This window comes from Nanorana parkeri, unplaced genomic scaffold, assembly GCF_000935625.1.
Source record: "Nanorana parkeri isolate BGI_ZX_2015 unplaced genomic scaffold, ASM93562v1 scaffold199, whole genome shotgun sequence".
NCBI classification, from domain to species: Eukaryota; Metazoa; Chordata; class Amphibia; order Anura; family Dicroglossidae; genus Nanorana; species Nanorana parkeri.
This window is the reverse complement of record NW_017306467.1, coordinates 621,900-681,635: the sequence shown is the minus strand read 5'-3', so window position 1 is coordinate 681,635 and position 59,736 is coordinate 621,900. Positions and strand designations below refer to the sequence as shown.

At 42.1% G+C, this 59,736-nt stretch overlaps 3 protein-coding genes across 5 annotated transcripts in view; 1 reads left to right on the top strand and 2 right to left on the bottom strand.

The window, feature by feature from the left end:
• Window positions 1-11,414, bottom strand: part of INPP5J (inositol polyphosphate-5-phosphatase J) — a 27,116-nt gene extending 15,702 nt beyond the window's left edge. The window contains exons 1-2 of one of the 3 annotated variants that reach the window (XM_018555520.1): window positions 11,320-11,414; window positions 3,447-3,997 (exon numbers count right to left, since the gene is read on the bottom strand). In XM_018555520.1, coding sequence (XP_018411022.1) covers window positions 3,447-3,997 — 551 coding nt within the window. In that variant the 5' untranslated portion in view covers window positions 11,320-11,414. Of the gene's footprint in view, window positions 1-3,446; window positions 3,998-10,963; window positions 11,159-11,319 lie in introns of those variants that run through there. The other 2 variants (XM_018555517.1, XM_018555519.1) reach the window with 2 other exon arrangements.
• A 15,486-nt stretch (window positions 11,415-26,900) lies between these two features.
• SELENOM (selenoprotein M) lies at window positions 26,901-43,803 on the top strand. The gene is made up of 5 exons (XM_018555504.1): window positions 26,901-27,083; window positions 27,321-27,356; window positions 38,156-38,190; window positions 40,391-40,469; window positions 43,609-43,803. Exons 1-5 carry the CDS (start codon window positions 26,985-26,987, stop codon window positions 43,801-43,803), a joined length of 444 nt encoding a protein of 147 aa, XP_018411006.1. The 5' UTR covers window positions 26,901-26,984.
• Window positions 43,804-52,532: 8,729 nt separating this feature from the next.
• The window catches only part of SMTN (smoothelin), a 122,263-nt gene continuing 115,059 nt past the window's right edge, over window positions 52,533-59,736 (bottom strand). Inside the window, exon 21 of the mRNA XM_018555491.1 lies at window positions 52,533-53,160. Within this exon, the coding sequence (XP_018410993.1) occupies window positions 53,010-53,160 (151 nt within the window). The 3' untranslated portion in view covers window positions 52,533-53,009. The remainder of the gene's footprint in view (window positions 53,161-59,736) is intronic.

Sequence of the window (59,736 nt, the reverse complement as noted above, 5' to 3'; positions counted from 1 at the left end):
AAAAAGAACAGAAGGAGGGGTTATGGAGATGGGGGGGGGGGAGATGATGAGGAGAGGTCAGTGCTCTTTATAATGCATCAGAAATTAAGTAGACAGGGCTGACACCACGTGCTTAGGACATCAGAGCTGGAAATACACTGGGGGGAATTTATTAAAACTGGAGCCCATGGCAACCAATCAGCTTCTCTCTTTAGTTTGCTCAGTTGAGATTTGAAAATGAGAGATAGAAGCTGATTGGTTGCAGTGCAAATCTGCTCTAGATTTTGTCTGCTCCAGCTTTGATAAATGCCCCCCACTGCATTTTCATGTCAAAGAGGAGGGTAGGAGCACACTTTATTTCTGCCGCATCAACAGTTATTTTTCTATATCTGCAGCATTTTAAAAGGGATAAAATATGGAGAAATGTGAATGTATTCCAGAGATGTACTATATATGGTTTTTTTAATTTTAATGTGCCTTGACATATGCTTTAGGCAACGCAGTACAAAGACCAAACATAAGTTGCACAGTGCAGAAGTGCTCAGCGACCAATCAGAATTCAGTTTATCAAAGTCAGGTTACCAGATTAGAAATTCTTGCTAATGACTGAACAGTTTTCTTTCCCTTATAAAATAAACTCATTAATTGTGCAGGACACATCATCACTTGTGTGGAGATCATTCAAGTTGACCTAAACAAATAAAATGTATTCACAGTTATAAACACTTACATACATATTTTATTGAGCTGCTAAAAAGTGGCCAGGAGTTCATTCAATTTCCTTGCATGGTAACCCAGATTTAGTTTTAATGCCATTTTTTCTGACAGCATAACTTGGATTTTCTATGGCACAATTTTCGGTTCTTATAACTATTCTGTGAGAAACACAGCAGAGCCAGATTAAAGCACTTCTCTAATAAATGGAAGATCAGAAAGTGGAATTTAGTTCTGGAACAATTATTTGCCAGCACTGTATGATACTACAGATAATCTCCTGGATTTATATTGTATGCCAATGTTATCTATGACCTCTATGATTAAGCCCAGGTGGTGAAAAGTGTGGGAATGGGAGAGATACTATGGTGGTGTATACCTTGTATTTTGAACTTTGCATGAAATTTACAACAATAAAGTTGGATTTTTATGGACCTTGGTTTCGTGCGGCTGATTGGAGAGATATTGTATGTCAATTTTAATTTAAAAAGTAGAGAACTAATTTACTTTGTCCCCAACAATGCACATAATGAAGGGAATTTATCAAAACTGGAGCAGACAAAAACTGGAGCAGCTGTGCATGACAGCCAATCAGCTTCTCTCTTTCATTTTCATATCTTAACTGAACAGACTGAAGAGTTGAGCTGATTGGTTGCCATAGGCATCTGCTCCAGATTTTGTCTGCTCCAGTTTTGATAAATTCCCCCCAGTAAGTCTTCTTATTTATAAAAAAAAAAGCATTAAACCACAGTCTATATGTGGTGATCTTGCCAACCCCCTTTATAATCACCTCCTTCCTGTTTCCTTCTGACATGGAAAAAGATCCATCCTAATGTGGTCAGTTTGTGTTCGTGCAGGAGGACTGTACTCCTGTAAGTAGATTGCGACTGACAAAGTCCCTGCCCAGCCCGGCACAGCTTAAAGCCTTCACCTTTGCACTAAAATTTAAATTTGCGGCATTGTAACCCCCCTTCATATTTTAGCAAAAGCTAAGCATTCTTTCATTTTTTTTTATTTGCCTTTTTGTTTTTTGTGTGTGGTCCTGCACCTTGCCACCATTCTCATCTAGGCTACTACTACAGCCTACTGGGATGCCTACATCACATATCACAGGAACCTGCAGGATGAGAATAATTTCCATTCATGTAAATAGACCTAGGAAGATCTCACACATGTTCAGACAGAGATCTGGTGCCGTGTCTTTTAAAACAACTGTTCTATGAAAAAAGAATAGTAATGCCTTCTGGGATATGTGACTTCCCATTGACATTGCTAACTTTCATTGATAAAGCAGTTTGTAAATAGACCCAACACCAGACCTCTGCTTGCGCATGCGAGATATCTGGTGCCATGTCATCAGGCGGCTAGCTGAAGTACCAGGAAAATGCTTACTGTGATATCAACAAGCAAGATGGCAGCACGGGACAGGGTCTGTGGGAGTACAGTGGTGCCAAAGGAGAAGACAATGCTGGATCCGTTGGGCTTGTCATTATGTGATTACAGCATAAGAAGAGCACCAAAGGTAAGTGGAGGAGGGGAGGGATAGCGTGCGCTATGGTGTAAATCGACCTTGAATCTTTGATTACACTTGGCGTACCAGTGATATTATCGGTCACCCATCTAGACAACAGGTTTTGATACCTAAGAGTATGTGATACTGAAACTGATATTACTCCTTATCTGGAGATCATACAAACAATTTTATTTATTTGCAAATGTGTAATGGATCCTGGAGAAATGGGCTTGAAGGAATGCAATATACACTGCAGTAATTGTTACATAACTGAGGGTCTGTCATTGCTCCTTTCATGCACTACACGATCTTTTGTATTAGAGGATCTGGACATTGATCATTGGTATTATTTAACTTCAGGTCATATTTTCCAGACTTTTTGAGTTTACTAGTTTTTCTCCTAATTCAACATCAAACAGTATAGTGTGTTACCACAACACCAGTCATTTCAATAAGGGGCATCTATTCGAATCGATTAAACGTTGGATGTATATACATGATAGTAGACCCATGATGTATAGCGTTAAGTAGGACAGACTACGTTTTTCAATGTTTTTTTTGTCCATGGCGTTTTACCCTTTTAACACATTTTATTTTATTAAAGATTGGTTTAGAATTTTAAGTATATATAGCCTGTTCAAGTCTGAGAAACATGTATCCGTGTCATAGCCTATTGGGAATTTTGGTACTTTACCAGCACACTCTGGGCTTGAGGAAGAATTGTAGGACCATTTATTGTATTTGTTTCTTTATATCTGCCAGGAGTTCAACTTTAATTAAGAAACACTTTGCGTATGAAAATTACTTTGTTTGCTCAATAAAGAACAATATTTGTCGTCAAACAGACTGCTTTTTCGTATTTTTGCTATTTTCTTGTCTTGGTGTAATTAGTCAAAACCACAACCTCACTTATCTACACTAATTTCTTTACAAGACATCACTGACTTGCAATAAATATCTTTAATTTTATTGGATCGAGGTGCAAATCTCACAGGATGCTTTTCAAGCATTCTGTACCAGCAACATTCTCCTGGCATTTTGAAAGGTTATCTCACAGTAGGAAAATTGCTGTTCTATAAATACAGTCCATTAACTGAAGGAAAAATGATGTTTGGATTGATTTTTAAGGTTATGATTGGTTTGACATTAAAGCATGCAAAATGTTTTTATAACATTTCATGATAGGGCAGTTTTGGGAGTTGTACTGGTACAGATTATGTTTAGATGAACACGTTTTTACCTGTAATCATCTCCTGCTTTGTTCTGTTCAGTCCACCCAATGGTCCCATTGAAAGGTGATTTGTCTGTTTCATCTTCGGGTGGATGAAGAATTCTAATAGGCCTTATAATTGGTTCCTGAAGTCTATCTGGACATGTGGGAGGATGGGATCTTCTGGGCTGTGGTGATCCCCTGGGGCTAGGGGCTGGAGAGCGGTGGGGTGAAGATGGTGCAGGAGGCAGGGACCTGTACTGGCTTGTTGGGGACAGAAGGCCTGGACATGATCCTTCTGGTTGTGATCTGCCAGACTCCTCTTTAGAACTGAACAGAGAGCCCACAGGGTGGAGCCTCGAAGATCCTTCGGGTTGGGACCGGTCAGGAGCAGAAGCACCAACAGGTGCCAAAGGACGGACAGAGTGTTGTGGGCCAGAAGTTGGAGTCTGTGATCCACTAGATCCTTCAGGCTGGGACCTACCAGATCCTGCTGGACTGAGACGAGGAGAGGTTGAAGCAAGAGGCCTAGGGGATGACACTGGTGATGGTGGAGCCACAAACACACGCTGGGTATCCATCTTTAGAAAACAAAAATAAAAACATAAAATAGGGACATATGACCATAAATGTATATTTTCACTTAAAATGCATATGCTGATTTCACTTATTGGGGCAATATTTGCCAGTGCAATCAATGTGAAAAAATGTCAAGAGAGGGGGGAAATATGCAAATGAATTTTACGGACTGTGATTATTTCTTTTCTAAAAAAAATTGTAGAAATGTCACCAGCACAATGACTAAAGCATTGGGCAATATGACATCATATGACAAAATATGAGTCATATGACAAAAAAACTTCAATAAATGAAGCTTTTGCTATCTTAAAAGGATTGGTGTGCTGGTGACATTTCTACAATTTTGCTGACATTCGCGGCGCCATCCGTTGTCACTGCGAGCACCCCCCACTACAAGGAACATATCGGTAAGGAGTGCGACAAGGATAGTACTTATTTCTTTTCTAAGGCACCAATTAATGAAGCAGTAAAGTAGAAAGAGTTTGTAGCTCTTGTTATAGTTTTTAACAAAGGACAAACCTTAGGCTGATATCAGACAGGTGACTGTTTTGAAGCGGTTCCCTTTCGCCTTCTTTTTTATGAGATTTCTCCCTAACAAATCTAAGAAATTCATAATGATTTTCTATTGCAAAGCTAACTGAATTTTTAAAGCAAATGCCCTTAGCGATCGAGTTTCAGCGGCGTTTTGTGTCACAGGCAAACTCACTAGCGACAAATACTCTTCATTCGCCTCTAGGGTTTAGCTACAAAGGAAGACAACTTGCAGCAGAGCACAACCCAATGTTGTGCCACCAGTTTAAACAACTCGTGACTCTAGCAATTGAATTGCTGGCATTAGCAACTTATTGCAGTGATTAATCTCTGCTATGGAAACTCGCCCCTCTGACATCAGCCTTAGAATTCAATAATTATATTTCTGTCTTATAGAGTTCTATTGGTGAGATGGACCTATAGGAACAATGCTGATATGTGAACCGATCAGATTTTGTTCTTTTTATTTCAAACCCTCCAGAAAAAGAAACGATGCTTTCTGGTTATGGTAGGTTACAATATTTTTTCACATTGCATCCTTTCTCAATAAATTATTATTACATTAAAGTTTTAAATTAGAGATGATGCGATTAATATTATTATGATCATTCCCTTCACTTCATATTGAATCCAATCTAATATAATAAGATACATTTTACAAACCGTCAGATATTGTATCCATATATGCATCCATTCAACTATCATTGGAAGCCAAGATGGAGCTCCAGATAAACAGCTAAATATAAAGATGAAACAACTATACGCATTGTTTTAACTGCCAAAAGATTTGTATCTGTCCACAGCCAATCCTGTAATTAACTTACTTCTACTACACTGCATAACCAGGAAGACCACACTACTACCTCCTGTTTTACCTTCACAACTGAATGGCTAATTTTACTCCTAATAGTGCAGAGATTATGCTGATCCATTGTCAAATAAGCAGAATGGAAAAAGAGAGGTCACCTTGGAAGCATGACCTAGGAAGGGGAATTGCTGAACCAAAAAGTAAGTGTTTTACCTGCCTGGTGTGTAACTGGCTGTGCAGAATCACAAATCCTTTGGCAGGTAAAACATAAAGTAAACAGATATGTAATAAACTGTGTGTTTAGTTGTTTGTTTAATGTTCAGTATGGATGAGCTCAAGTTCAGACTGAACCTAACCCGAACCTGAGCTCCTCCAAACATGGAAGCTGCATGGACTTCCCGCCCAAACAGTCGGGGCATTCCCAAACCTAATTCCCAAGCTAATGTTCAATCTTAACAAATGTATTGTATAATATTATTACTTGCATCTGAGTTTATTGTGATCAGTGGTTAAATTATAATCTAAGTCCTCATATTGCACTAGTAAAGTTTAATGAGGGTCTCATTATCCTTTAAGAGAATCAGTGCTTCCTGCATACAGAGCAAAGCAGAAGGTTCACTTACCTTCCCCTCTACCCAGCAGCACATACTAATCCTTCCTTCACTCCTTTGCTGCTCTGTTCTGCCTCCATGAGCAAACAGAAGCACTTACTACTTGTGTGTATGTAGGAACATTTGGCTCACTACTCTTCCTTCCATAGTACAGTTTTTGTGCTTGGTGCTTTGCGGTGGGGGAGATAGCCCTTAGCTGCAACTTGGAGCTTACACAAGGGTTCCACTCTGCACTACAACCACCTGAACAGAGCAGCGCGGAGCAAAGAGAAAATGAGTGCTTGCTGCTGGCATAGTGAGATTTGAAGCAGAATTATATAACAATGAAACACTGTTTATATTGGTAGGCTTATCGGTAGGCTTTTAATGCAGAAGAGACCCTGCATATCTGTTCTGCAATAACAGCTATTCTCCTGCCTGCCAGCAATGTTTGTCTGAAATGTACACTAAAATGTGCATGCCGAGCTTAGTGTACATTCTTGGCACGTCTTGGTGCTGGGAAAAAATAACTCCTGCCATTCCCAGGCTGGCCAATAAAGATGGTCAATCATGCCAAACTCAGAAGAAGACCCAGGTGTTAGTGGTGCTGTAGGAGCTGATGGACATTTCATCGGGGGGGGGTAAGGATAGTGGACTATATTTCCATTTAAGTGAACCAGCTGCTTTGAATCATATAGACAAGGCACAAGTTCACTTTAAGCGCGACTTCCAGTAGACAAGGTCCTGAATATGCCAAAAGGCTTTGTCCAGGTACAAGTCATATTTTGTCTTTTGGTATAGAGTTGAATCAAGATTCTTATGTCTCCCAGGTACTGAGTGACATCCTACACTTGGTGTCTTGGGGCTGCACATCTGCCGTGGCAGTTATTGGTTATGAGTTTGAGATTCAAGAAAATGTAGGAGACGGACTGTTTTAGCAGATGAAATAAAACTTGCCAATAATGTGTCACCATATACTGAGAAAGTAAGACAGGGAATTACTAAGATATATGAGAAGCCACCAGACTTCATCTATAACTGACATATCAATTATAGAAGCGCTGATTCTAAAGTATACTTGTGCACAGGCTAATGAAATTAAATTGCTTCCATAGTTTTAATAAGCAGTAAAATGGCTTTAAACAAGTCTTAACGAACATCTGTAGCTGCAGGTACTATGAAGTAATTCATTTTTAAATATCTCAAGGTAGCGCTCACCCCCTAAGGAGCCGCTGGATGAATGGGTCTGCCCCATGGCTAGGCCATTAACCTCACAGTGATTGGCTGCAGAAGGATATCTACTCATAGCAATCCATCATTGGTTGCTCTGTTCTGTGACCAGGGTACACCCAGCAGCTGTCAGATGCAAACGATGACAGATTGATTAGGGGAAACCAAATGAACACAGACTACAAATGAGCATCAGACTGCTTACAATCTGACAATAACTAAATGTAATAGCACTCCTGTCTACAGGGAGCTACAACAACAAAGACTATGATGTTTCAGTCCCATTCTAAACAGCTTACAAGCACCTGTTGTGGGTTTGCATTAGAGGGCTGACAGGCTGCAAAGTACCTACTGCCAGAGACAATAAGGAGAGAGGTGCTGTAAATTCAGTGCCTTTCTTGTGAATTTTGAAGATTAATTTAGCCACAGTGCTTGCAGCTACATAGACCAGTGAGGCCCTGTGTTAAAGTTTTTACTGTTACGCAAATACTTTAGGGACTTTTGATCCCTGTAGTAGCAGTGATTACAATTCTACGCTCATTACCTCCAGCGGTCCCTAGAATTGCAGCACTGTAATTGTATTTTGTTGCCAACATGTATTTATTTTCTAAGATCCTCAGTTCCATCTAGTGGCCATAATGTGGTATTTTCCGGATTCACTCTGTTCTTTATCAATGAACCTATTGAAGAACATAGGACCAAAAGAGAAAATACACTAAGAACATTCGATTTTGCCTCATTCTCACCATAGCTGGTCATCTCAAACAAAATGAATGTACCTATCACTGGACGAATACACCATTATACACCATTTTTTGTATAAATACAGTAGATTCCTTAAAGTGGACCTAGCATCAGATATATGTGAATCTTAGGTGAAAGTTGTGTGAATCATGGGTACAAACGTTTATAAATAGACCCATATCTGTCAGGCACATGTGGAAGAATTCAACCATTCAATCTGTTCTCTGTATATAATAACTGAGCAGGAGTGACCCAGAAAAAAGCCTAGCTGTCAAGATGCAATAGCAGCCTTCTTTGGCCTGCTCATCTGTATGGTCAGTCAGCAGGATTTATAGGTCAGGGTTGGCACATACATTTTCGTAGGGTGTCACACACTGGGCTTCATATCAGCATTGATTTGGAAGGAAAATAGGTAGATATTTCAGCTGCCTCTATTAAGTGGTTTCACCAGCTTACACAGTAAATGCTTATGTCTTAAAGGAGAATTATGAGGCGAGTGCTTTTCACTCACCTCATAGTTCTAAGCCGACCTGTGACAATGAGACTGTCACAGGTCGGCTCAGTAGATCGGGAGGTGAGCGAACACATACCGGGTTCCCTCACCTCTCGATCCTGTCACAGCTCTCTGCCGTGACAGGGGGAGGGGCTGGATTCCCCTCTCCCCGCTCCGATCTGCCAGCGCTGACTGGCGGAACGGACGGGGGAGGGGGCGGGTACAGCTGGCTCTGCCTCTAGATAGGCAGAGCCAGCTGTCACTCACGCAGCTGGGCGGATCCCGTCAGTTACTTCGGGATCCGCTCCAGGTGCGGCGTCTCAGTATACCGCGAGCTGTAGCTCGCGGTATACTAAGCTTAGGGTAACGGGAGGACGCTAGTTTGTGTCCTCCCGTTACACCAAGGAGAACTATGGGGAAAACACTGACCCCATAGTTCTCCTTTAAATAATGATTGATTGATTGATTTTGAATGTCAAAAACAATGTAAATAAAAAGAGCTAACTTGAAGGAAAATCAATTTGGTGATCTGCACGGCAATAGTGCAATAAATAATAATACTGAATACTCAATTTGGGTGTATTTTAGTGAAGTGAATAAGACTTACAGGGTTATTCCCAAAAGGGTGAAGAGTTTGGAGAAGGCAGGAGAAGTGAACAATCTAGGACAACATAGATGAACTGGAAAGTGAGCTGAATTGAAGAATGTTTCCAGGTCAGCTATTTTGTCCTAGATTGGTCACTTCACCTAACCCTTCGCCCTTTTGTGAATAACCCTGTAAGAGCTCTTGTGTTATAGGTTCCCATTGCTGACTTCCTTTTCATTCTAGACTCCTGGCTGTCACGTACTTCATGTGATTGGAATACTTTGAGTCTCTGACCTAAAACAAGTATGCTGCAAGTGAAGTTAAAAACTCTGATTTGCGCACTTCTGTCCTGAGTCAGTACCTAACATAGTAGTGAAGCAGTGGATCAGTATGATAGAAAGACGGCTGCCATTTTTAGGAGAGATCCCTTGCAAATAACTATACATGGAAAGATCCTGAAAAAGGGTGTTTTACCCTTAAACAAAAACCGGAACAATGATTTCTTTTGTAGCAAATCTTTCCACAACATCATTCGGATGAATATTTGACATCTGCGCTGGAGAGGTGATGCGTGTTTATATCACCCTAATCCTAGAACTCCAAAGGGAAAAACCGTTGTCATTTTAGCTTTCCAGAAAGCATTACAATCTGCATTGCCATGTACCCATCATACGGCAGAGGGCACACAACTGCAGGACACTAGTCCTTATCTAAATCCCATTTGTCCTCAAGAAAAAAGCCTGCTAAAAATAAACGTAAACTTTCTCTTCAGTTATCACACTGGTATGAGCTGGTCACACTACATAAGGAGAAGGAGAGCAATGTGTGCCAGATAAATACAGATACAGCTATCAGGGACTCAAAGAAAAAATGTATATTAGCCTTGCTGTAGTATATTTGTACATACTGGAACTTACATACTGGAACTGCTAGGCTAGCCTTGGTGTATATTACATGTGTACATGCTGGAACTGCTTGGCTAGCCTTGGTGTATTACATGTGTACATGCTGGAATTGATAGGCTAGCTTTGGTGTATGCATACACCATCAGTTGCAGCATGTACACATGTAATACACCAAGGCTAGCCTAGCAGTTCCAGCATGTACACTGTAATACACCAAGGCTAGCCAAGCAGTTCCAGTATGTACACATGTAATATACACCAAGGCTAGCCTAGCTGTTCCAGCATGTACACATGTAATACACCAAGGCTAGCCAAGCAGTTCCAGTATGTACACATGCAATATACACCAAGGCTAGCTTAGCAGTTCCAGTATGTACACATGTAATACATCAAGGCTAGCCTATCAGTTTCAGTATGTGCACATGTAATACAGCAAGGCTAGCCTACCAGTTCCAGCATGCACACATGTAATATAAACCAAGGATAGCATACCAGTTCCACTATGTACACATGTAATACACCAAGGCTAGCCTACCAGCTCCAGCATCTACACATGTAATACACTAAGGCTAGCCTACCAGTTCCAGCATGTACACATGTAATACACCAAAGCTAGCCTACGAGTTCCAGCATGTACACATGTAATACACCAAGGCTAGCCTACCAGTTCCAGTGCACGAAGGCTAGCCTAGCACTTCCACACATGTAATACATCAAGGCAAAGCTAGCTTACCAGTTCCAGCATGTATACATGTAATACAGCAAGGCTAGCCTACCAGTTCCAGCATGTACACATGTAATATACACCATAGCGAACCTATCAGTTCCACTCTGAGAAGGCTCCAGATGTTGCTGTCCGATCCTGGCTCTATATGTAATACAATGTGGGAAGGCTGCTGTGGATGCAGGCATAGATGTGATCAGTATAAGTACTCATGCACCTTGCCTGCTTCTCCTAGTAACCATGGAGCATCCAGCAGCCTGTGTGTGCAGAGGAGAGCTGAATTCCAGCCTGTCATTAGGGCACTGTCAGCCGTCTAATACACTGTACTACAGGTGATAGGGGAGTGCTGGCACTTACCTGTGCGGAGGAGGCATCGTGTGCCCTGTATGTCCTCCCTCGGTCCCTGTGCTCTGCCATAGCTGCTCAGCAGATGATGCTCTCTCCCCTCCTCTCCGGCAGCCCCTCACTGGCAGGTGACGTCAGGCTGTCAACCTGCAGCAGAGTTAAAGGGACAGGCAGCCTGGGGGAAGCATGCGCCTCGATGTCTGGCCTTCTAGTTGGAGAGGGGGGAGGCAATAACATGTGCCCAGTGCATGGTGCTTAATCATTAACTCTGGGACTTCCATTCAGTCTCTCTTCTGTACATGCCAGATCATATGTACAGCATGAAGGCAGCAGAGCAAGGGTTAAACGTGGGCACCCTGCGAACTCACCTGGCCAGGGAAACTGATGCCCACTTGGTGGAAGCGGAGCACGGGGTGGAGACTGGCAGAACAGGAAGAAGCACATAATAAGGAAACATTTTGCTCTACCCGTGAAGCCTCACGGTAACCTTGAGCAGATTCTACTCACACCAGCTCTGGGTTGTTAGCAGAGGCCAGGGGCTTCAAGGACACCTGTACTGAGAGAACTAGAAGGATGCCATTGCCGTCTTCTCTTGCAAATGCTAGGCTCTCTTGCTGATTCATTGTTTCATTACTTTATAAGTCACTAGCCTGGAACATAAATGCACATCAGGGTTTTGACTTAATTTGCAGCAGCTCAGTAATTTAAGCATTACTGTCATTTGATCGGTATAACAGCCAAGCAACTAGCATTTTCAATACAAAATCAACAATGCCAGCGCAGAAGGGGATCAGACATGAAAAGTAAGCTTTGGAGGCCATCCCACATCAAGGATCAGCTAAGGAGGTCATTACACATGAAGGGTCAGCTCAGGAGGTAATCACACATAAAGAGTCAGCTTGGGCATGCAGCAGATATGAAGGGTCAGCTTGGGTGCTCATCACATATGAAGGGTCAGCACAGGCGCTCATTACGCATGAAGGGTTACCTCAGGAGGTCATCACACATAAAGGGTCAGCTCAGGAGGTCATTACACATGAAGGGTCAGTTGAGGAGGTCATCACACATGAAGGGTCAGCTCAGGAGGTCATTACACATGAAGGATCAGCTCCGGAGGTTATCACACATAAAGAGTCAGCTTGGGCACGCACCAGATATGAAAGGTCAGCTTGGATATTCATCACATATGAAGGGTCAGCACAGGCACTCATTACATATGAAGGGTTACCGCAGGAGGTCATCACACATAAAGGGTCCGCTCAGGAGGTCATTACACATAAAGGGTCAGCTCAGGAGGTCATCACACATGAAGAGTCAGCTTGGGCACGCATCACATGTGAAAGGTTACCTCAAGAGGTCATCATACATGAAGGGTTAACTCAGGAGGTCATTACACATGAAGGGTCAGCTCAGGAGGTCATCATACATGAAGTGTCAGCTTGGCCGCTCATCACATATTAAGGGTCAGCACAGGTGCTCATTACACATGAAGGGTTTGTTCAGGATGTCATCACACATGAAGGGTCAGCTCAGGAGGCCATCACACTTGAAGGGTCAGCTCATGAGGTCATCACACATGGAGTATCTGCTCAGGAGTCATCACACATAAAGAGTCAGCTTATGTGGGCATCACAAATAAAGGGTTAGCTCAGGCATTTATTACTTATGTTGAGTCAGCTCAAGCTCATGCATGAAAGGTCAGCCCAGAAGAGCATCCCACAAAAATAATCAGTTCATGGGGATCATCATACATGAAGAATCCTCTCAGGTGATCGTCACGCTAGATGGATCAGTTTAGGCAGTCATCATACATGAAGGTTCATCTCAGGGGAGCATCACACAAAAAGGGTCAACTCAGGTTGTCATCATACATGAGGGGTCCACTCAGGCGGTCCTCACACCAAAAGCATCAGCTCAGGAGGTCATTATAGATGGTCAGATGGACAGTAATCACACAAGAAGGATCAGTTTAGGAGGTCATCACAGAAGTAGGCTCAGCCTCAGGTGGTCATGCCAGTGACACAGGCAGGTATGCAGGCAGACAAGCCAGCAGCTAAAAGTTTACAGTAGCTAGGAATTTGGGTGCACTGATTTTGAAGGATGAAAAACTTTGCAAACATTAAGGTCTTTTTGTAGACATATAAACTTAAAAAATGGAATAGAAGAAAACATTAGAAGAGTGAAGTGTATAGCTTTTATTTTAAATCTGTTCCATTCCATGCTTCTTAATAGGAACCCTAACCATCTTTAGAGTTTAGAATATATTGCAATACACAAAAAATGACCTTCTTTCCTATCAGTTGCCTGGCTTTACTACAGTGATTGATTCACCTGTAGTGAGTGTATGATAAATGTCACGTTCACTGCTTTCTAAATATGCGTCTAAATGTTTCTGACAATGTCTGCTGCTGGTACACCTGTATCCTCATGGGCCAGAGCAATTTTTACATTGCCACTATTGGTCTATTGAGTCATCAGTCATTTGTCATTATATATCATATATATAAATTTTTCCTGGACAAATAGGACTTTCTTTTGACAGTATTGTTTTGTAACAACATTTTAACAAGCACACTTCTAGTTTGACCAATGTTAGCTTTCATTCACATCTCTGCAATGCCGCATGCAAGCCTGTATCCCATTAGATGACATGTTGCAATGTTAGGTGCACTGCGGTGCAATTATCTCTCAATGGCACCCCAACGCACTTAGCCATCGCATGTGCTTTGTATCACACCACATCACATGGTAATCGATTACCATGCGTTGTGGAATGCAATTAGAAAAAAGTTGCACAAGAACAATTTGCTGTGGAAGGCAGCTCATTCAAAGGAATATGTGACCCTATCGCACAGCACCCTGTAGCACATCTACACATGTCACAGATGTGTGAACATGTGTTAAAAAAAAGCTAGTGTTAACTATAGAGGAAAAAGTGCAAATTGTAATGTGGTTTACACTAGCAGATGGTGCACATTGTGCATGGGCGCTACAATGTGTTGTTTACTCTATGCCTGGCAGCTTGTTGCAATGCCTTACAGGGCGTCGGAACACACTGCACAAAAATGTCCTGTTTTTTTGCAGCTCACACCAACACAGCATATTTGTGTGAACTGAAGCAATAGGACATAAGGCAAATGTCCTTGTCTATGCACTGGGACTGCAGGGATGATGTGAACAAGACCTAAAATGCAGTACTGGTAAAAAGTTTATTTACAAATAAAATGAAGGCTTTCAAAAAATGTTGTGTATTTGGTTTATGCAACAAAAACAAACAAAACAGATGAAAACAAAAAGATTACATGTGTAAAAAGGACAAAAAATAAAAGGGATAAGGGGAGGATGGAGTTTATTGGGACTGGTTGATTTGTATCTGGTTTAGAATGGAGTAGGAATGGGTAAGCCCCCCCTTTTTTCTCTGTCGCGTGTGTCACATTGGTGAGATTTTTTTTCACTTCCTGTCCTATAAACACAAAGGGAAGCAAGAAATCCATCCAAAGTGATGGAGGTCCCCTCTTAGCCAGTTGTCACCGCAACAAGTGTTTCCAAAGAAAGTGACAATATGTTTGCATTTTTACGCAACACACTGCAACTCACCCCAAGGCTGTCTTGTGGTGTAAACATGGCTCACAGAAAACAATTGTTTCCTATGCACCCTGGCATTGTACCTACATGAATCTATGCTGGCCAACACAGCTCGGCTGAAGTGGTGTGAATGAGGGCCAAGTCTCACCAGCAACTTGGTAGCAATTTAAAGATCTCACTCATTATTATTTTTTTTGGCAGTTTCTAGCAGATTTGTTAAAGTCACTACTGTCAGAACTATTGTCCAGATACCAGTGCTGATACTTGCCATTTTCACGTGAACTACCAGGGTTTCAGCCGGGACCTGGCTCTGGCGCCCCACCACTGTCCTGAAATCATTAGTCTGTATTGTTTTAGAAAAACTGTCACATGACAATAAACAAAAATGTATCAGTCCTTGTATCTGTGAGTACTTGGACAAGTATCAGTACTTGTACTTGGGAAAATGGTATCGGTGCATCCCTTATTTATAAAAACAAAATCATACAATAAAACAGAGATGTACAAATCCCAGGAGCTCCGTGTGCTCCTTACAAATCACAGCTGCCTCCTAAGTTTTTAATTTTTCTCTAGTCTAGTCCTGGAGCTGGAAAAGTATCTTTACTTGTAGTGAGTACGGTACTTGGTATCTGAACATCCCTACTATTGATATCAAATTTGTATGAAATTAAAGAGATCATGTCACCAAGTTAATCTCAAACTTAACCTTGTGGTGAAACATTACAACAAGAAAACCAAACAAGTGTGTACACTAGCTTGGCAGAAGACAATGGAACACACCTAAGATGTCTGCCATGTACTCCTAGGACTATTGTATCTTAGGTATAGGTCTCTGGGAAGTAAACTTATGTCGGTCTGAATTGTAAATAAACACACTAGTTGAACTATGTTTAATTATATGACATGATAATTGGGACAGATGTCCTAAGAAGTGACCTGATAGAAAACTTCAAAGAAACAGGGTCACTAGTTGAATTAAAATTATTTTATATAATTATAAGACCTTATGGGTATCAAACGAATTCAAGGACTATAGAGAAGAATACCAATCAATTTTGTATGTATTCTCTTCTATCATTAAAGGAGAAAAGTCTGGTTGTTAGAAATTGACACACAAGTGTCTATACAGAATTTGTTACATCAATCAACAACCTCAAATAATCAGATATCTAGATGAGTGCATTCAAATCTAGAAGAATGTAATATTAGTGACAAGTAATTGATTTCACAGCTTATAGGAAGGTTGTTATTGTTTATTTTGTATCGTACTATAATGTAAGTTCTTTTGTCGATAAGTTTAAAGTGACATTAAACCCTCAGATTTTTTAACATAAACCAATACTGTAATGTGTGCCTTACTGTAATCCATGGTTGTTTCCCTTCTCTTTGCTGCTCTTCCTTTTAAATCTGTATCTGTTCTCATGCTGGGCAGAACTTCTGTTTTGCAGCAGACTGCCTTGTCTCTGAAATGGATACATGGTGTCTGTGTGAAGGTTTGCAACCTGAGCCAGCACTACAGGAAGAGGCCCTGAGCTGCAAAGGGAAGTTCTCCCCAAGCATGAGAAGACATAAGAATTTAAAAGGAAGAGCAGCAAAGAGAAGGGAAACTACCATGGATTACAGTAAGGCACACATTACAGTATTGTTTTATGTTACAAAATCTGAGGGTTTAATGTCACTTTAATGAATTCTGCGAATTGATTATAAATAACCCCCCCCAAAAAATGAAAAAATAAAAGGTAATAATCTTTATTATTAAATTGTCACGTATAATTTTCACTTAGGAATAGGATATTGAAAGGATATGGCACAGTTACAAATCATAACGTATACCTTATATTCATATGCCTCTCAATATATCTATGATTAATGTCTGCATGGGAATAAAATATAATAAAAGGAATTCATCAAAACTGGAGCAGGCAAAATCTGGAGCAGTTGTCCATGGCAACCAATCATCTTCTCTCTTTCAAATCTTAACTGAACATACTGAAGATAGAATCTGATTGGTTGCCATGCACAGCTGCTACATATTTTGTCTGCTCCAGAAATTCCCCTCAATCTGTTTAAATATAGTATATCGGTGAGGGTATGATAATTAACATTATCCCGATACACTACACACTTTATGTATAAATCAATTTCTCTCCCTAAGTATCGTAGAAAAGGTGGAATCAGGATTGGCAGGATTGGCAGTACCAGAGAGCCACCTGCAGGGCAGGTAACATTATTGCTTGTGCATACACCTGATTGATTTAGCAGCCCACAGGAACTCCCATAGGCAGTTCTCAAGATAAGGGAAACATCTAACATAAATAAGGGATGAGAAATGGAGAAGGAGTGGGTTCGTATCTCTCCGGATGGAGGGGATCCCGCCTGTACCATCAACCCTCTATCAGACCATAAAGCCTAGAAGTATCGAATCTCTGCTCCACTTTGAATTGTGGTGGTAATGTATAATTTTGCCTACTAAAATATATATTAATGTCGTATAAATTTTCCTTGAATGTCCATTTAATTTAGAAGTAGCAAAGTGAGTAACTGTTTCCATTGAAACTTAAGGTTAGCATAATGCATAATGCCAGTCCTTAACTTCTTCCTGCAGGAGAAGATTTGGACAGGGTTACTTCGGAATATTGTTAATTCCGTTTCTAGTCTTTCTCTTGTCTCCTAAATGATACCGGACCAATATGAATCTCGCTACTGTTTTACCTATTAATGAATAGATGCAGGTGGTGTAGGCTTAATCTCAGAAAGAGTTGTTACATGATTGTATTTAAATACCTGGCTAATAGGTGTTGCATTTGTGCTATTGGAATATTAGAATTATTATCAAACTGAGTTTTTGTAGATCACTTGTACAAAACAAGCGGTGGCTTTCCTGCTGTACATTTAGCTCTGCTTGCCCAAAGCAGGACTAAATGTAGAAAACAAATACCCTCCCGAGCATCGGGAGATATCAGTTCCACACCCTTGCTGCCCCTCTACTCCCTGCTGCCCCGGGGCAATGTGGCCCTGTTGATAACCATCACAGTGTCTGTTATTTTCATATTTAACCTACCAGGTTCATAGTACCTCCTACTCTAAAAGATCCCAGGTACTTGTTTTTCATATGAGTTTCGTTTATTATTGATTATAAAGAAGAATTTTATTTTGTGTGAAACATTCTTAGATACATTGTTTCATTTCATTTTAGTGACAACTGGACGCACTATTATTGATATTATCCCTAACATTTATTTTAGGGAAAGTGATTGCTGAGAAATTGATTATTAGTTGAAAACTAATCATGACACTACCTACTTTTCTTCCCTATACAGATACAATCTTCTAATGTGCCACCATAAGCTGCATCATATAACATGGGTACCTAATGAAGCTGGAGAATCAAACACTGCAAAATTCACCTTTCATTGACTACTATTTACTGAAGGGGTGGACAGATGAATATGGAATTCAGGAGCCAGTCTGTCCAATCCAAACCTGGCTTCTCGAAATTGCCTAACCCTGTGTTACTGCATACTGTATAATATATATAATTTTACTTTCTTTTTTTTTCCAATGCATTAAGCAATACATGTATTAACGGAGAACTATGGGGTTAGGGCTTTTCCCCATAGTTCTCCTTAGGGTAACGGGAGGACACAAACTAGCATCCTCCCATCACCCTAAGCTCAGTATACCGCGAGCTACAGCTCGCGGTATACTGAGACGCCGCAGCTGAAGCGGATCCCGTCAATTATGTCTGGATCCGCCCAGCTGCGTGGGTGACAGCTGGCTCTGCCTATCTAGAGGCAGAGCCAGCTGTACCCGCCCCCTCTCCCATCCATTCCGCCAGTCAGCGCTGGAGGATTGGAGCGGGGAGGGGGGAATCCAGTCCCTCCCCTGTCACGGCTCTGTGCCGTGACAGGATCGAGAAGTGAGCGAACGCCGGTATGTGTTCGCTCACTTTCCGATCTACTGAGCCAACCTGTGACAGTTTCATTGTCACAGGTCGGCTAGAACTATGAGGTGAGTGAAAAGCACTCGCCTCATAATTCTCCTTTAAGCTGTTTCCCTGCAGTTTCTTTGTTTACCAGCCTGGCCATCCATTTTCGAGATCCTCTGCTTAACAGCAGCTGTGATCAGCTCATCATAGCGGATTTCTGGAGCGCACACACTCTGTCTTGATACAGGCATGTGATCCAGGAAAACCATGTAGAAAATAGGTCAAAATATGTCCTTAGCTTACCATGTTATTAATTCTAGTGGAAAAATGAGAAACAAGTAGCTGGTTGCCAAGCAGCTGTTGGTTATAGAATATTTATAATAGCCAGTAATAGAAATTATATCTGCCAGCATCAAAAAAATCAATTATAAAAAGAAAAACCAACAAACAAACCCGGACTGCTTCCCTCTCCAAACATGAGCCCTCTACTGTATATAAATCATGTTCTTCTTCTACCCTTGGTATCCAATGTTTATTTTTTTTATAGAGAAAGCAAGTATTGGAACTTCTGCCATGATTGATTGCTTTTTGTGTCTCCATTGGAGAGGTTTTCCCATCACTTCCTTCCTGCGGGACATGGACAAGAGGTGAGGGGAATGGGGTCACTGGGGTAGGTACTGACAGCAATAATTAACCTCTCCACACTCTGTTGAAAAATGTGTTCTTATTAATGTTTCCATCCCCATTTAGAGGGATTTCCCATTTTCTTGTCTCTCAACCCTCATTACTCGAACAGGAAGTGAGGCAAAATCTACCCAGTGGTCACATATACGGCAAAAACAAACTGGCAGAGGTTCTGGGTCCGTTCACACTGGTTTTGTGTGTTAATCACAAGGTTCCATGCAGTTAATGCATGGCACCACACAACACGGTGTTACAGAGGTTGGGTGACTTCCACTACATTCCAGAAGAAGGACAGACTGCTGCTACATTACAGGTGAGTGGGTGGCTGCTAACCTGTCACAGGAGACAAGGGACTGCTGCTACATTACAGGTGAGTGGGTGGCTGCTAACCTGTCACAGGAGACAAGGGACTGCTGCTACATTACAGGTGAGTGGGTGGCTGCTAACCTGTCACAGGAGACAAGGGACTTCTGCTACATTACAGGTGAGTGGGTGGCTGATAAACTGTCACAGGAGACAAGGGACTGCTGCTACATTACAGGTGAGTGGGTGGCTGCTAACCTGTCACAGGAGACAAGGGACTGCTGCTACATTACAGGAGAGTGGGTGGCTGCTAACCTGTCACAGGAGACAAGGGACTGCTGCTACATTACAGGAGAGTGGGTGGCTGCTAACCTGTCACAGGAGACAAGGGACTGCTGCTACATTACAGGAGAGTGGGTGGCTGCTAACCTGTCACAGGAGACAAGGGACTGCTGCTACATTACAGGAGAGTGGGTGGCTGCTAACCTGTCACAGGAGACAAGGGACTGCTGCTACATTACAGGAGAGTGGGTGGCTGCTAACCTGTCACAGGAGACAAGGGACTGCTGCTACATTACAGGAGAGTGGGTGGCTGCTAACCTGTCACAGGAGACAAGGGACTGCTGCTACATTACAGGAGAGTGGGTGGCTGCTAACCTGTCACAGGAGACAAGGGACTGCTGCTACATTACAGGAGAGTGGGTGGCTGCTAACCTGTCACAGGAGACAAGGGACTGCTGCTACATTACAGGAGAGTGGGTGGCTGCTAACCTGTCACAGGAGACAAGGGACTGCTGCTACATTACAGGAGAGTGGGTGGCTGCTAACCTGTCACAGGAGACAAGGGACTGCTGCTACATTACAGGAGAGTGGGTGGCTGCTAACCTGTCACAGGAGACAAGGGACTGCTGCTACATTACAGGGGATTGGGTGGCTGCTAACCTGTCACAGGAGACAAGGGACGTCTGCTACATTACAGGTGAGTGGGTGGTTGCTAACCTGTCACAGGAGACAAGGGACTTCTGCTACATTACAGGTGAGTGGGTGGTTGCTAACCTGTCACAGGAGACAAGGGACTGCTGCTACATTACAAGAGACTAACAGGGTTATTCACAAAAGGGTGAAGAGTTTGGAGAAGGCAGGAGAAGGCAGGAGAAGTGACCAATCTAGTTTGTCTCCTAATTGTTTTAAAACAAATAGTATATTACTGTAGACAAATGACTTGATTTGCATGCTTCATTCATACAGGATGCACTGTCACCACTCCTGCAATTTCCCTGAACTTAGCGGAGAGGAAGGAAGCACTGGATTTATTATGTGTAATGCAGGTACTTAGATGAAGTGTATCTCTTATAGCCAATGGGTTGTAAAAAGGGAAATGAAACGAAGGATGCTGGGGAAGCAGCAACCACTATACGCTACCAAATCATACCTTTTTAGTCTGACATTCTCAGTGTACCACAGGAACCTCCCAAACTCAAACTGTCTGGTAGTCGATATTTACAACTCCCCCTCCCCTCCCCTCCCCATCACCTTCCCCATGGCAATACTAAGGCCATCATGGAACTGTACCAATATACAAATGTTGGGGAGGCTTTGTGGGTGTGCTTTGTTACAGAGAGGGTCTATCTGGTTTTTCCCCGCGTTCAAGCACATATCAAGGCAAAATAAAAATAAATAAATAAACATGCAGTAGCTCTTTACAAGCAGCTATACATGCACATGTCCCCGTGTTTTATCCGTTCAAAGACCCAGCAAAAACAGAAAGATACCTGTTTAATCTGCCAGAAAAGCACTCAGCATCTAAGTCCTGTTGTGGGTTGACAACAAACATGGGAGAATTTATCAAAACTGGAGCAGACAGAATCTGGAGCAGTTGCCCATGGCAACGGCAACCAATCAGTTCCTCTCTTCAGTTTGTTCAGTTAAGACTTGAAAATGAAAGATAGAAGCTGTTGAGTTGCCATGTACAACTGCTCCAGATTTGCTCTGCTCCAGTTTTGATAAATCCCCCTCAGAGTGTTTTTGTGAGGTGTGGTGTCAGCCTTGCCCAGTGTCTTTTGCTAATCTAGTCAACCTCTCCCACTCTCAGATCTCCACAACATAAAGGCTAATCATTCTGTAGTTCAAGATAAGACCTAGGAGGGCTTTGAATTTCTGACAAAATCAACAGGTATTTTTGTACTTAAACATACATAATGCTTCCAAATAGGGATGCACCGATACTGAGACAATACTGAGTGAAAATGCCCAATACTAAGAGCTGAAATTGGCGGGACCAAATGTAATTTAAAGAAATTACATTTGGCACAGCCCTGGTGAGACCACACACAGTCCTGATGAGACCGCACACAGTCCTGGTGAGACCACACATAGCCCTGGTGAGACCACACATAGCCCTGGTGGGATTGCACACAGCCCTTGTGAGACACCGCACACAGCCCTTGTGAGACACCACACACAGCCCTGGTGAGAGCACACAGCCCTGGTGAGACCATACACAGTCCTGGTGAGACCACACATAGCCCTGGTGAGACTGCACACAGCCCTAGTGAGAACACAGAGCCCTGGTGAGACACCGCACACAGCCCTGGTGAGACCACACGCAGCCCTGATTAGACCACACGCAACCCTGATGAGACCCGACACAGCCCTGTTGAGACCGCACAGCCCTGGTGAGACCCGACACAGCCCTGTTGAGAATGCACAGCCCTAGTGAGACCGCACAAAACCCTAGTGAGGCCACACACAGCCCTGATGAGAACGCACAGCCCTGGTGAGAAGCCACGCACAGCCCTGGTGAGAAGCCACGCACAGCCCTGGTGAGAAGCCACGCACAGCCCTGGTGAGAAGCCGCACACAGCTCTGGTGAGACATAGTGCAAAGTCCTGGTGATACTGCACGCAGCCCAGGTTAACCGCACACAGCCCTAGTGAGACTGTACCGCTCTGGATAGACAACACGCAGCCCTGATGAAACCACACGCACAGCACTGTTTAGACCACACACAGCCCTGATGAGACCGCACACAGCCCTGATGAGACCGCACACAGCCCTGGTTAGACTAAGCACAGCCCTAGTAAGAGCACACACAGCCCTGGTGAGATGCCACACACAGCCCTGGTGAGAAGCCGCGCACAGCCCTGGTGAGACTGCACGCAGCTCTGGTGAGACTGCGCGCAGCCCTGGTGAGACTGCGCGCAACCCTGGTGAGACTGCGCGCAGCCCTGGCAAGACCGCACAGAGTGGTGAGACCCCGCACAGCCCTGGTCAGACCTTGCACAGTCTCCTGAGACCCCACACAGCCCTGGTGTGCAACACAGAGTATCTAGCTTCATATTATTCTGCACTGCTGTAAATTTGTATTGCAGGGATTTGTAGTCCTTTTTAGCTGGTGGTATTCTGCTTTGCTGTATAATGTATTGCTGGGACTTGTAGTCCCTCTAGAGCTTGGAGTCAGTGGCAGAACTACCAGGGACATAGCTGTCTGGCACTCCACCACTGTCCTAAAATCATTAGCCTGTATTGTTTTAGAAAAACTGTCACATGACACAAAAAAATCGGTAATTGGTATCGGCGAGTACTTGTGGAAAACTATCGGTACTCGTACTCGGTCTTGAAAAATTGGTATTGGTGTATCTCTACGTCCAATGGTATACTAAACAGACCAAAAGGGAGTAAGTAAGAGAAGTTCCTTGTTAGCTCATTCAAAATGAATATCTATATTACAGCAAAGCAACGTGTGAATGGACCCTGTGGTCTGTAATATCATTTAACCCAATAGTTACTCTATCAACTATCAAAGTGTGGAATTACCAAGGCTAAGGACTGGAAGAAATGGGAAATCTCTGCAGTTGAGACTTTTTTCCAGTACAATAGGGACATGTTAGAACCTCTGTCAGGTTACTAGTGCTGACTGTTTCTTTCTGTCCCAATCACAACTGCTCCCCCTCATTACTTGTTTTGCACACACAGGAACAGAAAGTGAGATTAACCCTTTTGCTACGGGTACCTGAGCTATTTTTGCACATGTTATAATCCACATTTTTGGCCTGAAATTTACCTAAAACCCCCGAGAGTTGTATATTTTCTGAAAGCACAGACACTGTAGAATGAGATGGTGGCAGGTGCAAATGTCTACATCACATTATATTAGCACAACTTTTTATGAAACCCAAAATTTCAGTAAAAATTACAATGAAGTTAAATTTAGTGCACAAAAACACAATATAATACCCATTTTCTGGGAAAATATAAAAGATGAGCTTGTGCTGATGCTGCTGAGTAAATAGATACCAAACATGCCAAGCTTAGAAATTGCATGCGCCCATGAAACGGCAAAAAATATAATACCTCAAATTGTCCATAGGTTAGGCTTTAAAAGCATGTACAAGTCATCAGTGTAGAGTTATCCATGAATATTGGCCCTAGAATTATTGCTCTCACTCTGGCGCGCTTGGCACTACCTAACGTGTAGTGCAATCATTGTTTTCATACATACAGTATGCGCACTTGATGCATGTTTGCGTAATGTGAATGTCCAAGTCCCATCGCACTCCTGACCAGTAAGTCCCTTAGGAATAGGTGGGTGCAGCAGTGACAAATAGATCGCACCCCATGAAAGAAAGGGTCACTGGCACTCCAGTATGCTGATGTGCCTTTATTGACGCATGCTCAGTATCACATTAGAATGCACGCGTTCAGAGGGACAGGGGACAACATTTTTTGGGGTATTTTGAAAATGTATTTCATTTAACTTTAAAAAAAATTTTTTACTTAACTCCATTGCTATCACACACCACATGTGATAGCACATTTGAGGTGACAGGTTCCCTGGTGACATTAGGGGTCTATTAGAGGGACAGCAGAGCCTGGAAAGCAAGGCAGGGGGTGTCGGCCAGGGGGGCTCTGGAGGGGGGTTCCAGATGGAGTCCATTTACAGGAGCCCGCTGTCACTGTCAGGTCCGTAAGGCATACATTGTGACAATGAAAGGATCCAACTCCAGAAATAACACCCTTGAGTGCCCACACACACTAACACACTAACACACACACACTGTAGAGGGTAAATGCTTATTTTTGTCTAGGGGTAGAAAAATAAGCTGTAACACTTACCGTATTCAACGCCCTGGCAGGCTCCCTCCATCTGAGAAGCCTCCTCTCTGAGGCCCTCTGGCATGTAGTCGCATGCTTAACTCTTCCACATTCAATGCAGGACTACTAGTCCTGCATTGCACATGATGGCGCCTAGAGACTGGCGACAGCCCGGAGCATCAGGGAGAAGAGGAGAGCAGAGGATCCTGCCAGAGGTAGGAATACTGTAAGTAATACAACCTCTTCATCTCTCCCCAGAGTTACCAAGCATTTAACACAGGTAGCACAGCTAGCAATAAAAACTGGAGCTTTGCTTTGAAGCTGCCTTGCCTTCTTAATAAAATTGCTAGGAGAGTATTTTATCCGTCGACACTCTGCCAAAAAAAACTCCCTTTGTCCTAGCAATTCATTTCTTTGTGTACACTGCGAGTGGTATGCTCTGAACACACTCAGTCTGCACTCATCTATAAGAGCCCAGTGGCAGTATAATGTATCTCCAGTGAATAAATGTGGGGGTGACATCAGCGCTGGCAGGCCAATGGAGAATGAGAGCTGAAGCTTTATGGTGGAGAAGATGACAGCGACAATGGAGAGGGGATGGGGCATGGACCTTTCATTGCTGGAGAAGGAAAATCCAAAGCTGGCCATATGCTGATCGCATCGCGACCATTTTTTTGTTTAAGTTCGATCAGTGGGTGACCTCACCAACATCACCCGGCTTGATAAAGGTGGATATTTCAACTGGATTTTTGCAAAAGGAGCCAGGTAGAAAATTGTCAGCCAAACAATGACTTCAGCCAATCAGCTGCAGCCACTGTACGGGAATTTGGACCAGCCGTCATACTACATAGCTGTCAGGGGAGATTCCTCCATCCACACTGCTTAGCGTTGATGGGGAAATCCAGTGATTTTTCTTGTGCTGAACAAAATAAATTGTATGGTGAATGGCCAGCTTTTGTCTGCTGTGATGTGGAAGGATACTGTGGATTAGGGATATCCAGATACCAGTGCTGATACTTGGCATTTTCATGAGAACTACCAGGGTTGCAGCGGTTGCAGCTGGGACAGGGCTCTGGCGCTCCACCATTGTCCTGAAATCATTAGTCTGTATTGTTTTAGAAGAACTGTCACATTAAACAAAAATGTATCAGTACTCATATCTGTGAGTACTTGGGCAACTATAGGTACTTGTACTTGAAAAATAGTATCGGTTTATCTTTTATACAGTATATACTGATAAAAAAAATCATACATTAAAACAAGGATGCACAAATTCCAGGAGCTCTGTGTCCCTCCTAACTTTTGAGTTTTTCTCTAGTCTAGTCCTGAAGCTGGAAAAGTATCTGTACTTGTACCGAGTAAAGAACTTGGTATCTGAACATCCCTACTGTGGATAATTTATATTAGGGCAAGTGCTGCAGTGGTCTCAGCAGCCTCCAATCCTTCGTAACTTTGAATTAGCTGGAAATGTCTACCATATGTTAAAGTGACATTAAAGGCAAATTGTTTTCCGTCCCCCTAATGTTAATGAAAGTACTTACCTTAAATTATGTCTCTTAATCCGATCTTCCTCTTCTTTCCTGTCCTTTTCAGCCTTCTCTCCAGCGGTGGTGCCAGTCTCCGATCCAGCGCTGACTCCTCTGTCCTTGCTGGCACTTCCTGTCCCACGGTGTCTGCATGCGGGTGCACGCGTCCATAGACTTACCTTGCGTCTCTTCTCGTCTCCCGGCCGAAAATCCGAACTGCGCATGCGCCCGACCCAAGATGCTTTGCGGCCGCCCGAGCATTTCCCGATTTTCAGACGGCAGCGCGTGGCGAAGACAGGGGTAAGTTTAAACCGTTTTTAAAGCGTTTTTAAAAAAAACTTTTTGCATATACTGTATCTACTGCTTGCTAGCAGTAGATGTATGGAAAAAACGGAGGGTTTAGAAACCCTTTAGGACAGAACTCGTTTACATTGCAATATCATATTACTGTACTCCAATTTTATTTTTTGTTGTTGTTTCTTTCTAATAAAGATTACTTGGATAATAAAGTACATGCGAGTAGATGCTGAACAGTTCAAGGACACAGATGTAATCCAAAGCTTTTTAGGTATTTGTTTCATGAGTATTACTCACTCATGGGGCCAGAGTAAATGATTCCTAATAATTCTATAGAAGATCTTGTATTGTGTATTGGGCTGGTGCAATGGGTGCTCATCTATTGCAGCTGACAGATGTGCGGTGACTCTGGGGATATGCACAGTAATAATGATCTGTTCCTTCCTAGGGGGGTAGAAAGAGATGTGGGGGATTTCACCTCCTCCTCTCTACGTCCCCTCCTCATTCAGTAGTCTCTATGACGTGGCACACACACAAACATATATACACAATCTGCCTAGACTTCCTTGTCTGTCTGCATTCCCCTCTCTAGCAGAGCACAAATCTCACTCTACAAATGTGGCTGCCATTGCTGCTGTTTGGCCTCTTTCAGCCCTTGTTGGGCTATGAAATTGACTGGAACAAGTTAGAAAAGATGGCACGGGCAAAGGTGGAGGTGAGTGCAGCCAAATGCTATTCTACGAAGGGCTCAGGGCCCTGTAGGGTGTAATTGTGCAAACTCTTGCAGAGAAAGCAGCCTGCAGGCTTGTATAAAGGATTATTCCAGGCATGGCTTAACCTGGTCACTGCCAAACATCTCTATAATGCAACATCTGTTAGATTTCTCCTACTGGCTAGGGATAACCCAGGGGTGGCTGTAATGGGATCTAACATATTTGTGTTTTCTTCACAGTCATGTGGCGGATGACAGCTCAACAGGCTGAAAGAGGTAAGATGAAAGCATATTGGAAGAATCAAATTGTATGTAATAAATTGGGCTATAGCAAGTCCTGATATTTTGCTGGCTGCTGAGATTTGTATGACACCGATGACCCAGGGATGGATTATGCCTCCAAGCTAATGCTAATGGATGTTAGATGTTCCAGCTGTTACACTTGTAGGTCATATTGGCTGTGTGAGTTCGGTTGTGTTGTAGCAGGTTGATGACGATGCATGCCACCAAAGCATTGTGTACATAGAACTGGTTAGAAAGGTCAAACAGTGATGACAAAAATCACAAAACATATTAATGGTCTGTGCATTGTAAAAAGACTAATACCTGGATCTGTGAGCAAATGATGACCACAGGACGCTGGACCTCATATGGCAGGGAGTCAGTTCACTGGCTGCAGGGTTTTCATTACTATGCAATATTTGTTCTCAGTCTATCCTTTCAATTTACTAAATGTTTTATTGCACTAATTAGTTTAATGCACCGCATACATTTTATGTATCGATTTTGTGGCTTCTATTTTTTATGTAAGTCAATTCATAAAAGTTATCGCAGGATTTATCACTTGTATACAATTTATCTAGTGGTTTTAATTCTAAGGTTGTGTTGAAGTTGGGATAAACTAAGGCTTCTATGATGGAGATAAAATGACACCAGGAAAATACTGATTTATGAGAATAAAAGAATAAATAATGATTTCATTATTTCAATAATTATTTTATGTTAAAAGAAACCATTGCACCTTTATGTGTTAAGCTGGCCATACACTCCTACTGCCAAAATTCAAGCAGTGTGTGGCCCCATCAGTGCCCATCAAAAGTAATTTTTTCAATCAATTCTGTCTCAGGACTGGTCCAAAAATTCTCTGCAGGCGCACGTGCCATTGTCAGTATACAATAGCTCAGTGAGGGGATTGAGAAAAATGGATAATATATGGCCAGACTAAAGGTGCCCATACACTGGCCAAAATTCGCACAGTGTGTGGGGCTGTCGGCTCCCTTTCAGCTGACATGCCTCAATCAGCTGATCGAAGGAGCCGGCTGGAAAATGTTCGATCAATCAGAGCCGGCAGCCCATGAGCTGTCTGCTCTGATCAGCCGCCACCTGTCAGAATACAATGTATACAGCTGGATTCCTCGATCGCCCACGGGTTGAATGAAAAAATAGGTGTATGGCCAGCCTTAGTCTAGCCCTACACGTTTAGATGTCTCTTGTTCAGCCCTGAGGGGCTAACAAGAAAAATTAATCAATTCCCCCATCCAATAACCGGATCTGTGAGCATATGGTGTTCACAGGACTCTGCACCTTATATTGCATATTTCCCATCCAAGCTTAACAGAAATCTCCACCTGCTTGGTATTGTATTGGTATTGTATTCACTACCCGTGGCTGTCTGAATACCTGACCAGTGACGTCATCTGATTGTCAGTGTTCAGATGACAGTGTTCCACCCAGCTTGACTTTTGTGGACTTCAGCAGGAATTAGCCAAAAGTTGCGCCATGTATGGTCAGCTTAAGTTATATGAACTGAACTTTTTGATAAGAAAATGATCATGAAATGAAAAAACACACAGTTAAACGAATTCATGCAGCAAGGAAACGGGTTTCGGAATTTCTATGGTGACATAGAAAGCAGGAAGCTGTCTGTAAAGCAGGTTCCACAATGAAATCTAATAGTTTGGAGCTCCTTTTTCAGACCTGAGATCTCATCTGTTGGGTCATGAAAGCTATTAAGGAAGGTGTATACAGTATATCCTTGTGCACCTATACAAACATTAATTTGTGGATGTATGCTGTTCTATGGTTAGGGTTTAATGGAAGATGGTGTTTATTGCTTTTAACTAGTAAAAACATAATAAGATTATCCAATATTATACTTTAAAAGAAAATCATGTCTGGTTCTAGAAATCTCTGCATCATGTAGAGCTTGTGAAAATGGTTGTTATCTCTGAACGCTGCGTTTTGCATGTCAAATCTGTGCTAAGTAGACACATGGGATTGCTCTAGACTCAGTACATAGATTTGACAAGACTTTCACCTTGTAGCCCAGGAATAGCCAAATTGTAGCCCTCTAGTTGTGGTGAAGCTGCAAATCCTATCATGCCTCTGCCTCTGGGAGTCGAGTCTGTGGCTGTCAGAGTCTTGCAATGCTTTTTGGGACTTGTAGTTCCATATAGGGTTGCCACCTGTCCAGAATTCACCCGGACAGTCCGGGTTTTGAATGCTGTGTCCAGGTTTCATGGCAGCAGAAACCCGGACACAAGATGCCAGGCAGACAGGGGCAACCAAAATTAAGATAGGTGTTACTGGCCCCCCATTGAAAATAGTCTTAACTGTGATATTTACATATGAATGGGTGGCGCTATTTACATATGAATAAGCCACGACTCATTCTCCCCAAAAAATGTCTGTAAGTCGCTAGAGTGTTCGGGTTTCACTTGAAGAAAAGGTGGCAACCCTAGTTCCATAACAGCCAGAGGGCAACGTTTGGCTACCACTGTTCTAGTCCCAGCGCAGGGGCTCCATCTGATCTGCATTTGCCTGCGTTTGGGGAACATTTGAAACTGCAGGTATAGATGTGCAAACTTATAAATCAAAGCATAATTCAACCCCATAATCCATTCAGAAAAACAAAGCCCATTTATGCTAGGCCTTAAAATGTCATGACCATATGGAAGCTCAGCATGCATCATAATGGCCTATAGAATAAGGAAGATAAAGTTGAGCATATGTGATTCGCTGACTTGTTATAGATACAGTAATGTTAATGTGATTTTATTAAACAGCAAACAATGTGCAGTCATTTAAAAATGTAACCATGGTAGTTAGCTTGTATTTGAATTGTGAAGGGAATGATGCAAATGTAGGCACACGCTTAACATGTTAATCCGTCTTGCTGTGCTTTATGGAATATACCAAAAGACGTTTGTCTTTAGGAAATATTCCTGCATGCTGCATGTTTAATAAAGAGCGGACAGCTTTATCTACAGATCATGGGAGACAGCTGATAGCTTGGCTTTACTAGACAGAAAGTCATGGACCCAGAACAAGTATATATCGATCAGGAATTCTGAATTCTCTCATACCTTCAATTGCTGTATATGCATTCTAAATCAGTGACTGGGATGTTTTGCAGCCAGAGATAGCCAGGCAATCAGGATTGACAGAAGCAGGCCATCAATGGCAACCTCTGTATTTGCCACATGCCTGGTGTACTTTAAAATTAGCCTGTTCTTTGTCTACAAGAGGGGTACGCATGGATGTGCTAAATGGCCAAACACATTTTATTTTGTTTTGGATAGAGCAGGGAAGGATTTGAGCCTCTTTCAGTTTTTTTTGCCACCTAACCTAGTTAGAAGATATCTACTTACTCCCTGTCAGGACAGTAAGTAATGGGAAAGAAATGCAAAACCAATATTTTAGTAGCATGGGCAAGGGTTAAAACTTCTGATAGTGTTTTTACTATTATCTGGGCCTTTTTGTTCTGTTCCAGATATGGTCACATGCCCCATTTTTGTACAGGTGTCACAGGGACAGGAAGTAAGGCTAAATCCCACATATGTAGTCATCAACACATTTTACCTCTTCCCCTTACTATCCAAAACTAGACTGTCTGATTTTGGCTTTGTGTCTCTTTTTCTCTATGGTATTATAGTTAGTGGTTGTGCACTGATTAATGCCTGTATTTCTAGATGTCCCCTAGCATGTTCCTGCATTTCAAAGAAGCATTGTAAGTTATTGATATATAGACACGTAAAATTGGACAAAAAAAATTGAATTTTTCAAGTAAAAAAGAAAGTTCTACATTAAAATGCCTTTAAGATAAGAAGAATCTTTGAGATGTTGAGCTCATTATTATAAACAGAGCTGGTTGTGTTGCCTATTGCTTAAAGTCAGGTCCCATCATTCTGCTGTCAGTGACATATGGAATGTTATCAGCTGCTATGGGCAATACCTCCATTGTTCTTTCTTTTTTTTAGATATTGTTTATTTTACCATTTTTCTCTTTTATCTGCTTTTCATATATAATGCTCAGTGCCCTCAGGTTTAGACCTGAAACATAAATTAGACCAAAGTCCATCTTGTGGTTAAGGGCTTTAGTTGATGGGTCAATGCATCTTGCTTTCAGGTGCATTCGGCTTGCATTCCATAAGACTTTGAAACGCTTCTAAGATCTTTTTGTGAGCCCATCCACCGATACATTTGGCTTGCAGTTGATCAAGTTCTGAGTTGCATTTGAACTCCTTTTGACTTGCATTTCACCTTCTTCTAAGCTGCATCAACCTGCTTCAAGCTACATAGGCGTACCGATTGACTTGTATGCAGTCTTGACGGGAACAAAAGCCCATTGACACTGACCCTAAAGCAAGTTTGGCAAGAATTTTACTCTCTTGTAAAAGCGACCATACACAATGGCGTGACTGAAGTAATGTAGCAATGCCTTTGATGGTTATCTTTTCACTTGGAATTCACATCCATTGCACTGTGCTGAGATCCATGTAGGGTAATAAGAATGTCATCGTCCTATTAAAGTGACACTAAACTCAGGAATTAAATATTAAAAACACATTCAACACATTATATTAACAAAAATATATCTTATTTGTGTGTCACTCAGCTGTAGATCCTCAAATCATCTCTGAATTCATGCTGAGACTGTCCTTCCTTCTGGATGGCTACTTTTGTTCCCCATGGTCTCTGTAGTCACAACTGCAAGCTTGCTCCTCTGATGGACTGCAATCTCACATTTGGTCAACTAATCTATATATAGATTGTTGTCTATTACGGGAATGACCTTGGAGCGGTGGTTAGTTTACAACACACACAGGGACCATGGGAAACAAAAGTAGCCACCCTCCAGAAGGAAGGACAGTGTCGGCACCTATTCAGAGATGATTTGAGGATTTACAGCTGAGTGATACACAAATAAGATACATTTTTGTTATTAGTTAAGGTACTTGAATGCATTTTTAATGTCACTTCAATGTCTAAGGATATTCCAACCCATAAAATGGCACGCACATACTGTAATTATTTTGACTGCATACATTGTCAGAATATTGTGCCAGAACCGTCCACATTGTGCAACATGTAACTTGTAGTTCGAAAACATCTTCCATATGTTTGGAGATATCTGACAGAGAAGCCATTAGGGACCAAGAAGCTCATGAGGATTGAGAAAAACATGTGCTCTCATGAACCTATAATTACAACTAATACACAAAGGATATTTAGAAAGGTTCACATATGTCAGAGAGAGACTATAGGGAGTATGAACCATATGGGGACCGTTTCTGATTTTATGCCAACAGGCTGGGAATATTCTGCAGATTCGTAGGTGCTAACATAGCACCAGCCAAACGGCTTTCTGCTGGCAGTGGAAACATTGCTTCCTTTACACTGCCAAGCATACACTCACATTAGTAAGACTCTATCATTTAATCCATTAGAAGAAATAAAAGCCTCTTACTCAGGTACAGGAGAACTTTTTCTCTTGCAGGCAAAAAAATTGATGTCAAACTCTATAAAATATTCAAGGCAGACAGCTGCAAGACACAAAATTGTAAAAAAAAAAAAGTGCACTTGTTAAAGGAGAATATATTTATCAAAATAACCATGTGTATGTCTACCATATGTTAAGAGATCACAGAGCATTATTTACCTCTGCTTTTTATTACAACATTGCATCAGTGGGAGGAAAACAGGGTGTGTAAACCATATGCAAGTACAGATTACCCAGCTCCAGGCTGTTAGTCCTGGTGCTCTACACTGCTGGGACCTTTGGCCATCTTTTGTGTTTTCCCAGAACTGCAAGATAGATAGATAATAGATTATAATAGATAGATAGATAGATAGATAGATAGATAGATAGATAGATAGATAGATAGATAGAATCAGATAGATAGATAGGATAGATAGATAGATAGATAGATAGATAGATAGATAGATAGATAGATAGATAGATAGATAGGATTATAATAGATAGATAACAGATATATAGATAGATAGATTATAATAGATAAATAGATTATAATAGATAAATAGATTATAATAGATAGATAGATATAATCAGATAGATAGATAGATTATAATAGATGGATAGATATAATCAGATAGATAGATAGATATAATCAGATAGATAGATATAATCAGATAGATAGATAGATAGATAGATAGATAGATAGATAGATAGATAGATGGATTATAATAGATGGATTATAATAGATAGATAGACCGATCACCTGATGTCCTTGTTTAGACATTTCAATATTTCAGCAATAGTAAGCACTAGCCCTCATCACCCACAGATTTATGCATGGTCACACTCGCCTGGATTTGTAGACCATGCAGAATAATGGCGTATTATTTTCCAAGATTGTGTTCCAGATGACTGCTCAGGGTTGAGGCCGCACATATGGTGTCAGTGTTTGTTCTCTTACGCTCTATAACTAGTTCAAACAGGACAGGTCAGAGCATACATTGTAGCTGCAGAATGTTTGGAAAGCAAGGTCACAGCAGAGTGCTAACAAGTAGATATCATTTATGACAGGACCGGAGTTAAAAGAGGGAGGGATACTGTGCCGATTGCTATACTGCCACTTTTACTAGATGTGTCAGCGCTTATTATGACAATTTGTTTTAGATTCATCATGTGTAGTGTCCTGGGAGGTAGATTTACTCGTAGCTCTCAAGTGGCCCTCATTTGGTGAGACAGGACAAATCCCTCTGTCCATCTTCCCCTTTCAGTCATCCCTTTCAGTGGTCTAATGTATAGCCTGGTAGTGGGTGGAGCATGCTGGGTCCCTCCTACAGCTCTGCTCTCTGTACAGGCTATGTACAGCACAGTGATGATGTCAGTGCCAATGTTACAAGGAAATAACTGGGTTTGCAAAGACATTTGCTGCTCACAAACTGGATGTATATCCTTTGTAGTTATTAAGAAATATAGTTAAATCAAAGTTGTTGTAGATAGAGTGCAACCCTTGCAATGCTGGGATAGACCCACTGCAAGGGTTAATAAAAGTCTACATGACTGGGGGCAGTGGGGGCAATATAGGGGGTATAATTTCCCTACATACTTTCTGCTAAAAGGTGTCCTTTGTCATCTCATAAAGGAGTTTAATAACAGCATACAATGTAAATATGAAGCAGGATATTTACTTACCTACTTAAAACATGAGACATTGAGACACACTGCGGGCTCAAGAGACAATCCTTTCCCTTCACAAAGCAGTACTAAGGTATCGTCATGAATTCTCAGTTCAATTTGGAGTTCCGGTAAACAAAGAAAAGATATTGTGGAACTGGAAAGATCTCAGAGCAAGCCAACTACGTTATTATGGAACCTCACATATGAGGAACTGGAATTTAACTGAACTCTACTTATTACAGGGACAAGGAGGGATCATCACCTTTTATTAAAACGTAAATAGTGTATAACATAAACTTGGTGAAAAATGATTCATCACCAGGGAATCACTCTGCAAATGAAGGAAAGGTTATGTGACCCAGGTAAATGGAAAGCATTCTTTACTTACTTCTTTAATAGTCTTCCACAGTTAGATTGCATCAAAGGTGAGCTAGATAGGGTTTTTAAATCCCCAAAATAGAAACGGCTACTAATATTAATAAGAGGCGACACTGGACATTGTTGATACATTCAGTATGTGATAGCCGTTAAGGATCCGGATGGAATTTATTTTCCTGTTAGAAAAAACCTTAAAAGAGTCTTCTTTTGCTCTCTATGAAATGTGGGTTTAGAGTTTTGAGAATATTTGCTAATTTGAAAAGGCAAAAAGCAAAGTGCTGCAATCTATAACTACCAATGTGCCATGTATTCTTGTACTATGATGGAACTCCCTTTGATCTCCTGTCACAGAGCCATGCCGGTCCCAGCCGCATCAGGCACAGCGGATCTCGGGAGCAGCAACGGCAGTGACAGCTGCTAATACAAGCGATCGAGCGTCTATAGAGACGCTCGATCGCTTGACTGTGTTAAGCTGCTCGTGGGGCTCCACCGTCCTCTCGTCACAGACGAGTGGATTTTTCAAGCCCTGGTTATGAGTATATATGTTTCTCTGACCAATCACTAGGAGGTTCATGGCCAGTGGTGCATGTTGGGAGAGGACATAAATATTCAGGGTGGACCATGTGAGGTTCTCTTTCTCCACTGGGTCCTGCCTGGGGGAAGGCTGCTATGGACTGTGTGATTTGGCTAGGCCTAAAGCCTAGGGAACTAGCCACGGAACTGAGGCCTGAGTGTGGGGATCCAGTGGTTGATACTGAGGCTAAAGAAGATAGAGTAACTTCAGCTGGCCTGTGGAACCGGAGAAGTCATCCTCTGCTGAAACTGGAATCTGATTGGTGACTTCTGATTCAAGTACTGCTTAGCCGGGTGCTCAATACACAGATTGCCACATTTGTCTTAAAGGTCCTAGTCTGTGATGGCAGCAGATACTTTGTTCTACCACTTAAAGGAGCCAACGCCAGCCTGGATGTTCCTAGCCCTAACCCTCTCTCCTTGAAGTTCTACAATAAAATTCCTCAGCATCATATCTACAGTCTGGATCTTTGCTTTATCAGTCGCCATGGAGGGTGGTAAGTGCTATTGGGGCAGCTCGATTGCTACAATCCCTAGACAGGCTATGGAAGACTCATTTATCCAGTGGCTCCTTCGGGGGTGAACGCTACACTCGCATTTTTTTTTAATGTCTGTATATATCATTGCCACCACTGCATATCTCTTACATATGTTTTTAATACGTTGGTCAAAAATGCTGGCGGATGCATTCATCTTCAAACTGCCATGACATGTGCATCTACCTACGTGTAGCTCAGTGTTTTTTCAGTCACAACACTTTTTAAAAGTATGCGAAGTTTGGTGGCATTCCAGTCTAAAATGTAAAGAACGACATGTGGTACCCCCCGGATCGATACCAGACCATTAACCTATATCGGGGCCCGATATGTATTCTAAGGGAGGAACCAATAAAATAAAAAAATAAAAAAGTGTGGTCCCCCTTTACATCAGAGTTCTCCCCTTGCACATTAGGAATACTCCGTTACATCAAAGCCCTCCTTCACTCCAGAATCTCCCCTTCACATCAGGACCCACCTTATCACATGTACCACACAAACCACTGTGTTCCATCATCCTTGTGCATGGATTCACAGAATGGTGCCGTTATCAATTTTAGGGTAGCCCAGCATTATATAATGTGACATGTGAGATGAAAATAGTTTTCTCTGAGATCTCTAACTTGTGGCTCCAGGTTTCATGTACATGTATGGTTATGCCTGCACATGAACTATTCCATATCCATCCAATCACTACATAGGTATATTTCTGATTACGTAATGCTGTTCAAAGCTAAATGTGATCTAAACCACATAAGTAAAAACACCCTGGCCCAAAATAATGTTTCGTTCTGTAGGCAGGCTCTTGGTCTGCATTACTGCTTCTCTGTCTAGTTTGTCTGTGACCTGAAACAAGCACACAGGCAGTGTACCTAATAGCAGGGGCGAACTGGGCCGGGGGCAGGGTGGCAATTGCCCCCCGGGCCTCTCTGCCCGCGGCCGTCAGGAGGCCCGTCACTGGCCCCCGCTAAAAGAAGCCTCCGGCCACTGGTGCAGTGGCTCCCTCCGCCGCCTCTCTGCCGCTTGCACCGCTACAGATGCGGCTCTGTACTCAGCGGCCGCTCTACAGTGCCTGATTAGAGAGATCCAGCCAGCCCGGATCGATCCAAAATGGCTGGATGCCCTTGAGGAGCGAGCGGCCGCCGAGTACAGAGCCGCATCTCATGCGGGCGGGCAGGCTGGCCGGCCGGGTGCATGTGGCAGAAAGGCGGCGGAGGGAGCCACTGTAGACAACCCCCCCACAAACAGGGTCCAGGGACTGCTAATAGGCACATTGTTCCAGGACAGTGACTGACCAAGTAGTGCAGGAAGGAGGCGGATGACAGACTTGGAGTTTACAGCTTTAGGCCCCGTTCACACCAGGGCGTTTTTGTCTAGCAGATTTTTACGCGATGAACCGCCGACATTTAAAAAGCCATACATTCCTATGGGGACCGCTCACGCAAATGCGCGGAACCGCGCGATCCGAAACACTTGTCGCCTGAAATGCTCCCTGAGCTACTTTTGTCGCACTGATCAGCGCGGTTTCCATCTAGACTTCAATGGAGATGCACTGATTAGCTTTTCATCGCAGAAACATGCATAAAAATGCGCAAAAACGCCCTTACAAAAATAGAGCGTAAAACGAGCTGAAATGCTGTCGCCCTGGTGTGAATGGGGCCTAAAGAAGATAACACTAGCATTTTTTGTTGTACATTTCCTATGTCCTTGTTAGTTCCCACTATGTATGTTGAGATGCAATCTCAGCTTCTTGATTTTCTTACTATTGGAGAATTTGCAGTTGTCAGCAGACTCCTGTTTATACACAGATGGAATATATATAAGCGTTTTGCATGCTTCCAGGCTGAAACTGGGTGGTGTATTAAGTGCAAAACCATGAGTCTAAGAACAAAAGACACGTTCAGCGAAGTAGCTGAATTTTGGGTTCTGTCTGGAGACAGTTTGGGTTTGAAATGTTGTCACAGCTATTGCTATGCTCCAGCTGTGCATTAACTGCAAATCCCAACATGCCTCTAGGAGTCATGCCTCATGGCACCTGTAGTTCCACAACAGCTGGAGGGCTGGAGTTGTCCACCTTTGCCTTAGAGAAAAGCCATAATGTACAGTTTTTATATATTCTATACAGTTGAAAAGCATGTAACAATCTCCTCTTTTTCCAGGTGAAGGCCTTCGTTCAGGAGGACATCCCTCTTTAGTATCCTTCACAAGAGTACAGAAGCTTGAATCCTGGTTTCCCTAAATCTGCTCACAAATTATTAGAGGGTGGTATTTTGACTGCTTGCCAACTACACCATACCGATTTTTACCGATAGTGATCCTTCATCAGGGCTGGATTTACTCTCTCTGCTGCCAAAGGCCAGGTTCCTCAATGTGCCCCCCTACGCGCCACCTGACATTGTATGCAGCCTGCAGGTCTGCCATTCTCCATGGGGGGGGGGGCATGGAGAATGCATACAATGTGGCCGAGATCACTTGTACAAAACAAGTGGCAGCTTTCCTTCTGTACATTTAGCTCTGCTTGCCCAAGCAGGGCTAATTGTAGAAAACAACTACGCGCCCAGGCATCGGGAGATAGTAATTCCACACCCCAGCTGCCCCTCTGCTCCCTGCTGCCACGAGACCAGGGCAATCTGGCCCTGTTAGTAACCATCACAGTGTCTGTTATTTTCATATTTAACCTACCAGGTTCATAGTACCTCCTACTCTAAAAGATCCCAGGTACTTGTTTTTCATATGGATTTTGTTTATTATTGATTATAAAGAAGAATGTTATTTTGTGTGAAACATTCTTAGATACATTGTTTCATTTTAGTGACAACTGGAGGCACTATTGTTGTTATTATCCCTAACATCCCTTGGTTGGCCTTGTGGGAAATCCAGCCCTGTTCTTCACCTCTATAGTGAATACAAATACTAGCACTTATTGAGAATTGTAGTATGACAGGGCTGGACAAATCCCAGGAGCCAGGTAGCCAATGCGCCTTAAAATTCCAGCTGTCTCCTAACTTTTGAGGGTTTCTCTAGTTGTCAATGGAACTGGCTCCTTAAAGAAAACTCCTACTGGCTCCTGGAATGGATAGACTGGCTTCTAAATTCCTTGTAGATTGTCCACCCCTGTCTAGGTTTAATTGGTGAAAGAACAGAATCGGTTTACCCAAAACAGATGTTTCAGTTATGGATGTAGACTGGTATCATCAATTATTAGCTGGTTTCGTATGTCCTTACCGGAGTCCCTGACTGCTCCACAAGAACAGAGGAGTTGATTGACCAAAGGAGAAGATGGTAATTTCTCTTGGGGAAGGATGGTTAAAAAAAATATCCAGTAGGGTAATTGTAAGGCCCTAAACATAATGGTCATATTCTGCTTGAGTTAGCACAGGCATGAATCATATTCATGGGTCACCAAGAACTGCTAGTGTCACTGTGTGTAGAGGGCTGACAAGATTACACGAGTGCTTGTAAAATGATGTCTATTTCTGCAGACAGACCACCAGCTTTGATAACGTACCCAACACATACTGAACTGTGGGTGAATAAAACAGACTTTCTGATAGTCTGAGTGCTGGTGTGGGTTTACATAGTCACCTAAACTATTAGGGCTCATTCACACCATGTGCGATAACCAGTCTTTTTATGTACTGGATCAACAAAGGCCACTGCAAGAGCACACAGAAACAATTGCTTTCTATGTGCCCTGTTCACACCGAAACAGAGCAGAGGGCTATGGAAAAATACAGCATGTCGGCATTCTTCTCCTCCACGGTGGAGGTTACCTGAAGTCTCCATCTGTTTCTTTGTGACTTTTCAATACAAAATTTTTTAAAAAGGTAAACCGTGCCTTGCGTTGTGAAAACACAAGGTGCAGCCCCCACGGGCAGCACAGAATGGACAGCAGCCCACATGCTAAAACAGTTTGTTTAGGGCTCAATTGAACCCTTTGTTAAGCCAGCTAAATACATTCCAGGTGCATCAATATCTTTTTTTTAAATCCATCCCCCAGACAAAAAACTAAGTTAGCCCTGCAAGGGTTGGTTTTTGTGCATTCTTTTAACACCTGTTGTATTGAATCACATGGAATGTATTTAGCTGATTTAAACTAAAGGTTCAATTAGGCTTTAAAGAGAACCTACAAAGATACAAATATGGGAGCAGCCATTGTTGACTAGCTTTTAAGAGTTTCAGGCTCTGAGCTTCACTTCCTAGTACGTTACTGATGTAGAACAAGCATGCTGGACCAGTACACACAGAATAAAAGATGACAACCCCAAGGACTGCACTTTTTAAAAACAAATTGGCAAAGCCAGCAAACACAATTCCATCCTCCGCTTTTCTTCAAGAATAGCTGGCATTAGAACATATGCATATTTTTGCCTTGACATGGTGTCTTTTCCCAGTCACAACCTTGAGATGAAGCATATACCTGGTGCAGACCCTGAACTAGTACTTATATCCTCCCACTATAAGGAACTGGAGGTAAGTGATGAACATGGTATTTTTCAAAATGATTTGACTAATGTTGTTGGCATTCCTTTATCAGTACAGCATTGAGTATTTTTCCATACCAACTGTCTGCACTGGCATACCCTTATCAATGTCATTCAGTTAATCACAGATCCTTTAATGGTAATTATTTAAAAATCCATACCTCCTAGACAGAAAAATGTTTGCATTGTCCAACTTATATGGTTCCCCGAAATTGTCAGGCTATACATCGGGTGTAACTTTAATAAGCAAAACCCATAATCTCATTGCACTTCCACAAAATGTATATACTGTGAGGGGAATTTATCAAAACTGGAGCAGACAAAATCTGGAGCAGTTTTATCTTCACTGAACAAACTGAAGAGAGAAGCCGATTGCTTGCCATTGAAAACTGCTCCAGATTTTGTCTGCTCCAGTGTTGATAAATTTCCCCAGTGTGATTCCCTAAAAATTCACAGATTAAAGGTGCCCATACACCTTACGACCATCGCAAGACTTTTGTCTTGCGATGGTCATAAGCGTATTAAAAGCTCGTACGATCTGCCCATCTTGGACAGGCAGATCGTACTTGCAATCATCGCAAGCCCGCCCCACTGAGGGGCGGGCTTCCGATGACTGCAAACGGGCAGTGTGCGCGTGCGCACACCGGCCCGTTCGGCAGTTGTCGAACAAGCAGGCCAATTCTCGGCGAGTTTTCAAGACTGCTTGTTCGACGGAAGACCATACAGTAGAAGCGGTTGCACGCCTTCCATACACTGCACGATTATCGTACGAGAATCGTGCAGTGTATGGGCACCTTAAGTCTTCTAATGAGATCTTTTCAGTGGTATTGGATGTCATGTAGCCATCAGTCAACTGCTTTTTGTAGACTGTAGATGTAACAGTGACATCTAAAGAAGACAATAAGGTACTGCAAGGCATAAGACTATAAGTCATTATATGATGGATTTATTTTGGGAAAAGAACGCAAATGAAGGTCTATAGAACAGCTGTACCCTGCAATCTTTTCTGTGATGCTAGTCAATATGTAACACCCGCTTATTGTCAATGTAATTTTCTCAGAACGCCAAGTTTATACCCAAATCATAAACATTCTGCTATCCATGAGCATTTTAATAAATGGATCATTCTCATCCTGTACAGTACATGTATGATTATAGGGTATGCGATTAGATGTATAATGTATGGCTAGTGCAACATACTTTAGGAAAAATATTTCTTCTAGACTGAAAAGGTACCATATGGGTAGTGTCAACAGTCCAGCAGTGGCGTAACCAGAGTTTGTGGCCTCGGAGGAGCGAGCGGCCGCCCGATGACAACCGGGTGAATGTGGCAGAGAGGGAGCCAAGGGCTTCGTTTAGCGGGGGTCGTGACGGCGCCCCCCTCAGTCCTGCGCCCGGGGCGAGTGCCCCTCCTGCCCCCCCGGTTGTTACACCACTGCAGTCCAGGACTATAGTAGAAATCATTTCTTTTAAGAAAATTGCTTAAAGGCAAACTTCATTAATTTTGGAAAATTGTATTCTGTTACTTTTTTTATATGTATTTAAACTGTTTTAGATCTATATTTTACAAATAAATATTTTATACAGGGTGCACGCATGACACAGGATTCATTACACAAAAGAGAAAGCAGTTTGTCATTAGATTCTCTCAGTTCTGCTTGGCAAGTTATTGCTTTATCACTTGCTGCTGTTATTAGGAGTTTGAGCTACTGAACTCCGTGCACAACAGGAAAAAAAAAAAAGAACTGGAAGAATAGAAAATGCTCAAAGTAACTTTGAGCTTAAAAAGGAGAACTATGACATGAGTGATTTCCACTCATCCTCATAGTTAGAACCAACCTGTGACAAATAAGCTGTCACAGGTCAGCTCTATTGATTGGCAAGTGAGCAAAAACATGCAGCCATTCCGCTCACTTGCCAGTTGGCTCCCTGCAGAGAGCGGTGACTGTCAGTCACCGCTCCCTGCAGGTATTCCCCCCTCCCCTCTCTGATCCTCCAGCGCTGACTGGATGAATGAATGGGGAGGGGTGGGCACAGCTGGCTCTGCCTTTAGATAGGCAGAGCCAGCTGTCACTCACGCAGCTGGATGGATCTTGACAGCCGGGATCTGTCCCGGCTGTGGCGCTCTCAGTATATCGCGGGTAATAGCCTGAGATATACTGAGCTTTGGGTCATGGGAGGAGGTTAGTAAAGGTCCTACCGTGACCCTAAGGAGAACTATGGGGAAAAACACTTACCCCATAGTTCTCAACTTACTGCTGTGTGGAAATCAACATATGGAAATTTTAGATTTACCTGACTAAAAGAAAATAGCCTGTCATGGAAGCAAATCCTGCCACTGCTAACTTCACTATATATTACAGAGAGTTATGTCACCCTAGGCTGAACAGAGATCACTAGCTCTCCGAGAACCTTGTCTAGTCAGAACCCACAACTTGGTGACTCTCTATGTTGCCCCTTCTTCAACCAGTTGCTTCAACTGATGCTCAGATCTACCATGTTGACTATTTACATTGCTCAGTGTGGACTTTGCACCAAAAATCAAAGAACCCCATGGAAAAATGCTAGTTAACAACACACCAGAAAGTCACTAAAAATACGCACATTATACATTAGTTTCTTGAACAGGAGAGGATGATGGCTCTCTGCAGGGTCCTGGGAAAGCAGATAATCCCAAATCTTGAGGCATTGGGATCCAGCATGCTGGATCAACTTCTCATAACATTGAGGATCATCTTTCCAATTGTTCCACAATGAGACCCAGTGACTTCATTAAAGATGCCAATAGGTTAGGTTACGTTTCCTTTTTACATGGTGAACATTGGTTCTATATTTTAATTCAAGGGCAGATTATCAAGCAGGGGTTAATTCTGCATTTACAGTGTGTAACACTTGCATGTCACATTAATCATACATTCACACCTTTTGTTTCAACATCTCATGGGAATTGCTTCATTCCAGCTATAATTTATTTGACAAACAAGATGATTAGCTGTGTACTTGTGACAAGCCATGTTCTGCCCTGAAGACTCTGCAAGTTATATTTAGAAGCAGTTTTATAAATAATGGAAATACAGTTGACCTTTTAGAGCATTAAAATATTCTTACGCTTATTTATTCTTTTCCAGAGGATTCCACTCACTGAAATGAAGAGAACTGAAATTAACCAGCTCTTAAAGGATCTGGGGTTTTATAAGAAAGAAAGCCAAGATGCTCCTGTGCCTGCAGAATTTCAGATGGCACCTGCAAAGACTTTTAAGCAGGAAACACTAGAGAGTGAAGAGGGGAAAGTCAAGGAGGAGGATACCAAGGAAGAGTTGTAGGAGTTGTAGCATGGAAAGGGTTAGAGTCAGGCGCTAGTAATTATCTTAGGGATTCATAGTATAGAGTATCAACATGCCAAATTCATAAATTGCAGAAGCTACTGATAGACCCAACTTGTCATCTTCATAGTGGAGTTCACCAGTTGTATGGCTCTTCTTTACAAACACCACAGTAAGATTTCCTTGCTATATTTTTCTATGCTTACATCATTATGAACAGATATGCAAAATGGATAGTAGATTGGAACATGTTCAATATCAGCATGAGCTATAGTTTTGGAAGATGACAAGCTGGGATTCTCAAACTGACTGCTGTGGGAGCTGGGCAAGTCTGATGATAGCTACATTGTCTTTGCTATAGATGATAAGGTGCTGGTTATGGGATGTATCAAGTTTGAACCTAACTCTTAGATATTTCTCTCGCCATCCTCTGTGCATCTGCACACTACTGAGGGCAAAAGAAGGGGGAGAAATGTAGTTCAACACCTAAATGACATCAGAACTTTTTCATATTACCTGACCATTGTGGTTATTGGGGACATTAATGAAGATCTCAGCTGTAAGGTGTCCTGGCTGGGAACGGATGTAAATGGTCTTCATGACAAGAAAAGGTCAGCTAAGGTCAGCTGAAAAAGTTGTTTTTAATAAAGAGAACCTTTTAAAGGAATGTATGTGTTTAGAGGCATTCTTTTTATGTAACTTTGACATTTACCATTTGACAATATAGTAAAACAAGGTGACATGGACTCATCACATATACAAATGTATGTGCAGCTTAGTGCAGTCACTGTAAAAGGGAATGAGTTTCATTTTTTTTCATGGATTTGCGATTATAGAGGTGAATGTGTGATTTAGATACTGTATACTCGTAAAGGTTTCATTCAGGGGTCTATTAGTTTAAAACAAATAAAGGCGAATGTTAAGCGCCAAGCTGATAATGTAGGGTCTCAGGAAAAAACCCCAAAAAACCTGGAAGGAATGGTAAAGATTTTCCCCATAGGAGCCAATAAAGTGCTTACTTTAAACATAACCTACATTAGACAATTTGCAGCAGAAATTTGAGGCTCTTCATGCCTGCTTGTTCCAAGATCAATGTTCTTCTGGCCCAGTACCACCAACACAACTAATGTGAAGAACCTAAAAGGTGGCCATATACACCTTACAATTATGGTGCGATTTTCTTTGTGCCATCATCGAACCGTCGTTCTATTTCCGCACGACTACCCCATCATGCACAGACCCATGTGGATTTCAATTATCGTTCGTTAGCAATACTAACTGACCAAATTTTCGTTTGCACATGTGCAGTGTTCATGTTATGATTTTTTTTTTCGTACAAAAACCCCATTATCGATTTTTCAGGCGATTAAAAAAAAAAAGTTTTCTATCCTGCCCAATAGACAAAATTCGGCCAGTTGTACAGTAATTGTGATCGTTCACTTCCCATCAACTGGCCCATTATTGTATGAAAATCCTGATTTTGTTCGCAAATCGAACGATAATCGCAAGGTGTATGGGCATCCTTAAAGGAGAACTATGGGGTCAGGGCTTTTCCCCATAGTTCTCCTTAGGGTAACGGGAGGACATAAACTAGCGTCCTCCCGTCACCCTAAGCTCAGTATACCGCGAGCTACAACTCGCGGTATACTGAGACGCCGCAGCCGGAGCGGATCCCGACATGGACGTCGAGATCCGCCCAGCTGCGTGAGTGACAGCTGGCTCTGCCTATCTAGAGGCAGAGTCAGCTGTACCCGCCCCCTCCCCCGTCCGTTCCACCAGTCAGCGCTGGCAGATCAGAGCGGGGAGAGGGGAATCCAGCCCCTCCCCAGGTCACGGCAGAGAGCCGTGACAGGATCGAGAGGTGAGCGAACCCGGTATGTGTTCGCTCACCTCCCGATCTACTGGGCCGACCTGTGACAGTCTCATTGTCACAGGTCGGCTAGAACTATGAGGTGAGTGGAAATCACTCATCTCATAGTTCTCCTTTAAGAGAGGCTGCGTCTTGTGAAAATGCCAAAGTGCTTGGTTGTCTCTTTCTTAGACACTGACACAAGTCAGAGCTCCTATTCTACTAACTTGTTTCAGGTCCATGACTAAGAATGTCCCAAAACCACTAGATAAACTTGACAGCTAGGGAACTAATATTTTCAGAAGGTGATTGAAGTTTCCTATAACTATGGGTAGGTGTCGGAGTATACAAACATAACTGAGTTTCCACTTACCTGCATTACTTTTCACAACCCAAACTGCTTATAAAAGGGATTATCTATATATTTGCTCATTTACTTAGTGCCATTCGGGTTAGTATTATGAATTGTCTATTGGTTGTGGGTTGGATATTTAGCAGGAATCAATTGCCAGCCCAGACATTTTATGAATTATTGCCTATGATGGACAGTCAGAAGAAACATTTTATGTTCTTGTTGCTAGACTGCTTGTATCATCGAATTTATACCAGTAATATATCTGTTACATTGTTGTAATGGTATGTTTTAATGTTTGGGACACATACATATTTCAAGTAGTAAAACATATCATCGGCACACCAAAGTAAAATCTTCAACGAGTGCTCATTTAATTGATGTACACACATCTCATCATAAAGCTTTATGACGAGATGTGTGTACATCAATAAAATGACGACTCGTTGAAGATTTTACTTCGGTGTGCAGATATATTTTTAGTACTTGGATTTGAAGTGGTGCCATCCGCCATCACTGCCTTAAAAGGGACATACCAGTAAGGAGTGCGGTGGGGACATCTTTGGAACATATTTCAGATACTCTGTCCCCATACTGTAGAGGTTTGCGTGGCATCCAGATAAAATTTATTAAACATATCTCAGAGCCTGAATGATACTGAGACAATAAGACCACTGTGACTTCCATACAAATTAGGACTTTTTTCCCCATTTTTGGTCTTTTATGGAACCTGTACTTCGAGAAATAGGCTGCTATTCCATTGAGCTCTTATGAAAATACTAGTTGTCTGGCTGTTTTTTCCAATGGCTTCAGTAGTTCAGGCCACTGACCTGAAACAAGTGACTGAGATGTACATGTACTCCTCAAAAATTCCTTGACTTGACAACTCTTGCTGGACCAGACCATTCTAATCTGAAGTGTAAGGTTAAAAAACCTCATCAAGGTTACTTCATTGCATGTACCAACTACCACCATGTGCTTTATTCTCCATCTAGGGGAAGCAGAAACCCAGGAGACCAGCTGGAGTATAGTCCTGGGTTGAATCTTGTATTAACAGTTGCCAATAAAAAACGAAAACAGGCAAAATCGGCATACTGGGAGTAGGGGAATCAGGTTTTGTGCAAGTAAATGGCAAGTTTCCTAGAAAACCTAGGAGGTTATTCACTCAGCTGCCAAAGGCAGCTGAGGGAATTACTGGGCCAAACGGGAAGGGAGTGAATGTTGTTCAGCTATTCACTTCAGCCGAGTACGGCGGATTTCAGCCATACATCGGCTGGCTTCGGCTCCCTTCGATTCACCCGTACAGTTTGGCTGAGCAAAAGTGAAGAACAGGTTTGCCTCAGCCGATCCAACATCTGGAGTGAATAGCCAAATGCTGCCGAATGCTCCGAGGTAGTGAGCAGATTGACTGAGCTAAATGCTGCACTGCTGTTCGGCCCCTATGAGAATGTAAGCAAAAGAAGAAAAAAACAAAAACAGCATGGGGTCTCCCTCCCAAACCATACCAGACCCTCTAGGTCTGGTAGGAATGTTAGAAGAGACCAACAGTTAAAAAAAAAAAAAGAAGTGTGAGGTTCTCCCCAACACAATTAGCAAAAAAAACAAAACATGGGGTCCCCCGCACCATACCAAGCCACATGCCCTTGGCACTGGGAAGGTGCCATTCCAGGGGCCCCCTGGAAAAGCACCTTGTCCCCATGCCGATGCAAATAAGCTCCCTGCCCGCAGACTCCCACAAGCACCAGGTCAGGGTTGTAGGGAAGAGGACATCCACAGCGGCATGGGGACAAAGTGTTTTTCCAGGCCCTGCCACTCCCCCCCCCCAGAAAAGCACCCTCCTAGTGAAGGGGGCATGTGGTCTGGTATGGTGCAGGGAGGGAAGTAGACTTGGGGCAACAATAAGGCACACTGATTTAGGAGGTAAGAAGGAATTCCTCTTACAGCACTGTATGACTGTACAAAAAAAAGCTACTTTGTAATAGTAGAAACCAGACAGGACTTTGTTACTCTTAACTTAAAGCAGAACTATGGGGTTAAGGCTTTTCCCCATAGTTCTCCTTAGGGTAACAGGAGGACACAATCTAGCATCCTCCCGTCACCCTAAGCTCAGTATACCGCCAGCTGTAGGATCGAGAGGTGAGCGAACGCCGGTATGTGTTCGCTCACTTCCCGATCTACTGAGCCAACCTGTGACAGTCTCATTGTCACAGGTCGGCTAGAACTATGAGGTGAGTGAAAAGCACTCAACTCATAGTTCTCCTTTAATGTGCAATTGTTGCAGAAATATGCTCTGGAAAAGGACAAGCTGTCCTCTTTCTGACAAAGCTAGCATTCTGATAGACAAGGTAATCCAATGGCTTCATAACATATCAATTCACAGACCAGGAATAAGTATAGAGTAAGAAAAGTCATTGCTGCTATAGAAATCGTGGGTCATTTAAACTGAAAATACTCACAGCCAGGCAAGTAGGATTTTCAGAGGAAAGTCAGCAATAGCAGCCAATTTCTCTCAGCACAGGTGTCTTTGCATAGAACTTTGTCAGCCTAAACTAACTGCTTTACATAGTCCATTGGGTACTGTGCAAGGCACGTGGCCTTTACATATCGAAGTGCCTGTGCCAAGAAGTTTATTTCCGCACAGCTACCAATCAGATTCAAACATGCCCTGGAAAATGATTGATTGAAAAATATGTATTTCAACATTGGTGAGGGGAAATTGATCAAAACTGGAGCAGGCAAAATCTAGAGCAGTTGCCCATGGCAACCAATCAGCATCTATCTTTCATTTTCAAATCTTAACGGAACAAACTGAAGATAGGAGCTGATTGGTTGCCATGGGCAACTGCTCCAGTTTTGATAAATTCCCCCTGATGAGCCTTAATTAAATGGAGCATTTCAATGATAGGCTAAGATGCATTAGACATAGTTGTATGCAGAAGTCACTCACAAAATAAAGAAAAACTCAAACGAGAAGAAATTAGTTAATATAACTTTATTAAAATAACACGCTGGTGTATAAAAATAATTGTACACACAAGCTGTGTCCGAGGAGTGATATAAGCTCTCACAATAGGCAGAACAATGATAAAACCCGTTTGTTTTTGCTTTTCTCCTTTGTTAGGTTCTGTTGAACTGCATACATGTGCTCTTTATCTGAGCCAAGTATGCATAATAAAACTGAGAGCATTTGAGGGTGTACCATACATGATAAATGGAGGTGCTCACACTACTGAACATTTTATGGCCCGAGTTCTAAAATATTCTTGTTTTTAAAATGTAGCCATAGAAGGGGTAGAAGAAAACAGAGGAACACAACCCACAGACTGAAATGAATAAAAACAAACTTTGCTGCACTTAAATGTAAAAAAAAAAACAGATACACATTACATGGTTCTGAGATTTTCTATTTTTAATTTAAAAAACGGAAGAATGGCCGCCTAATACTTCAGTGCAGTGTTGTGGTAGAGCTTATTTCATGTTAAACTTCTGCCCCTGACAGTCGCTGTGTGCCTTGTAGATGAAGCCGACAGCAAGGAGAAGTATAGAGGGTCTGCAAATGAAAGAAATTGCACACTCTATGTAGTTGCTGTTTTTTAAAAATTAAGGTAGGCTAGTCATAATAAAAAAAACCTTAGCTTGTATAACAACAAGGAGAGTGCAAAACCATAGGGATTGATCCAGATATGATTTGTTTTTATTATTTGTCACAATAAGAGGGTCTATCAAGAGGTCAGCCAATGCATTTCGGGGGTTGCTCACATATCCACCTTCATCAGAGCTTAGGTGTTATGTGCAGGAGCAATCTGGAAAGTTGGTTAATCCTGGGTTTTAGTTCTTTATAGATTGTAATTTGAAGCTTTCTCTGTAAAGTTGTGTGGGGACAGAAACTCTTAAGGTGCCCATACACCTTACAACCATCGCACGACTTTCATCCTGCGATGGCTATAAAATCATTAACAGCTTGTACGATCTGCCCATCTTGGAGAGGCAGATCGTACTTGCGATCATCGCAAGCCCTCCCAGCTGAGGGGAGGGCTTTCGATACTTCCAATGATGAGCGGGCATGTGCACACCGGCCAGTACGCCACTAACCCGCCAAAAATGGTACGATTCTCAGCGGGTTTTCAAGCCTGCTCGGGAGACAAAAGACGTGCGACCGTCCAGTAGAAACAGTCGCACGCCTTCCATACACCAAACGATTATTGTACGATCGCGGGATGTATGGGCACCTTTAGATACCATCAGTAGCATACAATTGGTTGCTACAGACAACAAACTTTTCCTATGGTTTACTTTTTTTGAACAAATGTGACTAAATTGCACACTACTGCACCAAAGGATAAGTTGAAGCTTTATGTGCAGATTTAGATAGGTGAGTTTAATAGATCACTAGGGTTTATTTCTAATGTTTTTATCTTTTTTGTTTCTTTTTGGGGGACAGGGTTGTAGAAAACATCCTTCTACTTTTTTTTTTAGCTGTTATATGATGGCTAAAATAAAGTAAAAAGACAGAAAACAGAAAACCCCTGTGGCTCTAGTCTAAATAAGGCTCTTGATACTACCTACTATCCATGGAAATACAATATAAAACTATGTGAGGCTTAGGATAGTGGACAGCTACATCAAAATGTATGCTTCTAATAGAAAAACATCCAATAACATAAATTTAAAAAGGATGCAAATATGAACATTTCTGAACAACAGAACTCCAAAAAAGGAAGAACAATTGAGTCAAAGGCTCAATACTGTGGAACAATACATTTAAGTGCCGTTTCTAAAGATAGAAAAACTGTATTTAGCAGGAGTCCTAAAAGTATCTAGATGGTAGCAAACTTTCTCAACAACCTAGCATTATCCACGGCTGTCTTATCAAGCAGTCAGCGTGCAGTAATGAAGATTCCTCCTAAGCTAGCATCAAATGGTCAGGTGTGTCCGTGTCAGGAACAGCTCTTATGTCACAATCTGCTGCAGATTGGCCAACAAAATATTAATTGCAGGCATATTTAAATAGAGAAGAAGCAGGCAGACCAAAGGCATGGCTTGGTTAGGGTTAATGGTCAAAGAATATTTTTATGACAGGTAAGTGCCTAAATGAATCATTCTGCTCAGGCATGTGTTGTCACACTAAAGCCTACAGGTTTTATAACTGGGAGTGATAACAGTGACTAGATCAGCACTTAGATAAAAAAGGAGCCTGAAAATAACGAATAGGAAAAGGTCTTCCATTAATGATAGAATTCAGTCATAGCGGTTAGCTGTGATCATTTTAAGAAATTTGATTGAAAATGCTACAAAAACAATTACACATTACCAGGCCAACCTGAAATGTGCTCCAGACAAATACACGAAAAGTTAACTCTCACCATCTGTGTATCCAGAACTGAAAGGGCTTGTTCATATCAATGCTATAAAAACTATGTCTAAAAAAGTGCCTGTTTTCAGATTTGTAGCACATTAAAAAAAACACACACTACATTCACTGCAGTGAACAGATCACATATCACAAGTCTGGCATGCTGTTTTATTTGTTTTTACATTTGTGCTAGCACTGATCTGTGCAAGGTGCCATAGACTTAAAGGTGCAACAAAGTACACTGTGATTTCCAATCTGTACAAGTACACAGATGTGAACAAGGTCAAAGCTTTATATAAAAGGTCGCCGTACACAGTCTACTTTGCTGTAGAGCTTGGGCATGACTTACAAATATTACCAAAAATGTTAATTCAAAGAGACAAAGTCTTTGCCCATTCAGGACAAAGGAAGGAGGGATGGCCTTTGCACAGACACTGTCACTTTGCCCTGAACGGTAAGGGTGTCAGTGTCTCTTTAAAGCTATATTTAAAAAAGTATTTCTAGGTGAATAGGGGTAATAGAAGGGCTGAAACGCTTACCTTTTCTGCATATGGTCATGTGATCTCCAAAGATCAGAGACTGGCAGCTTCTCCGCTTCAGCAGGGAACATGTAATTAAATGCCTAGGCTTTTGGTCACATGACCAGCACTGGAGGGAGCCTGCTAAAGCATTTCATGCCATGTATTACCCATCATCTAATTATCGGTCCAGCAAAACTGTTAGCTTATCTTTAAGTTAAAATCAAAGTCTTTAAAAAAAATGTTAAGTTAAACCTATCTTAGCAGTATTGGATACTGCTAAGTTTTCTTTCTTACTAGGGATAGTGTAGTATTTTTCCTGATTTTAAAAAGGCAAGTGACACAGACTACAGTACAGCTTAACCCTATGGATCCTAGTGCTTTACTGAGCACCAGAACATTCCAAATATACACTGACCTTTGTATGTGTGCATTACCATTTCATCCAGCATATTTTAGGTTGCCCTGCTTGTTAGCTACAGAGTGTAGTTGCCAGGCTCCCAGACCTTAAAGCACCAATGTGGTACTACCTTAGTACCGAGTAGTTTTGGTAAAAAAACATTTTTTTTTTACTGTTGGAACAAAATTCTGATTAGATGCCCTGTGTACTAACTTCTATCATGCATTTTCAATTGGAAAGGGGGTTATTTCTTCTGGAGACTCCTGCAGCGTCGACAACCAGTGAATTGTGCAAGATAACTGAATGCTATGCGAGTCAGGTGACCGTTTTATAGCCTGTGGTTGATATACATACCCAGCGCTTGCCAGGTGCTATATTTAAAATACTATCTAAATATATTAATCTGTGGGAGGGGACAGGGATGGGAGGCAGTGATAGATTCCTATCAGAACAGCACTTGATAACAGTCTAAATGCTTCCATAGGGATACAGTGCATTGCATGGCAATGTATTAAAGGCTCTGGCCACACGCAAGTTAGGGTGAAGAGGCGTAAACAAAAGCCGAGTCGTATATACAGTCATTAACTCCAAGAAACATGTTGTTAACGGTACAATATAACCCCAACTAGTGTCTGTCAAGTGATCCTGGGGTTACTTGCGACGTTGTGCAGTGGCATTAGCTGCACGGTGCTGGTGCTGTGCCTGGAGACGTCAAGGGGGATTAAAAGGCTTTATTAAAATTCACTCTTGCGTAGACGCATCTCATGCCGCCTCAGGTGGTTGTATAAGGATTGGACGTAGGTGAAAACACACTTTGAATCTGGTTTCTTCCCCATTATCATCATGTCCTCAACTTCCACCAGTGGGACGCAGTCCACGAGATACCTGTGATGGGGAACACTATGGTGAGAATGCAGTAGAAGATGCTCATGAGGGAGGAAAATGGAAGAATTTGGGCACAGGCAGAAAAACAAATGAAAGCGAAAATACTATAAAAGGAAATAAAATATGCTAAAACAAGAACAACAATGAGAGAAGAATGCAAAAGAATTCTGCTGAAATATAAACAGGAAAGTTTCATGTTACCTAGTTTTACATATTTCTTTATTCCAGATAACCCTTTGGAAGGACCTAAACGTTTTACCTCAAGGGGGTATATTTAGAAAGCAGTCAGTGTGAAACCTCATCAAACATTCTCCTCCGGTTGAATCTTCCTGGCACATGTGCTTTAAATGACAGTGGATGTTTGGTAAATGTCACTTTCACTGCTATATCAAAATGCTCAGGAGTGAATTGGATGCGAGTACCAACAGCTAAATATTTATTATAAAAGGCTGACTGTTTAAGTCGGTACTCACTAAAATGAGCAGGTATAACCAGGGCCGGATTTACTTTCCCTGCTGCCCCAAGGCCAGGTTACGCAATAAACGGAAAATGGCAAGCGGATGGCAGGGTTAGTTTAAATTTTTTTTTTATTGTTTCTTTTTTAATTTTTTAGCTTATCGTTTACTTTTTTTTATTTTTTATAATTTCTTATCTTATTATTGTCTATTTATTTTATTATTTTTTATATAATTTTTCGTATTATTTTTACTTTTTAATCACCTTTTTATTCCCCTCTCACTGTTTACACGGAGCGGCAGAGTTACTTTTAACCCTGCCGCTCTGCTCCCTGCATCAGCGGCCAGTAAAGAGAGAGACTCGGCGGCCGGGGGGAGCACGGAGTCCCGAGGACGGAGCCAGAGGAGAGAGGTAGGTGTGGGGGGGAGGGGAGGACGGACAGGCTGCAGACATTACAAGTGATCGCGGTCATTTGTAAACGAACATGCGGCTTCCTCACACTACATTTAGTCCTGCCTTCCCAAAGCAGGACTAAATGTAGAAAGCAACTTACCGCCCGGCACTGCATGTTCCGGGCGTCTGGGGACTCCACAGCGCTGCCGCCCCTCTGTTCCCTGCCACACCGGGGCCGGGCCTCGGGGGTAATCCGGCGCTGGGTATAACTACATAGAATAATTGGAGAGAAGACTGACATGACTGCAATAGCAGGAAGCAAATCAACTTATAACAGTTCCCATAATAATCCTACACTGATAGGGAACCTATGAGTAAAGAAATATGGAAGTGGACATTGTTTTGTTTTTAAAAGGTGCTGGATTGGGGTCAGTCACATTCTTATCCTGGCTTCACCCAGAGGGTTTTTGGCCTGGACCAAGGATGCAAGAAGCATTCCTAGCCTGCTTGTTTGATCTAATCTAATGACTCTGAAGGTATTGAAGGCACACTGCTATAAATTCACTTTTCTAGTTAATATTTGCATTTTTTAAATATTTGATATTCTTGGTTCATAACAGTATATTGTAATACATATTGAAGCTGGCCTGCAGCATCAACGTTCCTGTAGCCAGTCCCTACACAACCAGCAAAATGCCAGACACTTATAATAATGCACATAGAATACCAGTGGGGTAAACTGACACATATTGAGGAGAATCAGGTGTAGTCACAAACCTGTACTATAAAGCTGAACTGAGTTAGAGGGTGTAAATACACACACTGGACCCAGGTGGACAATCTGTACTTCTATTGCAGGTCAGTGACCATCTGGTTCTGTAGTTCAACTCTGAGCCTATTTAGCCTACTGGTAACACATGAGCATTAATACATTAATATAAAACATGTATTAGGCATTCTCCTAGTAAAGACTATCTAGAAAGGAATGACTGTTACAGCTGGCCAGCTTGAACAAGTTTTGCTATATGTGTGAACCAAAAATACCGGTTCTATTATCACAGGTCTTCCTATTGTGTATGTACCAAGCGTCGATGGTATTTACCTTAAATAGTTCATATACAAACCTTTTTTTGTAATTCGCCCTCACAGGAGGGCTTAGCAAGTATCTTTCTTCAAGTGATCATACAGGAAACACAACTGCCTTTCTAAACTGAAGTCTGAATTGGAAGGGTAGTCTCATGTACTGAAAATGGGATTTCCACTTAAATGGAACCTGTCAGGGAGTCAAAAAGATCTCAGTGGCTACTGATGGAAAAAGCTATTCTGTGATTCTAGGACCGCATACTGGTTTGGTCAGTCACCTCACTTACCGCCAATCTAAACAGGCTCATTTGTATTGCCTTAACACTAGTATGCAGCCTGCAAAACAGAGTGGCAGCTTCTGCCTGGGGCTTCTTAGATGGACGTTGCCATCTACAATGGCCACGTATTATTCATTTTAGAAATCCTTTCCACACCTTTGTCAGCCTAAAGGGCATATAAACTCCTGTGTGTGTCCACTACTTCTACTTTACAGCATTTCACCAATAAGCAAGTCTGAATAGGACAAAAAGGCTCAGAACGGGAGTTTCCCCTATTCTGTTTATGTAAGCTGTGTCGCCAACCAGCATGCTTCAGAGTACTGACTAAAATGACAAAGTCATTTCAACTCTTTTTGGCACCAAATTGACTAGGAAGGTCTTATTCTGCCATCATTTTCATTTAAGGTATACCACCATGACAGAAAATACACTGTGGCATACTGGATATTCCTAGTACTGGGGCCCTGGTATTAACTTGACTTTTTCTTGAGCACATATACAAGCTCTGTGACTCATAATTTCCATGATTTAGTTTATGTATCTACAGAAATAACCTCCCTAAGCTCCATATAAGTGCATGACCAGTCCCCTAGATTTAACACTCTCTAACACAACTGAGAGCCAGAAGACAGCAATGAGCTGCCTTGCAGCTAAGGGATATTAAACATATATAACTATTGCTACTGAACCTAGTGACAAAAACAGATGTGGAAGCATGGCTACCAACTAAAATATGACATATGGTCCTAATGTAAAAGGACAACAAATCTTTAATCCTATAGCTATTTTTGTAAGAGTACAACAGTCCGCTGAGAATATTTTTTAAACAGTAATGATTATAGACGCTACGTTTAGCTGAGAAGTAACAGCCCACCGTAGGACAGAGATTAAAATAGGAAAACAATTCCTTTAAAGTACATGGTGATAAGTAACTTCTCTGATTGCCATCTCTTAGCGTGCCTAGTATTCTAAAATGTCGTTGTCCTTGTCAAACAATTCTTTAAAAAGCAGGTTAAATTTAAAGGAGAACAATGGGATGGAGTGAAACACACTCATCAACATACTTAGAGCCAGCGTTTGGCACTGAAGCGGTCGCATGTCAGCTCTATTGATGGAGAACTGAGCGATCACATACTGCCGATCGCCTAGTTCACAATCTTCTCCCTACAAAGTCAGTCACCGTTCCCTGCTGGGATCCCCCCTCTCGGTTTCTCCAGTGCTGACTGGAGGGACAGATGGGGGAGTGGGTGGCCACAGCTGGCTCTGGCTCTAGAGAGGCAGAGCCAGCTGTCAATCAAGCAGTGGGGTGGATCCCAACACTCTGGAAACATGTGCCCACACTATTCTGTACAGCATATTAGAGAGCACAGCTCATGCAGAACACAGAAATAAAAGCCCCCAGAGCACCATGGGAGTGGAGCCCTTTTCCCCTGATTCAGATCTACTTAAGTATAACTTGCTTAGCATGATGAAATGCTACAAACCACACACAGAAAAATAAAAAAAAAGTCTAACTTAAATATGAGTGTCCTTGGTTCTTAAATGCATTTGGAAAACATAGAAGTTCTATTCTGTACATTGTCTAAAATTCAAGTATTTCATTTTTGATCAATACATCTCCTACTATCTACTATAACCTACTAGAGGCTGTGGACCCAGGACTATTAGATGCAAAAATGGCCTTGCTCATAGGGCTAGCCCTTGCATATGACACAGATTTTCTAAGGACCCTTCTATGTAGAGGGAGACTGAGAAAAATGTGTCTTGCTCCAGTAAACAAAGGGTGAACACTGCCTGTAAAACTGCAAAAGATTCTTTACATACAGCATATACTTATACAGATTTGTGTTCCATGTAGTGAATAAACTAAGCAAGATTCCTACTCCAAAAGTTTCTCTTAAAGCAAACCCGCCTTTCCATTGGAATGTGCTATTTAGCAGAAAGGAAGAGATTCTCTGGAAACACTCTGAACTGAGACTGTCCACATGACAGGTTGAAGTGCAAAGCTAAGTACTGGCTGTTTAAATTATTCTTTAAGAAAGAGCAGACAATGTTCTTGATGTTAACCACTTCTCAGCACTCTCTGCATTCAGCATCACATGCACAGATAACTGCACTTTTCATAAGCCGCATACACACACAGCTTCCCATGTACTGATAAATAGCATTCTCACCAGTGAGTCTATCTTGGAAAAAGTCCTAGGACTTTTTGGTTTTTACCATCCCCTTCTGCACGAGGCAGCGGTAGAACTCCTGGATGTACGTGTATACACACTTCCAGTCCGGTTCTCGCATGCGGACCATATCCTCTGCGTCTAGTAACTGTGGACAGTCAGCGTGCTTCCTATTGGTGAACGGATGGGAAGATTTGGTGGAAAGAGAGGGGGAAACCAGTGAACACAGCCCGGTGGGGAGAAAGAGAAAAAAAGAAGAGACAAGAGACATTCATCAGTGGTTTAAACATTCTGGTGCCATATCATGAACATACCCATGCTGTGAGGATTCAAGAATTGAGGTGCATGGTTGGGGAGAACAATAATCCACTGGGGTAACAAACAGATATCAGACAATTACATGGGGTGTGTTTGTGGATGGTGGAAGAAGTGCTGGGGTATGCAAACAGTGTGAAGTGCAACAAAGCCATACAGTAAAGAGGTGGCACACATTCTGTGGGAATCTGAGCGTGTGCAGCACATGAATATATGTATGTGTGTAGCTGGTGGCTGCTCACATGACAAGACCCACAACTGGAAACAATTCATAAAAAGCCACACAGCTGCTAGACTGCTTTGAGCACATTAAGTTCTTCTAGGGCAAAGCCACCTTGACCCTAAGCCAACATTAGTTTTCCACAAGATTCCTTGCCTGAACGTGACAATTGGGAAGTTTCCATGTGAGTGACAGCAGGAAAATACAAAAATGAACAGGCCAGTGTCACTGACCTGTATAGAAAAACCTTCACATCTTCCCACTAGAATGTGCTCCCAGGACTGACAAATGATTCAGGATCTGACTTTTTGCTTTGGAGTTGATATGGCCATTTAGAAACCAATACTGAGTGCCAGGTCATTTGTATTTTCAGTGCTGTGACTCATCCCATATATAAACAGAAATTATGAACAAGTCTAAAGTCCATGCATTGCTTATTATAAAAATTACATTAAATGATATTGCTTTAGGTTTTTTATAATTATTTACACCATTTTGTTACCCAATATAGACATTTCAATAGATGCAATTCCAAACTTCATGTGCACAATTAGTGTGATACATACAAAGTATGACAAATTCAGATAGCCAACTATCCTTGATCATCGTCCAGTATTTCCCAACTCCGTGCTCAGGGACTGGAAGCAGTGGCACACATTTTCCAATTTAAAATCTGGGTACTGGTAGTAACCAGTACACAATACCACCTTAAGTCTGGAGCACTAGCCCAGCTTTGCTGATCTTTTCAGCTGCCCATTTAGCCACCAGACGCAAAGAAATACCCAGCACTTCCAGGTATGTAGAGCATGCGACCCATACTTGACAGCACCAGTGCTCATAGATTGGCCTATTGCTCTCAGACAGTACTGGTACTGAACCAGAACACTAAATGGAGCAACCACTTTAAAGTGGCACTCCAGACAAAACATTCTTTTGTCCAGCATACTATCCAAATTTTGATAGCTGGAGTTCTGCTTTTAAGTGTCATTGCAGAAGGCTACTCAAAGGAGTGATTAGAAAATGGTGAATACTGGGCCTCTCATCAACACAATTAATACATTCCATGCCCTGCTTAGTCTTCCTAAAGGCTTGATTGGAATGCTTGTACTGTATTTGTGGTTCTTAAGGACGGATTTAGGAAACACAGGTCTGCAGAATAAGGTAGTGTAACGGTCTTTAAAGATGAAAAAGCCTAGTTGGTTTACATACATATGTAATCATTTCTCAATGGTTTGCTTGTAAATGGGATGGGTAGTAATACTGCACAGCAGGACTATACCAGTGCATAGTCTAGATGATGCAAGTAGCAGAGAAGCTTATTGAATGCAAGTAAAAGTCATGTAGTTAAAGATCCTAAAGCAGCAGCACAAGTTGTGTGACAGAAAGAGCAGCGTGGACCTCCACTATTTACCACCCCAGGGAACTGTACCATTTCAGCCCCATATTACGAATTTTCCTAGGTACTGCTTCTCAGTATTAGCACTTTAGAAACATTTGAAACAAAAAAGTAAATATTCAGATTTTCACAGCAAAAATGACCTTTCCTGCATCAATAACAGTTAAATGATAAAGGAAAGCAACAAAATAATCATACAGAAACAGGAAAAAAATATCAAAAGAGCAACAAAAAAGTAATCCAGATATATTAATAAAACAC